The sequence below is a fragment of the Populus alba genome, chromosome 19, assembly GCF_005239225.2.
Source record: "Populus alba chromosome 19, ASM523922v2, whole genome shotgun sequence".
NCBI lineage: Eukaryota > Viridiplantae > Streptophyta > Magnoliopsida > Malpighiales > Salicaceae > Populus > Populus alba.
This window is the reverse complement of record NC_133302.1, coordinates 22014748-22075695: the sequence shown is the minus strand read 5'-3', so window position 1 is coordinate 22075695 and position 60948 is coordinate 22014748. Positions and strand designations below refer to the sequence as shown.

The following is a 60948-nucleotide window of genomic DNA, read 5'->3' as shown; positions in this document are numbered from 1 at the left end:
TAAGCAAGTTCCTAGCAACCAGTGTTGATGTGAAGATCAGTGAAATCACAGAATTGAGAAAACAAACTTAGTTAATTATTTATACTAGAGAATTAAATTAGACCACCTTTCATAAAGAGAAAAACTTGACAAAATATGAAGTTTAATATTCTGAGAAAAAAAAAGAAAAAAAAAAGAGAGAAAGGAAGAAGACAGTCTATTAACAAGGAATGGAAGTTCTTGGCATTCAACTAATTTATTGTGTCGTAAAGAGTTGCTAATTGCCCTGGTGATCTAGGTTGTATTTGTTTCCAACTAAAAGAGATGAAGATAATTAAAAAAGAGAAAGTCCTAATGTTTGGGAATGATAGAAATTCACATAAAAAATATCCTAGAAATATATTTATTCTTATATCTTTTTTTTATTTTTTTTAACAAAAAATATCTTCATAATTCATGAATGCATTAATTCCTATCATATAATATAATTAATTAATGCATTGATTCATATACTAAAATATTTTAACAACTAAAAGAAATTTCTGATAAAAATTAGCAATTTATTTTTCATAACCAAACCTTAAATCTAAAACTCATGAACCCATAAAGCTTGTTATCCAGTTTATAAAATTATTTTGGTTTTGAAACTTTTATTATATAAATAGTTTTTTAAAAACAGTTTTCATTAATTTTTAATTTTTTTATTTTTTAAAAAAATGCATGTTAATATATGCTCATGTTGAATTACAAAGTCATGTTGAACTTATTTTAACCTCAAGAAAATAAGTGTATCTCACATTTAATTTTAACTTAAAAAATCTATTACATGTTTTCCAAAACCAATTCAACAACAAGGACTTCGAATGAATCTAGAAAAGATACAACCCAAATCGAGGATGGGTTTTGTGAGTTAAGCAATTGGGGTCTCAATGTGAATGGTTATGGGGCTCTAGGAGCTTGAGTTTAGCCCAAAGAGAGCACCAGACACTAAGGTTGCTTTTAGACTTGAGCTTTATAAACCATGGAGGGTACTGAGATACCTTTGCTCTTGTTTGTTCTTTTTGCGCCTTAAAACATTCTGAGCTGTCTTCTTTCATGTGGTAAACATGCCTTCCACTACATACGACTCTTCTCCACATCAGGATTCTTGTCAAAATATACTGAGTTCATGGGGTGCCACTCACCTCCTTCAGGACATGAACCCTAATATAACAAAGAGAAGCACAAAGGACATAGCTAACCTCTTATTGTATCCATTTTCTGCAAACTCTCTCTCTGCAATGATATGCCTTTTCAACAACGATCTAACTGCAATCATTAGAGTTTAAATGAAAGCATTAGCTGTCGCAGATCCAAGCTTTTCAGTCCATGCAAGAAACTACTGCTACTCTTCAGATTCAAGCTCAAAAGACCTGTCTTTATAAGAGGTCTTCAACTTCGTCGTCGCAGCAAGAAACCTAGAAAAGCTCCTCGAAAGAATCGAGTTTTTAATTCTCTACTCTCCGTTTTTCGTCCTCTTAGGAAGTCGAGAAAGATGGACAGAGTTTCCGAACTTTGGAGCGTCTCAGAACCGGAGTGTGAAAGAATGCTCTTTCCATCACCTCTTACACCAGCTTATATCAAGGCCAGTTTGGAAAAGAAAAGGCGAACCTTCGGTGATGAAGATGTAGAAGATGCGTGCAGAAGTTTCGAGAACTATTTGGTAGAGATGATGGTTGAAGAGGGGCAAGTGAGGGATTTAATGGACGTGGAAGAGCTATTGTATTGCTGGAAAAACCTGAAGTGTCCCGTCTTCATTGATTTGGTCGGTAGATTCTATGGAGAGCTATGCAAGGACCTGTTCTCTCCCGATGACGACAACACTGACATAAATAGTCCCAAGTGATTCTGCAACTAGTGTCACGGTCCCTGTCTTCCCCTTAATCCTTCTCTTCTAATCTCTCTGTTGAATCTTTGTAATGTTAGTAGTAGATATGAAAGGAATAAAGCCCATTGTTGAATAATTTCTTTTCTTCGCATTGATGATGCACAGCATCGAAAACACAAAAGAGAAAAACAGAGCTTGATGCACCTCTATGTTAGTAAAAGCTAATAGATCCTCTTGAATGTCAATCCTAGATATGGAGAGGCCCAAAACCTAACCCATTATAGAGTTGTGCCTCTCTCAATTCTCAATCAAAAGACAGGAACATCTCAACCTTCTGAAGATCAACTATCATAATCAACCCCTTACAGCATCTTCTTCATTTATAAGACTTCAGCAATGTGCTTGATTCTGCAGGCATGACCGTAAACTCGACTTTGAAGTTAGATTTCCTCCATCAAACACGACCACACCTTCCTTGTTCTCTTCATCTACATGTAAACATCTTCACAGAAAATATTTGTGAAATGGGATCAATTGAGGTCGCAATCCCTTGAAGAATCCAAACCCACTTTGCCATTCTTGCGAATATTTGATAGAAAGGAGTCCTCGGATGCTTGTCACTCAATACGAACATCCTCTGGTCTAGATTCCGAAAGAAACACATCTCCATCATGGGATGAACAACAAACGTGTACTTTTTTTCTGCAGAAATTGGAAAGTTCTGAATTTGGATTTTCTATCAGAGAATTAATCGTATCTGTTAGTTTAATATGATATCGGTGATTATTATATTTATATAAATATATATTTATTATTAATAAAAATTTAATTTATTTTTAATGTGTGATAAAAAAATATTTTGAAATAATTTTTTAATCTTCAATATTTACAGTATAGCTATATATATTATTTCTTAATCTTTTTATATAAAATATTAAAATTTTAAATATTCTTTTAATATTTTCAAGTTAACTAATGTTAACTGTGTAATTTAGAACCTGATGTCTTAACCGGGTCAATCTTTAGACCTGCTGTAATAAGTATGAAGGTAAGTAGGTTAATATTTCTTATGATTTCAAATGGCCATCAAAATTAGAGACCCAATTTGTAGTTAGCCCAAAGGAAGAAACAACCACAAGACAATTACCAAACCAAAGTAAGTACTTGTGTTGTTAAAAGACTAACTATTAACCGCACGCTGGTTTTCTTCTTCTAAATGTTCTGTGTCAGAAGTTCTCAAGTATCCCAAGAAAAAGGAATTTAATTATCAGACTGAAACATAGCCATTGAAGTGATGCAAGAAAGATATAGCTAACCTGAATAGTTTAATTAATCAGGTTTTAACTTTATTTTTTTAAAATTATTAATTTAAATTTTATAAATTACAATATCATTAAAAAATTACATGATTGATAATTTTAGTATTTATAAAATTAATTAAGTATTCATATTAATAAGAGAGAGAGGTGTAGGGTAGCACCTACCTCTTCGGCCCTATGTGGCAGTGAAGGGAAATACATAGAAATTATGAGAAATGGGCCAAATGGGTTTTGTATTTCATTGGCAATGCAAATCCAGTGGGAGGACTTAAGCAGGCCTAGCTAAGAGGCCTAATTGGAATGAACAAATCGAAGAACAGGGTCAGAGAACAATTCATGTTTTTTTTAGTATGCTTCCACGTAATAAAAAAATAATAATGATAATGCATGTTGATCTTAAGAATTGGTATTTATAGGGTTTTTAGGATTTTTTATAAATAAAAATTTATTTAAAAAAATTGATATTTTTTATTTATTTATAGAGTTTTTAATTTCTCTATAAATAAAAAGTTACGTCTTTTATTTTCTAAGATTAAAAAAAATAGTCCTATAAATACTTAAAACACAAAAGAAAAGAGTTTGCATTTTAAAATATAACAATTACTTTATTTTAAAAGAATTTATAAGATTTTTCATTAATGTTTATGTGAATTATCAGTAGAGGTCGGATACTTGGACGATTTATAATTTATGATAATCCATCTTTAAAGTAAATATTCAAATGCAAAAAAATATCTAATCTTCAAAAAATCTTTATTTAATTTCTAAACAATTCTAAATTTATCTAATGAGATCTTTGAAACTCCTAAAAAATTCTTAAAATTATAATTGTGTACATGTGTTTCATGTAAAACCCAAGAAGTATTACTTCATCATGGATGTTGCATGTATATTTACAACTTCTTTTCAGTGTTTTCACTGTTCTACAATTTGCCTTCTCATGTATCAAGGGGGCAGCCAAAAGTGACTATTTTTTTGCAAAAAATGCTGCAAAAGCTGTTTGCACTTTGCATAATTATTCAGAGACAAAAGGCCTGTGAATGAAGCTAACTTCAAAAGTTATTGGTTGTTACAAAGTCATCCATCAAACTGCTATCACTTCAATAATGTTACAATATTACAATATTTGATTCAAAGGTAGTGGCGGGAGAATTTTGCAAACTGTTTGTACTCACCCCCACAAGATCTCTTAAAGATTTCGGCTACTTGTTTTTATCTTCTGAGTTGATGCAGCTTTCTTGATGATTTCAACTTGTTTTTGTCTTTTCCTTTGCAACTTTCTTTTCTTAAAGGATTCAGCTCTTTTATTCAAATCAGTAAAACCTAATTTTTCAAAATTATTAGAATTCCTAAGCCAACAAAAGAAAGTATTTGAGAGTTTAAATACAACCATCCTCGTCCAATATTTTAAATTTTCCTTGTTAAGATAGTTCACATTATTGCAGAGCTGAAAAATTAAATGAATCATAATTAGCAAGTCGTCAATGCCATCGAGGGGAAAAGAACACTCAGTTCTCACATATCAATGAATACAACGGATACATGCTTGAAGGAGACATGAAGATATACATAGAAGACAAGGATTCAAAGCTCGACACAGTGACAAAGATATAGTCCAAACCAGTAGTTTTCCCGAGGATGGTATTGGGGACATTTCCCTGCTTCTCTCTCATGTCACGTTCTTTGTACAGAAGAACCCAACGTCACTCCTTGGCAACATTCTTTTGCTTGCTACGAACCAATATCCCTGTGAAACTGTGACTGAAATAGATTTCTTGACACACAAATAATGACTTGCCTTCATGGTCTAGCTAGGGTTTCGGCTTTCACTATTTGCCTCATAAGTGATGAAATATAAAATGGGTCTCTATATATATCTCTCACTCGTTTCTTGTTTCAAATACAAGGTCATGAGTTGCAACTTGTTGTTTACGGGGAGGCTGAGATAAATTTTTAAAAAAAGTAAGTGAAAATAAATTATAAAATATAATTTTTAATTAATTTTAATAAAACTAAAAAAATCTAAAAAAAAATATCCGAGTTACTCCATATTAATCGTAAACTCATGACTTGGATCATAAAACTATAATAATTTTATAGAAAACAAACAAAAATAAATCATAAAAACCCGGATTTAATTTCTAGAAAGCAAATCAAAACCAAAGTATGAAACTCAATGTCCAAAAAAAATTTTTTAAAAAAAAATAAAATTAAAAAAAATCAATTAAAAAAAAACAAATTTATTAATTCTTATAAACAAATTTTTTTCTTAATAAGATATGATATGATGACTTTATTTACAGCTCAATCCTATATTTATTACAGGTCCTAAGGAAAAACAAATTTCTATTGGATTTTGCATGACCTCTCGTCTGTTTGTAGTGAAATTTTAGGTGCTATATGTCTAGTTTTCCTTGGACATTTTTTCCAAGATCCTGATCCAACAGTAGTTCACTGTCGCTACCAATGGCCTTGTCTGAGAAAGAATTTTTACAGGCCCTCCATTTGTGGGCCCAAAGATATTTCCAAATTATTCACTATTAAAAATTTATTTCTACAGGAAATCAAATTCCCATTTGTCACAATCTACAACATAGAGACCATCAGCTTTATTCAAGTTAAATAATTGAGATGAGTCTGTCAGGATGGATAATTGTCTTCACTTGTCCCCCTCATTTTTTCCATGTTACTATCCAACCCCAAGCTTTTCGATGGTCAAAAGTCAATTTGGGAATTTTCTTAATTGAACATAAAAAAATATTCTTGAACCAATTTATACATTAATTAAAACTATGTTAATTTAAATTTTAAAACATTTTTTCTGTAATTTTTTTGAGAGATTATATGTTTGGACCATAGTATTTTATGGATGCCTTGGAGTTTTGGCTAAACTAAAAATGGAATTACTTTTATATAGTGATCTCAAATTTGTTTTAAAATAAAAATTTATCTGCTTTCCATTATGATTTTGGAATTGAATTAAAAAAGTTAATAGTGAAAAGATTTATAAATATATTAATTTGAATGTGAATCATCTGTATAATCAATCTATTAAATCTTTTTAATTGGAATCACTCGGATCAATCTTTTCCTTTATTTTTTATAAAGCTTGAATCAAATTAGATCTCATGTCGACTTATTCAGTCTATTCAGGTTTTATAATAGTTAAAAATATTCTTTCATGAAGTATGAAGTGTGAAAATGCGAGGTTATGGAATTTATTGCAAGATAAATCCTAAATTTTTCTGCTTGATAGGAGATTGGATTTTCGCTTAAAGACCGATTTCTCTTTGTAGATTTCAGGAATAGTTTTTGAAAACACTGTTTGCTTAAAAAAATGTTGATAACAAAAAAAAAAAAAAAGAAAAAGGGAGTTTTAACTAGGAAGAGGATCGATAGGATAAAAAAAAGGAAAAGAACATATCGAAGGTTAAGTGAAGATTAGAGATTTTGGCTGTTAATTGGAGTGTGTTAAAAAGTTCAAACTTTTTTAGAAAGGGAAAAGGTTCGATGGAGAGAATTGAAAGGTCATTAGGACCATGTGGAGTATAGTCCTTGGAATTTAGTGTGAGCATATGTATATATATAGGGTACAGCCTGAGTTGATCCATTCATACATCTTACACAATTTGTTTGGGTTTTGTCTTCAAGTTCTTGCCTTAAGAATCTATTAAGTCCATTGATAAGGTTTGGAAACGGTACTAATTAGCCAGTGATGACATCCCATGCATATTCCCATCCTTTCTGTTCCTCTTCAAGTCATTGATCAATGGCCTATCCAAGGGTATATTTGTGTTCTCATGCAAAACATTAATTCCCTCAGTACTGTGAGGATTTCCAGCTCGTAGGCTAGTCGCGCGCATAAATTTGAGATCAGGTCAATCAAAAAATTAATGCTTAATCAGATTCATTTACTTAATTCCTAGCTAAATGCCTTTAAATTGATTGTGTTTAAGTGTTGATTTAGGTTGTACATGCATGGTTTCTACACAAATATTGATCAAAATAAATCCTGATGAATATAGCTCAACTAGTCAAATTTTAAATTTACTCTTTAAAAGTCATCAATTCAAGTTTTATAAACCTCAAATCTTTTAAAGGTTTACATGTTCACTAATTTTAGGACCTGTAGGATTAGTTGAAATACACGTAAACTGACTCAAACATCTATATTAATAAAAAAAAAATTAAAAGAAAATATTTATGTAAATTCTAATCCAGTTATGAAAATTCCATCCTCAAAAATCAAGAAAAAGATGATTAAAAAATATACTAGTATGTGGTTTTAAATATGGACCGGACCCATCAATCTAATGACTCTATGATCTATTTGATTTGAGTTAAAATCAGTCAAATATGATTAAATTCGGATATCTTTTTGTAAAACTATGGACACCAGTACTCCTTCAATTAGCCTGGCCACAAAGCCCCACAAGCACATAATACATCAGACAACATGTACCTTTTGTTTCCATGGTGGCAAGTCGAGTTGAAATTCTGGGTCCTAAAATGCAGCAACGACTGGCCAACAGGGAAGTTGGGTCACATGTGTTTTAAATTAATGTTCTTGGCATTTCAATTTCAAATAGCGAAATATTCCAAAGCATCTAAGTCCTCATTGGTTGTTGGAGTTTAATAATTCAACCAAACTAATAATGGAAGCTAGAAAATTCAAATTCCATAATATTGCATATGTCCAAATAACATGCAGTTCCTGCATTTATTTTTGCTCTCTATCTATGTTAAATTTATGAAGGTTCAAAAACAAAATCTATGATGGTAAATTAATAAGTATGACCCGAAATATAATTCCTCAAACTAGATAGTATTTGGTTACTGAATCGGATAAAAAAAGACTGAGACAATGAAAATAAAGAAGGTATATCGATCTCTCATGTATTTTAATTTTTGAAAATACATAAATTTATTTCAAGACTTTTTTATAAATAAATTTATTTTATGTTATTTCTTCAACCAAATTTAGTCTCCAATATCCTTTTTTTTATATACACAGTGTTTGCCTTTATTAACACAATAAAAAAAAAAGTGTAAAATCTATAATTTTTTTATGAGTTTATACTCTTGATAAAAAAAAAAAAAAAAATTCATTAGAGCCATGAATATGATGCATGCTTGAATAAAATTAATTGTTTTTGCACTTTTGTTATAAATAGAAATTGATACCGTGATTTTTTTTTTAATATGATAATGTGATTATTGAGAAATTCTGATGGATTTGATTCCTTCATTTCCAATGAAATTCATCATTTTTACTTCCTTGTATTGAAACGCGCGTTTTAATCTATTATTTCCTTCAAAATTAAACAGGCAAGAACAATAGAACAATTGAGCAATATTAAGGCGTATAGATGCTAAAATGAACTACAAACCATTAGCATCACATTTTAACCAGCCACTTTTATATGGATTGTTTGTTGTTTATGTGCAATTTTTCATGCTTGGTCTTGAAAACACAGCAAGAAAGCGAAGAAAGTCTGCAAAGAAAGAATCCAAGACTTCAACATTGTAAAGCTTAGGAACCCATGATCCAAATAACTTAGATTCACCTTCTTCTCTCTCTCTCTCTCTCTCTCTCTCTCATACACACACACACACACACAATCACACACACAGAGCAATATACTTTTAATTTCTTTGCAAAGATCTCTCTCACAAAGTCACAACCCACTTTTTCCATATATATTTTCCATATTTGCAACCACCCCCGCTAACACACTCAAACACACACACATAGTTACCTACTACTCGCTAAATCAAGATTCTTGAGAGAGAAGGACATAGAGAGAGACAGATGAACAAAAGTGAATTCTGGGTTACTCTAGCAAGAAGGATAAGAATAAGATGTTAGCTATTTGGTTTAGTACGAGTTTTGCATGGGAATTGGAAGAAGGAGTATTCTCTCACTATTCAAGTCCATATGTGACTGTAACTGTAGAATCCGAGTCTTAAATAGAGTCAAAGAATTACAAAGAAGGAAGTTTATGTCCTTGGAAAAGGCTCACATTCTTTTCCCTACATGTATACTCATCTGTGCGTAGTGGCTAGCTAGCTGCTTATAATTATATTTGTCTTCTTAAAGGGAATTTTTAGTGCTAGCTTTGAGTCCCTCTACTTGTTAATGGAATGCTTGAAGAGAAAACGATCGCTCATCTTCAACAACAAGCCCTCTCTCTTTCATTATGTCTCCTTCACCATCTTCTTCTTCTTCTTCGTGTCATTTGTTGCGCTCTTCAGTCCCTTCACTTCCAATACTACATGTTTAGGTAAGCTACGATTCTCACCGATTCTCTCTCTCCTCTTCTTTAAACTTCCATGGTGATCATCAACCATCTTCATTAATTTTTACTTCACTATTTTCACTGTAGTGCTAGTTGTTCTTACCCCATTTCCATTTATACACTAACATGTATTAATTGAATTCCTTGCAGGCATGAGGTGCCCATTATCTGAAAAGGCAGATAATTTTTATTTTCAGGTGAGTTTGGCTATTAATTAATTTTAATTATTTTCTTGCACTTCACTTACCTACAATCTACTTCATTGTACCAATGTCATTACTGCTTCTTATCAATTTCATTAATTTCCCACATGCATTATATCATCAATAATTTAATTTTAAATAATTTCCCATATGATTAAATGTTTTTTTTTTGTTCTACTCAACATATTTGATCAAGATTTCCAATATTTGCTTTGTCTCCCGTTATGATCAAAGATCAAGTAAGTTATGTCTTGTCAGTACCTGGTACCTAGATCCTCAAAATTTTAATCTTCTAGTATTTATCAAAAAGGAAAAAAAATAACGATGATCTTCTGATCTTGTAACCATACAAACTGCTATGCTGACCCCTCTGATCCAGTGAAAAGACCAGTCATGTGATTTGGATTTATTAGTCATCACAGTATACAGTACAATATAGGAATGTACTAGTTGTTCCTTTAAGGTTAAACCATGCCATACCTGTCCGGCGCACATTAGCCAAACTGGAGATTAATTTCCTTATTTACTTCTTCACATTTGTCCTGTTTCCATGAATGCCGGTGACTTAGCGCCACCAATGCTCAGCGGTTTAACCGGTACCATGTCCATGCACTCTAAATTCCATGTCTCATCTATATATCAATGTCTCCTGGCGAGGGCTAGTGCTCCTAGTCATAGGCTTTTCTTTGTGCGCACGTTAGCACATGTAAGGATGATTCACCTAGTGGGAAATTGAGCTAGGTAACTATTGTGCACAAAATTTTATGTGTACCATGCACATGATTGCTACTATGTTAATCATTGATTGATTGACTTTTTGCAAGAAAGCTGTGCTAATTATTAGATAATTAATGGGGTTATGGTATTTTTGTAGGAGTTTGAGAAGACAAGATCAGGTTATGATGAACAAATGGAGGTTTCTTCGAGCATGGCAAGGAGGTTTTTGAGTGGGCCAGGGTCATCTCCACCGCGTTGCACGTCCAAGTGTGGCAATTGCACCCCATGCAAGCCGGTGCATGTGGCTATGCCGCCGGGGACTCCGGTTACTACTGAGTACTACCCAGAAGCATGGAGGTGCAAATGTGGGAACAAGTTGTACATGCCATGATGATATATAATCATGCAGTTAGCTAGATAATTGTTTTTTAAGGAAAAATAAAGAGAGAGAGAAGAAAGGAACTCGAATTGATGAAATTACTTGCTTGTGTGGTGACTATATGGAGAAAAAATGTTACCAGTTAATTATTAATCCTACCATGATGATCATGCTGAGGAGGATAGGAACATATATAGGTTTCCCTAATTTACTTTATTATGTAAAGAATATGATATTAACACTTCTGATCTCTATCATTTTCTTCTTCTTTCTTCTCTTTCAAAACAGTAGCCTCACTCAATTAATTAGCAAATCTAGCCACCTCTTTTACAAAGTCAGCCACCCAACCCGCCACTTATATCTGTCGATAATGTCGGTTTCCCTCTCTTAGAATAATTGATTGGAATATAACATTTGCTAAGTTGATAAAAAACCAAAATAAATCAAATTTTAATGAATAAAATTAAAAAAAATCAAAATAAAATATATATCAATAAAAAAATTGAGTACTAAACTTTATATAATTAACAAATAAGAAGATATTTTTAATTTTTTTGCAATTTCTAGAAAGTATTTCCGCCTAAAATAAATATATATAAAAAAATACTTTTGTGAAATTTAAGTCAAATTTTTAATTTGACTGAAAAGTATTTTTCATTGATCAATTTTTATAATAGTAAACAAACCTATGAAATTTGGAAAAAAAAAAAAAAAAAACTACTTTCCATGAAATAAACATGGCATAAACATTTTTTATTTTAGAGATAAAGACAAAGTTATAAAACAAATTTATTTACAGAACAATTCTAGAGTGAATTGCTGCTGTTTCAAAATAGATTTGTACAAGAAAACATACTCCCTCTATTTCTGTTATATTTGTATTTTCTATAAGAAACCAAATAACAATGTCACTGTCCAGCCCACAAGTCCACAAAAACATATAGCAAATCCAACAGCGACATATTTTGGGTCATAGCTCTCCACTTTCCTTGAACTTTAAGGAACAAGGCCCGAGTCCAGTTGGAACCAACACCATCAGTGATGGGATCTTCCAGCTATTTGAACTCCCAAATTTCACACCAGCAGTCCCACTATGATTTCAATAAACTAAATCCATAGTTAATTTATTTTATTTTATTTTTTTTCATTTTACTGTGCTGAGTAGAAAGATTCAACCCAGCTTTGCAATTAAACCTTTACAGGTAAGACAATAACATCTATTAGTGGTTAATTATCAACTTTTTTTTAGTCTGATAATAATTAATCCATACTCTTTTGTAAATAAGGAATTCTTTTCTCTTGTGTCCGTGTGATTGGTCTCCGTTTCAATTCAGCCATGCTAAACAGGCAAAGCTAAGATCTGTGTACAAAAACTCGATAGAGTGATGGCGCTTGTTTCTTGTTGCTGTCGTTTCTATCAGTTCTTAAAGAAGAAATCCTACTCTTGCCGTCGTCCGATTTGACGTAATTGTTAAGATAGCTCTGAGATTTCGAGTGAGTGATGAAATAAAGACAGAGCAAAAGACTTTGTTCATTAATAAGTTTGTCATGTGGATGACCTTGTCATGATCATTGCAATTAACAAGAGTTCTTCTTTCCTTCGTTCTTATCGTTTATGGAATTAGTCAAGGATATACTTAACAAGGTGGAATATGAACACAGCACCTCACCTTACCTCTTTTACTTTACAAGAACACTTGTACATGATCAATTGTCCAAGAATGAATCATAAATATCCACGATGCTGGCGCAAATCCACTACATATATTGTTGACCTCTAAAAAGATATTATTTTCATGCTTGGACTCGTAATCTTATAGTTTCTGTTTTTTTCTCTCTCTTTAAAAATATGATGCTTGAAACTTGTAGATTTTTTAAGGGTGTGTTTTTTTAAAAATTTTAAATTTTTTTTTTTATTTAAAATTAAAAAATATATATATTTTCATATTGTTTTGGTGTACTAATATTAAAAATAATTTTTTAAAAATTAAAAAAAAAAATTAATGTATTTTTAAATAAAAAGCACTTTCAACTATTATTTTTTATTATAATTTCAAACTAACTTTAAAGTTTAAATGTGAGGTATAGCAAGCAAGTTTTTTATTAAAATAGGGAATTATTCTATGATTAAATTAATAAATTATAAAAGAAAATGAAAACATAATCACTGCGTTTAAGAGAGTGAATATTGTAATTATTATATGTCTCATGATCTTTTGTATATACCTAATGACTTAATAGATATTTATACACATAGACCTAGTAACATAAAAGTAGCTTGTTTATGGAGTCTCAACCACCTTATAGATGGAGAATAATTCTACGAGTCATACTGAAGAGAAGTTTAGGTGGGGTAAAAGATCTGCGTCCATTTAAGAGACCAGTAGGCACAAAGATAACCATCGATAAAAAAAAAAAGGTAGATATCATGTCGACAGTTTCATGAAAAAATTAGAAGAGTGCAGTGTGTTTTAGTGTGATGGTTGTTTTTTTTTTTCGAAATATTGTACTATAAAAAATACAAATATTAAATTTTCAAATGACAAATTATTATTGTTGTTGTACTATCAAATATATAATTATTATATTTGTCTTGGATGATCATGACAAGAAAAATCCTAGTACTTCATCCAAATTTTCATAGATGATGCTAATATTATAGAGTAATATAAATTATATTCCTAAAATGTCATTTAACAGCTTAAGGTTATTGAGTTAAGATAGTTCTTTGATATGGTATCAGAGCCTTGATAATCAAGCAGTTACGAGTTTCGAATCTCATAATCTCTATTTATTTGATAAAAATTAAGCACAATATAATATAAATTTATACAAGTTTTAAACCCAGAAAGCTTTTACTTGAGGGGTTATATTAAAAAATAATATAAATTATATCATAGAACCTACCTAACAATCTATTTATTGAGTTGAAATTGCTTTTTAACCGTTACCATATAATTATTCATGTGCATTCGAAATCAAAGACAGCATATATTAACTTTAACTTTGAGAGTCCCCCACAAATGCCACTATAATTTCACGTGATGCTTGAAAAACTTAGGGTTCCTATATATTCCAGAATGAAAAATGCAAGTATTTTGGTGAGCATGAAATGCAAGTGCAAGGAAATTTCTCACAGGGAATCCTGTGAAGTATGAACACTCACGTGCAAGGTGTACACGAGCCAAAAAGACACAGAAGAGGTGAACAAGAATTGAAGGAGACATGGGGATGGAGAGTTTCCAAGAAACAGCACAGGTGAGAAATTTTCTAACCAAGAGAGTGTACGTATTGTACCTTGTTATCTATTAATGTACGTGGATTTTGTTTCAATCTATTTGTTTGTTCATTTCTATGTTGTCCGTATTAATTTACGTTGGATTATTGATATCCCTTTTCTCGTGACAATTGTGTTAGACTTGGTATCTTTCATGATATTTCTCAACATTATTTCTTTTGTTTAGAAAAACCTCAAATCGATTCCCAATCTATCAAATAACTCTAGATGCAGTTTCTAACTCAATTTCTTTCTTAATTGGATCCTTGAATTACATGATATTGCTCAATTGAATCCTTTGAGGCATGTTCATCTTGAATAGAATTTGAAATTTTCAGTTTTTACAAATTGGGATGATGTTGGATAGAAGGAGATCTTTTTGACAAATACCTGGTGTATTAAATAGGAGTTGATAAAATTAATTGTTAGATAATGAAATTGAGGATCAAATAGCACATTGAGGATGAAAATAAGTTTTCCTAATTTTTTTGTTCTTTTTTTATTTCACATCAATTGTATGAGATTATAACAAAACAACTAAAACAAAAGCTAAAAATGCTATAGCCCCCTCACATTTTCCTATTCATTACTATAGTGTAATGACTAATTTGTTGTTATTCACAAGAAAAATTACTTGCCTTTGAATTAGAAGTATTTTTTTTTTTTTCATACGATGTATTAGTTTACTATGGTTGTTTGGAAGCATTTTTATTTATTCAATATATTTATGAATAGTAAAAGAACCAAAATATCACTAAAAAAAAAAAATAAAAAAAAAAAAAAAAAAAACTAACATTGTAGGGAAGGATCCAGATAATGCATGTCAATATTAAAACAAAAAAAATACAAATATAGTTGAATGATAAAATTTAACTATGTCAATGAGAAAAAAGAGATAATAATAATGGTGGTGGTAGTGGTAGTAATGGCAGCTATAGTAATATTAGTAGTAGTACTAATAACCTTCCAATCAAGTTTATATATATATATTTTTAGGCCACAATTGACAATTATCAATTGAAGGAAAAAATGAAGAAAAAACTTAAATTAATTTAATTTGACTAAAATAAAAGAAATTAAAGTTTAAGGATGAGTTTGAAATAAATAGTCAAGTTAGAAAATCAATTAAAAGCTTAATTAAAAAATAAATAAAATTAGAAGTCAATTTGACTTAAAAATACTAGTGGCCAGCATTTAATTTTTTAAAATCAATCAAGATGATAATTTATTTCCTTTCTAAAAGGATTGTTAGTCACCTACAAAAAGGCAACAACAAGTCCAAGCAAGTGGGGGAGACCAACAAGTCCAAGCAAGTGGGGGGAGACAAGATAAGAGGGGAGATAGATACAAGCAAGGGAGACTGAGGGAGAGGGTAAGAATCAAAAGCATACATGGAGTGCGCATGCGGGCATGCGTTGTAACAGGATATCTGCATTGAAGAGTTGCTATCTAGTTATTTAATTTAAAATTATTAAAAAAAATCTAGATACACTGATTTTATTATAAGTTCTAAGAGTAATTATTTGATGTAAATATATAGTAAATTTTAAAATAAATTATAACTTAGTCTCTTTAATTTTTCAAAAAGAATTAAATATTTTTTTTTCTAATTTAAAAAACAACTAACTAGTCTCATGAACATTTTTGTATCATGTTTATTTTAATAATTTTTTGTTTTAAAAAAATATCTTCTTTTCTCTCTCATCACCCTTTTTATGCTATCCATTTTTTTTATTTCTTGAAATAAAAAAATAAATTAAATTTAAAAAAATCATTAAATGAGTGAAAAAGGATCGAATTACAAATAGATTTGAAAATATGAAGAACAATTAATTGTTTTTAAACCTAGAGAAACTATCTGATTAATTTTGAAAAGCCAAAGAGATTCTTTTATAAATGTCATCCATTAATTGTTCATAAAATATTACAATTGCAGTGACAAATATCCTACAGTGTGGAAACTCCCAGAATCATCTGGGTCAAATTTATTATCGCCACCATCACTTTCGTGAGCAGTTAATATATAATGTTATTTTATATACAGCAAACTTTATGTTGCGAAGATTTGACTTAATAAATACTTTGCAAAATTATGTGGAATTCTTAGGCCTTTAAGTATGTCCACATCTCAAAATTATTTATTTATCTTTCTATTTATCAAGTCATTTTTGCAACTATGGAGCTTGTTTGTTTTTTGGTGATTTTTGTGATTATGATTTTAAAAAAATATAGTTAATTGGATTTAAATATGTATTTGGTAAAAATTATGGTTGAGTTTATGTGTAGCAAAAAACATATATAAAATATTTGGTAATTGTGTTGTTATGGTTATTTTTTAAAATGTTTTTTTATTTGAAAATACATTAAAATAATATTTTTTTATTTTTAAAAAATTATTTTTAATATCAGCACATCAAAATGATCTAAAATACTAAAAATTATTAATTTAAAATAAATAAATAAATATTAAATTTTAAATTTTTTCAAAAAACTTTTGAAACAAAAATAAACAATGTTTTATGAAATATAATTGAAAAAAATACACATAAAAACTACTTTATAAAAACTACATTTTAAACTTAATATTTTAATCAATCTCATAATATAAAATATATTTTTTATGGTTACTAAACACCTTACTATATGTTTTTCATCGCAAACAAAAAGAAAGTGTAAAACAAACATACCTTGATGTTCCTCACCGTCCCTGCCGCGTTTTCGGAAACAGTTATCCAAAAATTCTGAGTGAACTAACCAGCATTCTCCAAGGTCCACCAATTATGGCCTATCATGTCTGCTTATTATTATTATTATTATTATTATTATTATTATTATTATTATTATTATTATTTTTTTAACAGTACTAATATAAAGTTGAAGACTATTTTCTTTGTCAGAAAAAAAAAAAACTAAAGTTTTACACACACACACACACAAAACTCTAAAATTGTATAAATAATTCACTGTGTAAAATACATTTATGGAACATTGTGAATTTACTGTTTATAATATTTTTTATTGTTTTTTTATTTATTATTTTTCTCTTCCATAACCAAATCTAAAACCAATTTAAGTTAAATTATTACGGAATAACAAAATTGAAATAAAGATGACCGAAATAAAATTGAAATATAATGAGAAATTCAGTCTTGATATGTTAAGAATATCCTTTATATATATATATATATATATAACTACAATGATTAGGGGAATGTGCGATGTTATAAGTAGATTCATTTGATTCAAATATCCTTAATTAATTAATGTTCCATCAATATGGTGGATTATAAAAATATAGTTGAACGTTATTTTCTTGAAAGAAAAAAAAAGAAGCTAGAAACACCGAATTGTGAATAGATTCACTTGCCTTCTAGAATGATAACCAGCTAATTGTTACTCGTAACCTAACTGAAAAAAGATGATTTCCATGTTTTATTGATTGGGAGCCAAGTCATTGTTGTTTTTTGAAAATCTACTTGCCTTCTACACAAACTCTTCTCAATTTATCTTTCAAATTAAGAAAAACAAAAATAATTTACTAATCATAATTATGTATGAAATTAAGAGATTTTCTTCCTGTAATTATAAGTTTAAATTCCTATAATTATTAATATAATATTAATTATAGATTTACATAATCATTAACTTTAAAATATGTGAGATTAGTCGAGATGCACACAAATTAACTCGAACACCTATATTAATTAAAAAGAAATCACAATGCTTATAAGCATTGTTATTAATTGTGACCTGGTAAATCTGATGATGTTTTTTTTTTATTCTAATATAAATATTAACTTGAATAACTTGATATATCAACAGATATAATTGGGTTTATTTTATATAATTTTTTTTTCTAATGTGATATGGTTTTAATTTTTTTTAAAAAAACAATCATCCAATAACTCGAGTTTAACCGTTATGCCTACAAGGAAATACAAGAAAAATAGTAATACCAAAAGAAGATTCTGGGTGTGCACCAACGTGTCTTTCGTACAAGCCCCCCACTTTCCACCCAATAAAATCCCACCAGGTGTATGACAATAAAATTTAGTTTTCCACACTTTTTTTTTTTTTTTTTTCAAAACACGGTTTATAAAATCCTGTTGCTTTTCCACCATAACGCGTGGTCAATAGACACTCTGTAACCACCTCCACATTCACCCCCATCACACAAAAATATAAAAGAAAATAAAAAATTGTTCCATCATCAAACCTCCATCACTCAAAACTTTCTCCTCCACATTTTTCCAACATCCCTAAATTTGCATCTCTTCCTCGCCTTCTTTCAGCCATTATCTAGTTATTGTTATCGTTGTTGCTGTTCCTTTATTGGGTCGAGCAGGTACCAGACGGGCTCGATCTCTGGGTGAGAACGGTATGCCGGAGATCGAACAAGTTTCCGACAATGCCTTATTTGGCAAGTATGAGGTTGGAAAGCTTCTTGGATGTGGAGCCTTTGCGAAGGTCTACCATGCACGAGATGTTCAAACAGGAAAGAGTGTTGCTATAAAGATTATCAACAAGAAGAAGATCTCTAGCCCAAGCTTGATTGCTAACATAAAGCGGGAGATCTCCGTCATGCGAAAGCTAAACCATCCATATATTGTGAAACTCATCGAAGTCTTGGCTTCCAAGACGAAGATTTATTGCGTCATGGAGTATGTTAAAGGTGGAGAATTGTTTACTAAAATTGCTAAAGGAAGATTTAGCGAAGATCTTAGCAGGAAATACTTTCGACAGTTGGTATCAGCGGTAGGTTATTGTCATCTTCGGGGGGTTTTTCACCGGGATTTGAAACCTGAAAACTTGCTTCTTGATGAAAATGGGAACCTGAAGGTTTCAGATTTTGGTCTGAGTGCTGTCAGAGATCAGACCCAACTTGATGGGCTTTTGCACACGCTTTGTGGAACTCCAGCTTATGTTGCCCCGGAGATTCTTGCAAAGAAAGGTTATGATGGTGCTAAGATTGATGTCTGGTCTTGTGGTGTTATTCTCTTTGTCTTAGCAGCTGGTTATTTGCCCTTCAATGATCCAAACCTGATGGCCATGTATAAAAAGATTTACAAAGGTGAATTCCGATGCCCTAAGTGGATGTCCACCGATTTGAAACGATTATTGTCTCGGCTTCTAGATACGAATCCGGAGACAAGAATCACCATTGATGGGATCTTGAAGGATCCTTGGTTCAAGAAAGGGAAGCATAAGGAAATTAACTTCTACGACGAGGAGTTCAACAAGGATGATGAGAGAAAAGACGAGGAATTTGCTTCTACAAGCTTGAATGCCTTCGATATCATATCTTTCTCCTCCGGTTTGAACTTATCAGGGATGTTTGATGATTCATATAACGTGATTGACGACGGAGAGAGATTTGTCTCGACCGAATCACCGGAGGATTCGGTGAAGAGAGTCGAGGAGTTTGCCAAGGAGGAAGGGTTGAGGATGAGGAGAAGGAAAGAATGGGGGCTGGAGATGGAAGGGCAAGATGGTAATTTGATGCTGTCGATCGAGATTCGCAGGTTGACTGATACTTTGTTTGTTGTGGAGGCTAAGAGGAATGGTGGTGATGCTGGATGTTACAAGGAGATATGGAAGAATAAGCTTAAGCCTGTGATATTTAATGGCTTAATTAGTACTAGTAGTATTGTTAATGATGATTAATCAACAAGAAAGCCAGGTTTCTGCTAATTGGAATTTGGTGATCCCTTGTTTGCCAGAAAAATGAGTTCTGGCCATGTATCTTGTAATCTATTATTTTTCCTATAAAAAAAGAAGAAGAAAAAACCATGAAAGCTATATATTAACTATTTACTTGTACTTGTAATCCTTGTTCATAATATAAAATTTTTCGAGGTGCTTATGTTTGAATTCGGGTATGAACAATACCCGAGACTTGATTCATGGATATTCATCGTCATCCAGTATAAAATATAACTCTACTCTCCCTGTTAGCTTGGTAGATTTGTGTATATATAACTTGAGAATGAACTAATGAAGTTTAAATTAGCTAAAGAGCTTTAGCGAGATTAATTGGTTTGAAATTTTGAATGGTACTGTTCTACTTTCTTCTTGCATTATCTGCTAAGACAGAGCAATTCAATGAAATTTTTGAATTTGATATAAAGAGCTTTAGCTAACGAGATTTGGGTTTGAAATTTCGAATGGTGTTCTACTTTCCTTCTTACTTTATGTGCTAAAAGAGAGCAATTCAATCAAGTTATAGAAAGATTCTTGTTGCTGGAGAGGGATTTGATTTTATTATGGTGGCCCAGAAGAAGACACAGAGCCCCATTTCTTAAAGCAGATGGATGATCTGGATCATATGATGGTTTTAGGTGAACATGACATTAGTTTCTAGAAATCCCATTCAATGAACATGGTTGCAGGTAAACTGAGAACACTTTTAGCTTCAATTCAAGTGGACCTACCATTTTTGCTTCTTCTTTTTTGCTGTCATTTGCAGGGTGTTCATTGTGCTCTAGGTCAAAGGAGTTTGATACCTTCTAATTTAGCTGTAATGAACTAAGAATAATTGTCACTAATTAAGTACTGATTTTGTTAATTTGACATGTATAATGCAGCCAAGCTACCTCGTGGGCTAGTTCACCAGTGGATTCAATCATTGTACCTGCGATCTCAGGGTCCATTTTTTTATTCCATTTTCACTCTAGATCGGCAAATGCCATGTGCTCAAGTTTGTGGCCATGTACGTTGCCTCAAATTTTACTGTTTTTTTCCATGTTCTTGGTACCTGGAGATCAGCTATGTAATCAAGTGCATGAAGAATGCTTCCATAATTCCATTTATGATTTGTTTACTTATAGTATTATTTAACAACTTGCAGAGCTATACAAAAAGAGGGCACCCTTTTGAAGATAAAGATGGCAATGGCTCTTAATGATTTAGGATTAGGCTGGTTAATTAGTAATCACTCATTAATTGGACAGTGTTAATTAAGCAGAGGTGTGAAGGGAACCAGGGTGTTTCCAGCCCCCAATAAGGCAGCGAATCAAATAGATGGTGATTTGTGACTCAACTAAAAGAAGCATCGAATATCGATATATAATAATGATTTGATCTCAAGCAGCGTGTCTAGATTTATTTTCTATTTTTAGCGAGTTCTGCAACTCGCCTGAACCTAATACTCTTTAGATAATTTTTTAAGATTTTTATACAGATTTTTTGATATTTTATATTAATTTAATATATATGATTTTGAATAGAATATAATTTAAAATATTACATAAATGACTTTTCAATCTCTTCTATCCATAAAGTACAAGATTAATAAATTATAAATACTTCATTGAATACTTTAAACTTTAAGGTTGCAATTTTTTCATTCTCTATATTTTTAACATGTATATGTTTAGAGTCTAACTCTTTAAAAAATTATTATATTTTTTTTTTTTAAAAAATATTTATTTAAGTATCTGGGAGTTTTTAAATCTATAAAAAAAGATTTTTTGTAAATACTAAATACTAGTCACCTTGACCTATTAGATACCATGTATAAGCTACCAGTACCTTAGTTAGAGAAAATATATTAAATTACTAATATAAAGAGATTAATTGATTATCCTAACACATAAACCTTGCTTCTAATATACTTAGATTTTTTAAGACTCCAACATGTAAGCTTTACTTCTAATCTACTTGAATTTTTTAAAAACTCATAAAAAATATTATAATATAATATTATAATATGTGAAATAGCTTTATATTTGTGTGATTCAATCACTCAACCTTTTATTATATGCTTTTTGTGGAGAATTTCTAATTTCCTCTATAGGAATTGAATTACTTTTCTATTTATTAGCTACTTGATTTTCATATTTAATTAATTTTCTAAGTTAGCTATGATATATATATGATTTTCTAGTTTTTGTACACTCGCTATTTTTATATCTTATATCTCAAAGCAATATTGCATAAAAACTAAAGAGTATATATTATCTCTTATATCTCAAAAAAGTAATTAATTGCTGTATAAAAACTAATATCTTATATCTTAAAATAATAATTAATCGCTTTGAGATATTAGAGATAAAAAAAAAATCGAGTGTGTAAAAAACATATTTCCTTGTCATTTATGTTTTAAAAGGATAAAAATTCAATCTAAAACTATCTTAAAGATAGATTGTTTTTATTTTTTAATTTTTTTTTATCTATGTCTCATTTCTCAACTAAACACGTTTTATTATTTCTATATTTACCTCTTTTATCATAAACACTAACTTTTTAGAGATTTTAATTTATTTTTTAAAATGCAGATGACAATTTGAACAACACAATTACTAGACTAAGATTAGGTGTGTGTTTTGTAGTTGAAAAAAACATGGTTAAGAAAAACTATAAATTATAACTTTTATCTTAATAAAAAAATTTTCAATAAAATCCAAATAAAACTATAATATATATATATATATTAATTAATTATATATTTTTAAAATTATAATTAAAACAAAATATAGTTTTAATCACAACACTCCCAAGTCCCAAGCGGACCCAATTGTGTTCCCTTTTAACATAAAACAAGGGTTTTCTTGGAAAGAACTATTTTTGCCATGATTCCTGAATTAAATTTGCAATCGTGGGCTTAGCAGTATAAAAGCTCAACATAGGAAAATATGGCATGGAACCTTAGCTAGGCCTCTTACCATTAACCACAGACACAGTGTCGGCCCATGAAGTCCACAATCACCGTTGTTACTTTTCCGGAGGCAGAGAGTGGCGGTAGGGTAGAAACTAAGTCCAGACAGAGCGCCAACAAAAGCGAGAACGGCAAATGAAAGACACAACTCATAAAGTTCGAAACTTGAAGAGAACCCACAAAAGAATCTGTCAAGAAAAGGTATTTTAACTCATTTCCACTTCTTAGTTTAGTACTTGAAAAAGATAACCTGCCTATGATTTTTAGTTGGAAGAGTTCTTGCTTTTTTATGCTTAAGGTTCTTGTCTATTTATGTTTTGTGTTAAAATAATAACAATGATAGTTGTTGTTAGCTCACTGTTTGGTTTCTGAGAACTTGAAGAAATGCTAAACAATGGAGCTTTTGACAGTGTTTTCGTTGTTTAATGTTAAGTTAGTTGCATTAGGCAGAGTTGGACTGAGGTTGTTTCTTTTGTAATGGTGCAAATGTTACTGAATATTTGGTTCTTTCTGATGTTTTTGTGATTGGTTTTTCACTCTAATGATGTGGAAATTTATGTTTTCCAGGTGGGTTTTACCTTGTTTAGTCGGATTGTTGAATAATTATTGGAGAATGTCTGCAGAAGCAAGTTTAAGGTATAAGATTAATAAAAAACTAAAACTTGATGTTGGAAAATTGAAGAATTCTAAGGAAAGAAATAAGTCTTATAAGGAAGAGAATGTTGCGCGGAGGAATTTAAAATCGAGAGAAAAAGGTAAAAAAGATCGTTGTGGTGGTGGAGAAGAGGGTGATCATGAGATTTATGGGAAGGGGAGGTTTGAACTTGTTAATTCTGATAGGAAAAGGAAGCGAATTTATGCAGACCAATATGGGGATCAGGGGACAACGAATAACAGAAAGGTGAAAAATAGCAAAGCTTTATCTAAGAGAGGGAAAAGTCAAGTGACAGATGATTCTGTTAAAAGGAAAAGTAGAACTGTTGGTCCTCTTCGCTCAATTTGGGTTTCTAATAAATTGAAGGCTGCTACATCTGAAACAAAACATTCATCTCGTAAAGTTGAGGATACTAGCGTACAAGTATCTAGTGTTAAACGGAATACCAAGGTAAATGAGGTGGATACATTTGATGATGACAGAAATTGTTTGTTGAAAAAACAAACTAAAAGCAAATTTGAGTCTGGTAAGCAGAGTGTCAAAACGAAAGAGGAAGATAAATTGGAGAGTGGGAGGAATGCATTGTTGAAGAAACAAAAAAAAAGTAGTTATGACTCAAGTAAGCGCTTGGATCACAGTCAAAGCAAATCTGCTAAAGTATCTCCTTCAGTTTCTATCAAGAAAAGTGTTCAAAACAAAAAAAGCCCTGCTGATTCAGAGACTCCGGACGAGCAGCCACATAAGAGAAAGCGGATTAGATTAGATCCATATGATACCTCGAATAAGCGACTTGATGATGGAATAATTTCTGATGGTATGAGTTTTATTGAGTTATTCTTTTCTGTGATATGTGGTCTTTTACCTCCTACATATTACCCATTTCTAATATTTCATCTTTGGTTTGAGAATATGCAACATGGAGTAAGAAACTCTGGTGCTTTTTAAAAGAAGTCAATAACTAATGTTAACTTTTAATTTGTGGATTCAGCATTTCTAAAGAGGCTTCTTTCATCATTTTAATTGAATCTTCTCAGGAGTCAGTAGGGATTAGTGAGATTACCATGTTCGCTATGTACATGTGTTAGTCCATCCTTGCTATCTATTAGTCTGTCTTTTTGTTGGACAATAGGTCAGAGAGAAGTGTAAATCATAAGGCCAGGGCAACACAGGACTGCTCTTGCTGTCAACAAATTTAAACAATGTGAGCTTCTGTCATCTTGATTAAGCAGGACATGGCCTTGCTTCCCGAGGCTCTTACACTATTTAAGATACTTGAGATTTATGTCCATGGTACTAGTTGTTCAGTTTCTCTGGCATAGATAAAGATTCATTGTTTTCTTGCATAATGGATATATTTGATAATAGCTTTCTTCTTTTCCTCTTTGTGTGGAAAAAAGGGTATGTGGAGAACATCACCCCCGAAGCCACCCTCATGTCTGTCTTGTGTTCTTCATTTCCTAAGCTGAAATTATTTGGGGATGCCCTTTACTTAGTAACTGAACTGCTGCCCATTAAATGTTTTGGGATCATATCTTACATGCCACAATATTGTTTTTTAATCCTACTTGTTTGAGTTTTGGAAGTCTTCTTTCTAGGGCAGTTTTCATTTTTCAATCACTTTATTTCTTCCATCGTTTTTTACAGTGAATTTTTCCTCCTGTTTTTTATGAGCAATGATTCATTCTTACATGCTTTTCAGAAAGTGCCAAAGAGAGGAAAAAAGAATTGGAGAAAGATGCTGGAATGTCAATGAATGCACAATTCCGTGCAATTCAACCTAGTCCTTCCATTCTTTCCTTTGTAGAAGATAATGTATTTGCTTGAAGAAAAGCTCAGATGTTTGGAAAATTGATTTATTTATATTATTTCCTGTGTTGTAATTTAAGATAATTATGTTGGCAGTTTCTAGGTCGTAGACGCTTGATTGAGCTGAAAAGAGCAGGCTACAACACTGATCTATCTGCACCATTAGATAACATCCCCTTCTCTACAAGTTCTGACAGAGAACGAATAGAAGAAAATGTGTGTATAAACTATCCACCACTTTAAGATATGTTTTGTTATCTATTGCTTAACCATTCCATTCATTTCAATCTAATCATAGAAAATGGTGGGGAAATTTACGTGAACCTTTGACCTCTCTTTCTTCTATTGTTGTGATTATAATCAGAGCAGGTACTAACTACTTGTAACAGATTTTTAGGAATAAATTGACATTTTTTGCTGCTGCAAAGGTCGCATCTTCATTCCCTCCTCCTGGTCTTCCAGAGATTGCATTTGCAGGTAGAGTGCAATTTATCACTATTTTGAATGCTTATTACCTCCATTTTCTTTTCCTTATTTTTCTCAATGTGCATTTTAAGTATTGAGTTATGTTTTCATTGTCACAAGTGTGCAGTTGTTAGTATTGCATGGAAAATGCACATATCCCATTAATTGCGAATATTTACTGGTTTCATAAATGCCTATAATATGGCTACTTGCATTGTTTAAATCTTAATTCATGGTGTTCAGTGTTCAGTCTTTTAATCCTTTGGTTTTCTATAATTGTGTTATCTCTGACTTTTTGGAGTATAAATAATGACCTTTCTTAAAAAAAAGGTTTAAATTGTGATGAATTACAACCTCTGCAGTTTTTGACACATTTAGTATTATTGTTACCATTGCTAGGAAGGTCAAATGTCGGGAAGTCATCTCTACTCAATTCACTTACTAGACAATGGGGTGTTGCACGGACATCGGACAAACCTGGCCTCACTCAGGTGCTATAATTTCCATGGGAATTTTTTAATTATTGTCTTTTTTTTTTTTGTATTTCTTTTGTAAAACATGAACGGTTCTTGTGCAGACAATTAATTTCTTTGAGCTGGGAAACGTTTGCTTGGTTGATTTGCCTGGATATGGCTTTGCTTATGCAAAAGAAGAAGTCAAGGATTCTTGGGAGGAATTGGTAAGTTCACACAGAAATTGACTTTTGTTCTTTTGGGCGCCTCTTGCTGAATGTTTTGGAGTTTAAGTTCTGTGAAATTATTGTGCCTTGGAAACTGTTATATGAGACCATTTTGATAACCATTGTTGTCTGGCCTTCTCTTTTACCATTACTAGGCATGCTTTGTTATGCCACAAAAACACGAGGTTGTTGCTCAACTTCTGAAATGTTTGGTAATCCTAATGGTTAAATTGTTTTCCTCGTAAAAAAAACTGGTTCTTCTGGCTCAGAAGGTGAGAATCACTACGTGAAGAATCTGCTGTTTGTCTGTCTTCATAAAGTCAGTAACGAAACTGGTTGGCATCAGAACATCTCTACTGCTGTGGTGCACTCCCACTTTTTCACATTTTCATATGTTGGAGAGTGGGGTGAAGGTCTCGTCTTCCTTCAGAGTTGCTGTTCATCATTGATGCAATTCATCTAATAATGCAGGATCAATTATGTTATCTCCATATCTTGACTTTCATGTGCCATACAATACAAATGCTCAAGACTAGAGACTTAAAAGCAAAGTGCAACATCATTTGGCTCTAAATTTGATGTTGTAGTTGCAGTCAATGTGGGAATTGGTGACATGGTTATTCGAAGATGAAACATTTCTAATTTTTCACTTGTTTATGATCTGTCGGGAGAGGGAATTATAATGGCACATATAGGCACATATATGCCATTTACCTTGTTGTTTAAGAACTGTTAAACTTTGCAGGTAAAGGAGTATGTTTCAATGAGAGTTAATCTAAAAAGAGTGTGCCTTCTTATTGACACGAAATGGGGTATGAAGCCAAGAGATCATGAACTCATTGATTTGATGGAAAGGTATATAAATCACGATCGGTTGCTTGTTATTTTTTTTTACCATTCTTGAGTATTTGATTGCATGTTACCTTGCATGCTTCAATTTGTAATATCCACTTGGGTAGACACTGAACAAAGTTGTTGTATCATGTACAGATACCAGACTAAATACCAGGTTGTCATGACCAAGACAGATCTGGTGTTTCCAATTGATGTGGCACGTCGTGCCATGCAAATTGAAGAGGTGAATTCTGCACACAAACACAGATGACAATTTTGCTTAAAGTTTAGAACACTCTTAAGACTAACAAGTGTCTACCAATTTAATTGTGCAGAGCCTCAAGGCAAACAAGTCTCTAGTTCAGCCTGTGGTATGACCAATTTTTTTTACTGAAAGGATTAAATTTGTTTTACTTGCCTTCAAATGTGTGATGATGTAAGTAACTTTAATTTGGTTTTACTTAAGATGATGGTGAGCTCAAAATCTGGAGCTGGTATTCGAAGCGTAAGGACAGTGCTTTCTAAGATTGCTCGTTTTGCGAAACTATAATTCATAGTAAGGTATGCACTGCATTTGTTTTTCAAACATATTTTTATATTTTAGAATCTTGAGTTTTGGCATGGTCTGGCCAATCAATAATTCCACATGTTTGGAAATGGTAAACTAAATCGGCAGACTTTTCTCAGTCATTCTTGTGTGATGGAGCAGATAGGTTGGTTGGTTATATGGTAGCCCTACTTTCTGCCTTTTCCTTCACTAGTCCATGGTTGAGTAGTTGAACAAGTTATTTTATCCTTGCAGGGCATGGCTCACAGCTGACATAAAAGTTCTCGAGATGGCGTCGCTAAGCTGAAAGCTTAAAGCTTATTGACAGTTTTGAAGCTGCAGTTTTCATTATCTGCGTGCTGAGTGTGAATAACATGTCCATTTCAGCGAGAAAGATGATGCCTTCAGAGTTGAAAATTGTCAACATCAATTGCTTCTTTGGATTCCAGCTCTTACAGAATTTTTTCATCGCTCCCAGATCTTTTATTTTGCTACCCCATGAGGAGAAAATGTTATGTAGATTGAAAAGTATCTTCGTAGCTCATTGGCATGTTGTGTGAGGAAGAAGCCTCATAGAATCAAGATATATGACAAAAAACTGAACTGAGGGCGTTTGTGATTTTGTTGTTGAGGGACCTAATGGTGTTGAAACAATAAAATCTAGGCTTATGGGTCTTATTGTTTCTTATTTATATTTTATTAAATTTTAAAGTAAATTCTAGGATAAAGAAAAAAAATTACATATGAACATCTGCCCGTACATGGTTAATACTAATGACAGGAATTGAACTTGTGCATGGTTAATTCACAATCCACTGCATTGATACACTAGGTAACTTTTCTCTCATAAAGATTGGTTTATTATTTTTCAATGAAAATGAATTCTAGAAAAATACAATCATTATTTTTCCTGAATTTTTAACCATCTTAAAGATAATAAGAATCAAATAAATTGTTATTGATTGCGGAAAAAAAAATCAAAATAAAAAAACCTAGTTCTGCCTTGGACTTTTTAATTCAAGTTAGTCCATGTTCGTAGCCTAACTTGTTTGTTTTTTTTAAAAAATTTAAATTTATTTTTTTATAAATTATTTTTTAAAATATTATAAATAAATAAATTTATTGAATTTTTCAAATTAATTAAGAACATATTTGAGTTATTATTTAAAATTGAATTTAGAATTTAGAAATTAAATTCAAAATATCTTCATTTCTAAATTATATTAAATTCTAATGGACTAATTTATTCTACTAAAAGTGTTTAAGCAATATCTTTTTAATCATAATAAAATAAATATTATAATGATTTTTGTGTTTTTATTTCCTATTCAATTCAAGTAATGGATTTGGCTAGATACTTCGGTTAATTTGAGTCAATAAAAAAAATTATTGTCACAATGTTTAAGAATTTTTTTTTTTGCTTCGGATACATTAAATTTTTAATTAATTCATAATCAATATTTTACTTAAAAATAGAAAATACATTAGCAAAACTAGCCATATTTTTCTTTATGTTTATTTTAAAGAAAATTTATAAACTAGTGGTGGACTAAATGAGTGAGTGAAATATCACAAGGGGAGCAAGTTGTGGTTGTAACATAAGCTAGATTATCTTGATGAGCTTGACAAAAGGCCAAAAAGATGACATCTTCCTCCATCAATTTGATTGACTAATCCAATTCAGAGCTTGCTTCATTTCGTGGCAGAGACAGCTTCTCATACATGAGATTTATTCCCTTTGTTTTTTTATACTTTAATATGTTCAGTATTATGACATTTCAATCGAGGTTTTTTTTTTTTTTTTTTTTTAAATAGATTAGAAAAAATTACAAATTATAGTTTTTTTAAAACTACAGTTTCAAAAGAAAATTTTTAGCAGGATGTATATCAAACTATGATGTATATTAATTAATTAAATATTTTTAAATTATAATAGAATAAAACACAGTTTTAACAATAACTTGTTAGGGCAACAAACAAGCTACCAAGAGTGTGATTGAGATACTAAAGGGTTATTTAAAAATGTAATAGCGGTTATTTTTTAAAGTATTTTTTATTTAAAAATATATTAAAATATAAAAGAAAATTTAAAACAAAATAAATTATTAAAATTTTTCCAAATCATTAAAAAACAAAAACAAAATGGAGGTGAGTTGGAGAATGTCACAATCTCTAGCATTAACAAAGAGGGCCGGAGAAAAAAAGGGACGCAACCCTCCAAGCACTATTGCGCCATGGTTGACTTTGTTATTTTTGACTCCATTAAAACTTGTTTGAAGAATTCTCTTTGTTAAATACTTAACCTTTTTCCAAAATATGGTTTAAATTTGTTTTGAATTGCTTTTGTTAAATGTTGTGTTCAATTTCATTCTCATTCAAATTTTTAATTTGTAAGATTTTGTTCCTCAATAAACAAAACTATTTTCCAAGCACGCCAGAATTCACTTTTCAGGAATTCACTTTCCTGCAAACAAACAGAGAAGTCACTCAAGGAATTATTGCCTTTTCTCATCTTTCAACCCGTCAACTTGAATTAAACAACATTCCTTCTCACACCACACCAACTTTTTTTTTTTTCTTTTCTTTTTTCAGACTTTTCTACTTCCCTTAATTTCTTGATGTTCTTAATTTCAAAGCTAATTCATTACAAACTATTATGATATTTTGGTGCAGAAGAGATAAGGCAATAATCACAGTTTGGTCTTACTTCGATCCCAGACCCAACCTATCCATTTTGAAACTACATTAAGTATAAAAATAAAATTTATTTAGAGTTAATTCAGTTTTATTTGGTCAATCTGAACATATGATTTTATCAAAACATGATTTATTTTATTTTTATTTTTTTAAAAAATAATATTATTTTAATTTAAACAGAATTATTTTGATTAATTCAAGTTTACCCAATTAATAGTCTGGACCGGGTTTTTAGGGAGTGTGACTGTAGTTACTTTTTAAAATGTTTTTTCGTGCCGAAATACATTAAAATAATATATTTTTTAAAAATTATTTTTGAGATTAGCGCATCAAAATAATTCAGAACATTAAAAAAAAAAATTAATTTTTAAAAAATTTAAAATTTTTGTGGAACGTGATTTACACCACATTCTTAAATGGTGATAAGTACCCTGTATTTTTTTTTATTTTTTAAAAATTATTTTTGATATTAGCACATCAAAACAATCTAAAATAAAAAAATAATATTAATTTTTAATAAAAAAAATATAAAATTTTTGTAAAATGTGATTTACACCACATTTTTAAATAGTGACAAGTACATCTTCCAGACGATACCAAGTCACCCCATAAGCTAATCCTATACAAAATTGATTGCAAAATCATCAGAATATCACCATTGACTATTCTTTCTAATCCCATTATTTATTAGAAAAAATCACGAGCAGCAGCCCCCCGTATTAGACCCCACCATGCCCATTGATTCTTCCAAGTACACCAAGTTTTCTATCCTCTCTATTCCTTTCCTTTCTCTAAACCATTTTTTGTTTTTGACAAAACTTAAACCGAACAACCTTCTTCTTCTTCTTCTTAATAATAATACAAACAACAAAAGATTATTTATCTCTTATATTTCTCAAATTTGACACGTAATACTAACAATGTGCCCATTGAGGCTGATTCTGGTATTCCTCTCCGCCACTCTTGCCGGTTTTTTTGTTATAAAAAACCTCAAGTCCCGCCCTTTCTCCGCCAGCACCGACACTGGAGATGATGACAATTCCACCATCACCACCGACAGCAACAGGAATTATCTCCATCCATCTGATTCTTCTTCTCGGTTCTCAAAGGTGTGCAATAGTTACCCTTGTTCTGTCTCTATTTCTGGTTTTTCTTATTTTGGGTAAATTTTTGATCTTCTCGTTGAAACTTTGCAGGTAAAGTCAGGGGTGGAAATGGGGTTTTGGACATTGGTGGATATGGCAAGTGGGAAATACTTGTGGAGGCAATTGGGTTTTTCCTCAAAACGTGAAAGTTGATTGCTTTTTGGAGTTTTTGTTTCTGTAGGTAATGGAATTTACAAGGGTCTTCAGGTTTTCATTTTTCTAGTAATGGTTGTGTGTTACTGCAATCCAATTGGAAAAATAGACCCCATTTGGAAATCGTTGTTGTTGTATTGGTTGTGGAATTGTAACTTGTAAAGTAATATTAGCATTTAGTAAGAATGAAAGATCAGTACTTTGTACTATTAGCATTTAATAAGAATGAAAGATCAGTACTTTGTGGCTTTTAAATGTTGTGTTGATCTTTAGTGTTTTCATTTATGTTGTAGCGGTGGTGAGATTCTGTTCTTGTATTTGTTGCTGTTGTTGTATTGGTGATGAAATTGTAATTACTAGGACTAGCATTTGGTAAGAATGAAAGGTCAGACCTTTTGGCTTTTAGATATCGCGTTGCTCTTTAGTATTTTGTTTTATGCTGTAATTTTGTTGAGATTCTTCCCTTCTATATATGTTTCTTTTGTTGTGATGTATAGGGGAGTATTTGGTTTAAAATGGGTTAGTGATAGTGTGAAAACTTTTTAGGGTTTTTTGGAGAATGGATAGTGATGTCTGTGTTGCTATTCAATTTGTGTCTGGGATCTGATTATTCAAGAACTTAAAGTGTGTAAGCTTGTTTAAGAGTTAGAGATCATCATGTTGGTGATAATTAGGAAATGTATGCTAGGTGCTATCAGGATTGGTGAAATGGAGATGTTTTTTCTGTGGGAGGATGGTGATGATAGTAGTTTTGTAGAGTGGATGATAATCTGCTAAGGGTGTACATTTTCAGACCTGAACAGCTAGTGTAGACTGTCAACTTGTGGCTCCTTTAGAACTGAATATCCTTGAACATTATTTATATTGTAGGTGTTCTAGCATGTGTGTTATATGCCATATGCCATTTTCCACGATAAATTATTATGTGTGTGTTTTATGCTAAATTTATACAGTTGCTGACAATATCTGAGAAGCAACGTATTCAAATGGGAAGTTACTCTTGGTTATCTGGAGATACGGATTGGTTTAAAGTAGCCTCTCTCATGTTGTGATAGTGATGTTTGAATGCCTTTTTGTGCATATAGAAATACTCAATTGGACTGTGTAATGTTAGGTATATTCAGGCCATTGTTGTTCCAGTTTTTTCTCGTTCATGAGTTGGTATTTTTCTGCTGCTAGATGTAATTTGCCGAAATGGATGTCTGGCAATTAATAAACCTGATGTTAAACTCTTGAGATTGTGATTTCTAGTAGACAAAAAGGATCCATGTTCTCTGCTTCGGTGATCCATGGAAAGTTTAGATTAGTGCTGCACAGATCCTGGTTCCTTGGTAAATTTGGTGGCCACTCTGAGTACAGAAAGGTGGTTTCTTTGATGATTACCCTATCATGAACTGCATTCTTAGACTCTGCTTTCTCCATCGACGCTGGATAACAATACATGATGGTTGAAAATTTGGCTACATGCATCCATGTTTTGCTTTATTTGGTTTTAGAAGAAATGAACGAACAAGCTATCAGTTTGAGGTATTGGGGCTTCCATGAACTTTTCATCTAGCCAGTTATATATAATCATACTTGACTACGTCAGAGTGCCATAAATCTGCAGTCAGGTTGTTGTCTACAATTAGCAACTTCTCTGCCACAACACTTGCTTTCTTTGCGATCGCATTCTGTTCACAATACTGGATCCTTTTTGTCACAATACAAGAAATATAAAAAGAACCTATCATAATTATCTTTATCTTTTATATTTCAGATAGTAACAAAACACTACATTATATACCTATTTTGTATTCAAATTCAAATTGATATATCTACAGAAAAGATTTTCTTTTTATGAAAGAATTTGAATTTGGATGATACGATGTATTACATATCTTATGTAATAAGAGTTTTCTTTTCAAGACAAAAATCAAGAGTTGCCCTAAAACCTTTCTTTTTAATATTAACTTGACAGAAGTTTTTTTTAAAAAATTAATTTTACACTAATAATCAACAGTAAATTGCTGTATGAATTATATTGTATTCATTTATTAAATCAATAAATAAATTAAATAAGTATAATAATTTTAAAGTTGTGTTTAAGAACATCTATTCTATTCCTTAATATTTTAGATCCAAACCTTAATGTAATATCTAGTAAAATTTATTAATTTTTTCTAAATATATCAAGTCGATCTGAAAAATATGCTTTTAAAATTGTTTAACTGATGAACTTAATTTTGATTAATATGTATGTAGTTTGAGAATATCCTATATCATCGAGAAGAAAACACGTATAATATACAAGATAATTTTCTAGGAACAATCAATAATTAATTTTCTAAAAAGAAAAAAAAAGAATTAATAATAATAAGTAATAATCTAAATAATTCATTTAATAATAATTGTATTTTTTATTCATAAAAAGTAATTAGTAGATTTTAATATTATTCACGTTAGAATTCTCATTAAAAAAATACAGAAGTATTCAAAATCTGAAATATATATAAAACCCCTACACCAACGGTCGAATTGCATCGAACTCCGTTCCTCAGAGATACAGAGAGGAGGAAGAAGCAAAGATCCTTATCCTCCACACCCAAAAATGACAAGAAAGAGAAAACCCCAAAAAAATCCTTCTCAAGAAATAGTAGAAGAAGGAGAAGCAGCAGAGAAGGGGAAAAATGGGTTCTTCGCTTGCTATCTCTTGACTTCTCTTTGCCCCAGATTCAAAGGCCATACCTATATCGGGTTTGGTTCCTTCTTTCATTTTTTTATGCTTTCTGAATCTTAATATTTTGGTGTATTCTTTGATTTTTATGTATTTTTGTTGATCAATCAATAAAGGGTTAGTATTTGATTGATTTATAAATGTTTAGATCATTTCCTTTCTGGGTGTATTCAATCTTGATACCTCTTTTTTTCTTTTGCCCCAGCACTTGAAACCCAATTTCAGTGGCAAAGTTGATTGCTTTTTAGAGTATTCAATGTAAGGAAAAAAAATTGATCAATCTATTAAGGGTTTGATTGACTGGTGATGTGGTGATCAATTGTTTTGTGGGGCCATATGATCTTTGTTTCAGATTTTTGTATCGACCCATTACTTGAAACCAATTTTTAATGGCAAAGCTTGTTGCTTCTAGAGTCCTTTATTTGTGATAATAAAAAGGATTTGATCTTTATCCAAGCTAGGACAGGCTTTTCTCTTTTTGGTTTTTATTTTGAAGCGTGGAAGGGCTGGGTTTGTTGCAGATTTACAGTGAATCCGCGGCGGAGAATTAGGCAACATAATGGTGAGCTTAGAAGTGGAGCATGCAGGACTAAGAAAAGAAGGCCATGGGAAATGGTTATCTGCGTTTATGGTTTCCCAACTAATGTTGCTGCTTTGCAGGTTATTTCTTTTTGTTCTTTTTAACTGCTTATTTACTCTTGGCTTTAGATTCTTATAGCATGTTGAAGCAGTTTTATCGTTTATTTGTGTCGATACAAGCGTCTAGAAAAGAGTAGATTATCTCCAGCCAAACTTAAAAACATGGCCTCTGACGGTTTCTTTACTAGTCTATAACTGAAATTAAGATTGGTCTTAGCTATCATGCTTTGGATTTTGGCAGTTTGCATTTGCCTGCTCCTGTTTCAGAGGTTCCTTATGATATCGGCTTCCTTTTTTTATTTTATTCTTTTCACCTTGTCAGGGATTATAAACAATATCTAGCAGCATGTCTTATACATTTTGTGCAGAGTCAACTTGGTTGCCTCCTGGTGGGGGTTGCATTGATAATGTATGCCCAAAAGAATTAAAGAACTGGCTCATTTGTGATTGCTTTCTTCGACCAAGTTGTACTTGGTAGGCATTTGGAATCATAGCCAAGGTTTTTTTCTTGGAGAAATTATTTGATTATACATTTTCAAAACTGCGCTTTTGAAATGACACCATGAAAAATAAAAAATAAAAAACTGTCTTTGGAGCTGTTGTATAATCTTGAGCTTACAGTTTTTATAGCCTGTCAAAACTAGTCTTCACTTTACCTGTAAGACCAGAGTTTTAAGATCTTGGGCAGGGTTTAGTGCTTACCACCACCTTGTCATTAGTTGCAATACATATTGTAGTGCTAACATATGAAATGTGTAATTGGATGCAAACCTGCAGTTTGAATGGGCATGGCAGCACCCAACAGAGTCAGTGGCTGTCAGGCAGGCAGCTGCCGCATTTAAATCCTTCTCGGGAGTTGCCAACAAGATTAAACTTGCTTACACAATGCTTAACCTCCCATCTTGGCAGAGGTACAACTTATTCTATGTAGAAGTAAATAGACATAACTTCATCTCAAGGTTTGATATATCAAATACTGAATGTTTCTCTTTGTATGATTAGCTTGAACATCACAGTAAACTATTTCTCAACGAAATACAAAGTGCATTCTGCTGGGTGTCCAAGCTTGCCAAAGAACATGAAGGTCCAAATTTGCCCCATGAATGAGCTTCCCTGCTATTCTGATTTGGTTGATAATTTGTTTGAAGAGAGAGATGATGAAGATGCCTGGGATGGTGAAGAGGAATATGAGAGAGCTAGTTGTGATGGAAGTGGAATGGTTGATGCAAACTTGGTGGAGCTGGATGATTCCTCCATGGATAAGGTTCCATGCTATAATGGAAGGGAGGAGATTATCTTTGAAGGTGAATATGGTGAAACAGAAGATAGGGAAGCTTGTAACAGCAGTGGACCTGTAAACAAAACATTTAACGAATCTGGGAACACATGTGGAACTGTAAAAGAAACACATGCAGATGCTACAGATTGTGCACATAGCATTGAAAAGACTTCTGACGAGCAAATCAAATGGTTTGAAGAATATGATAAGCAAGACCAAAGGGAGCCATCTTCTCCAGAACTCGGTCGTGCACAGCCTTTTCATTTCATGAATTCACTAGCGAGAAAAGCATTTTCGATGAACACACTAGCGAGAAAATCAACTTCAATTGTCACTACCTTTTCTATGAGCGAGACTGAAGATAAGGATGTATTGACATTGATTGATGAGAATGTTTCTGAATTGGATTTGAAGAGGGGGAAGGAATTAGTTACTAGCAAAGATGTTGAAGCTACTTATACAAGTGGAGCTGTAGAAACATGCGTGGATGCTTATACTTCTGCAGATTATCCACATAGCATTAACAAGACTTCTCATGAACAATTTGGATGGTCTGAACCATATGGCATGCAAGACCAAAGAGATCCACCCTCTCCAGAACCAGATCATGCCCAACCATTTGGTTTCATGAATCAGCCAGCAAGGCAAGCATCTTCAATTGTTACAGACTTTTCTGATAGAGAGACTAGAGATAGGGATGTATTGACATTGATCGACGAGGATGCTTCCGAATTGGATTGGCCAAGATGGAAGAAGCTCTCAAGCAAAATAAACACTGGTAAAGATAAACAACTGAACCGAAGTTCATCCATCCCTCGGGAAATTGAGATTGTAGATTTATCGTCTCCATCTCTAGAATGCAGAATTAGTTCAGACAGCAAGAAGAGGAGAGTTTCTCCTACGTATCCTGTAATTATTGATTTGACTTAGCCCGAGTTTGTCCAATTACCTAGTGTGGGACATAATAGCAAAAAATAAAGAAATAAGTACACAGTTTGATTCTGCAGAATCTGCTTTGGCGTAATTATATTGTAACAATAACTATTCTCACCCATCCTGTTGGGATCATTTACTGATATAATATCAGGTGTTTTCATGCTTGCTAGTTGCACAATGGGATTTAGTTGGACTCTGCAATCTGTTTCAGATCTTTAAACTGCTTCTTAGATTGGCACTGGTCTATTATATTTGTCATGCTCCTCCTTTATCAGTCTGCTAAGGATAAGCTGAGCTTCAACTTCTGTCAAGTAATCTAATAGGAATGGCCTTCAACTTACATCCTTTTCTACTCCTTAACCTGGACATGACTATGGAACCTGCACCATTTCAGAAAGCGGGGAAACCTGTGTCTTGATGTGCTTCCAAGTCCTAACAGACTGTCTGCATGGGAGCTGTAGAGTTCGCTATTGAACCTTCTCCTTTACACCTACATTTGAGGTTGAATTCTTTGACATGACGATGAATATTGTTATTTAAACTGGAAGCCACAAGAAGCATCAGGAAAACTATTTCCCTGATAATGATGACTTATTTTACTTTTAAGAATATAGTCTTGAAAATCATGGGTGTATGTCATCAATAGTAAATACCATAAATCTTTAGCATTCATGATTAAGATGCATTAGTGGCCATTTTCTTTTTTTGTTTTTGAAGAAATTAATACCCTTGGTTTGGAATTCTTTCAGAAAACATCAGCTGGAAAACAACAGAAATTTGATTTGTACGTTTTAGACATCACAAGTGATGATAAGTGATAAATTTGGTAAAAAATCCAGATATATCTAAAGAAATATCATATCAAGCCATTTTCAGACTTTTCAAGGAAATATTTTCCAAGCAAACTGTCCCAGTTGGTCCCATCATTATGTGGGAGCACGGGATAGGCTAAAGAACATTTCCGATCAGGGGTCATGTGGGTTTGTCGAGAGATGAGGACAATTGGAAATACTATTAACCACATAAACCCGGGAGCCCACGTTATCAATCACATGATTATTGCACCACTTGCTTGCTTTTAATCAAGATAATAAGAATCAACGAGGGTCCTGGTAATCAAACATCATCATCCTCCTATCCTGTCAAAAAAGGATCTTTACCAAGGCTGGTAGGTCTGTGTCCATGTGAACCCAAGTGAATCTTACCTATTACTTGGACCGGACATGGGAATCTGAATCATGTTGGCACAACTTTCAGACACACATGAGGCAAGGGCACAAGTTTCCTATTTGGACATGGAAAAGGAGCAATTTCCCAACAGGATAATTTTTTTTTTTTCTGGGCAGGGGTGCTCCACTTCAATGTGTTCTCCAGGTGTACATGTGAAATCTACCTATAATTAAGTACACATTTGTGCACACGTGTATGTTTCTGTTAGAAAAGTTCAACCAACTGTTTCCTACCAACTTCCAAAGAAAGTTCATGGGCTACAAGTGCAAAATCTCGTGCTACATGAAGTTTGTATCATTGACGGGAACATTGCACCACAGAAAATACTTGACAAGACCATAGCGCATTAGAGAAGATAATTTCTGAGATGGAACATAATCAAGAACTAATCTTTTGAAACTGAAAAGGATTTCAAAATAGGCTGGATGCAAAACAATTTTTGTACCTCTTCTTGCAATCTAAATAATAATAAATATAAAAAAAGTCGTCGTCAAGAGGAAGCATTCTTTTGCTCTTACCGATATATATCGGCTACTGATGCAAGGTGATCCTCCTGGAAAATCCAGGTCATAATATTAACTTTCAGTGCATGCAAAAACAAAAACTGAAAATGACGATAGAGAATGCCTGGAAAATGTTATAAAGGAAAATCATAGGATGTCAGGACACGAAATTCAAGAATGAGAGTTATGTGCATTGAAAGTGAAGTCATCGTTTATCATATAGCAAATACGAGCAAGTTTATTGAGGGAGGTCAGAGGACTATAACACTCACAAGTACAAGCACAAAAGTAGAAAAAACGAGAAGTATAAGAAATTGTACAAACACAACCTATAGCGGAAAAAATGGCATTAAGAGAATATCTGAAGCAAACTGTTACTAATAGTTTGGTCAATGTCATTGCTGCAGCTGCTGCTGCTGCGGTTCTTGCTGCTGCTGCTGTTGTGGTTCTTGCTCACCCTGCCACAACCAAACAATATCTTTGAGAGCAGGCCTTATATCTTCGTTCAATATCTTCTGATATTCCAGTGTATCTCCATTAGCCTTCTTCAGCTCCACCAAATGGAAATTTGGAGTCAGTTCAAAGATCTCAGCATCAATGGCCAACAGCCCCTTTCTACCTTCTTTCATTCCTTCCATTTTCAACAAACCTGCATCTTTCTTCATAACCTTCAGCTTTAGACACTTAGAAATATCTACCAGTTTGGAGATGACGACTGAGGCTGGTTGTGCAGATGTAAATCTTGCTTCTCTGTTCGGATACTTATCGTCAAATAATCCTGATAGATCAAATCCAGCAGAAAGGGAAATGATATCAAAAGCATTTAAGTACGGAGGTTTGGCTGATTCTTGCTTTGCCTCACAGGCCACATTGCTATTCTCAGAAGGACCAGAACCATTCCTACCCAGAGAAGCTGCCTCCCTGCCTTCTGTTTCAGTTTTACTTTGTCTAGGCAACCCTTTTCTATACCAAGAACTTTCCTTAATCTCAGCAATGGAGATCCTTGTATTGGGGTTTGGATCCAGGATCTTACGCAGCAACTTACGAGCATCTGTTGGAAACCAACTAGGGCATTTGAACTCTGCTTTGTCAATTTTTTTGTACATCTCCATCAAATTTGTATCATGAAATGGGAGATAACCAGCCAATAACACGAACAAAACCACGCCACAGGACCAAATATCAGCCTTAGCACCATCATAACCTTTCCTTTTGATCACTTCAGGAGCAACATATGCAGGTGTCCCACAAGTTGTGTGGAGTAATCCATCTTGTCGCTTGGATTCGGCGAGGGCACTCAACCCAAAATCACTAATCTTTAGATTCTCATTATCATGCAACAACAGGTTCTCTGGCTTTATATCACGATGATAAACATCCCTGCTGTGGCAGAAATCAACTGCATTGATCAGCTGTTGAAAATATTTCCTGGCAGCATCCTCCTTTAACCTTCCTTTTGCGACCTTGTTAAAGAGTTCACCACCTTTAGCATATTCCAATACAAAGAAAATCTTACTTTTGGTGGCCAGCACCTCGTAAAGTTGAATGATATTAGGGTGTCTAACAAGTCTCATTACAGATATTTCTCTCTTGATCTGATCAACAAGCCCAACCCTCAAGACCTTCTCTTTCTCAATTAATTTAATGGCTACACTCTGGTTGGTTTTGATGTTCCTTGCAAAATACACCTTGGCAAAGGTGCCTTGGCCAAGCAATCTCCCCACTTCATACTTCTGTGTCAACACACTAGGTTTATTTTCCATTCCAAGCTAAAAATGCTAATACACTATAATATACAGCACTCTCCTCCTATATATTTTATTCAACCTGAATAGCAGGATCTATATATAATGAAGAAGCGGCTCGACCGTCTTCACAAATATCATACCATCTTGAAGGTCCATGGTGCTTTTGAGCACAAAAGCAAGATGAATAATAATTTCCGAATCCAATCTCATCAAAAACAAATAAGGGAAGCTCCAACAAAGCTGGAACCTGATGGGCTTCGGAGATGGACATCCAAACACTCAAGCACATCATGCAGCATTCCCAGGGTTTTCTTGGTCAAAGATCACCTTAAGAATGCTGAGACATAGCGTAAATGATACACCTTCAGCAGGATACCAGTAAATCTACACAAACAAACAGGATTTATAACTTGAGCAACAAAAGAGCAAACAGAAAACCAAAAAAAATTATTAAATTGACATGCTAAGAAATCCACCAAATTTGTAGCTAAGAAATTTGCAAAGCAACTTTCACATTTGTTATATCCTCAACCCCCACTTTCCAAAACCCTTGCCTTCATACACCATGAATAAACAAAAAGAGAATTCATGGTTATGAAAATTAATTTCAAACAAATCACAAAGTCTGCTTCTTTTGGAACTAAAAAGCCAACATAGGCTAATAAACCCTTGCTATCTCATCAAAAACTTCATAGCCAAACCCCTTCAATCGCTCACTAAACAGTATAACAACAACAGTTTGCAGATTTAATCACTATTGATCTCAAAGATTAAGCCTTTCAAAAAACTGAAACTTCCCCACAAAACCTCTCATAAAAAAGATGAAAACTTTCACACACCAATGATCAAACAACAATCAAACCACCACAGAGTTAAACATTTCTACAAAAACCAGCACCAGAATTAAATAAAAAAATACCCACAAAATCTAGAAAAAAAATGGAAAATTCAAGAAAGAGTCACTTGAGCTTACCTTTGTTGAGTTGAAAGAAACCAAAACAGGACAAAAAAAGCAAACCACAGATAGACAACCTTGTCTCTCTATCTCTCTCTGTTTTTTTTTTTTTTTTCCTTGTTCGGTCTGTAACAGTTTAGATTTGGTAATGAAAATAAAAGGACTGTAGTAATACGAAACCTTAAAGCACTTTACATGGCATGTCTTGATCCTAGATACTTGAAAATGTAATTAGGTACATGTTGTTTGGTTAATGTTATATTTGGTCCCATTCTTTCAAATTTATCTTATTTTAGTCCTTTTATTATTTTATCCTAACACCATTCCCCAATTGTTTTTCCCTCTCGTCCTTCAATCAATTGCAAAAAAAAAAAAAAAAAAAAACTATAGTTAGTGGCTAGGATTGTAAAGGGTTCAAACTTCAAAGTAGTTATATTTGATTATTTTAGATGATTTGAATACATCAACCAAATCGTCAATCGTGCTAATCATAGTTATTGAAAATATCTTGTGTTGATTATAATAAGAAATTAATGGAAAAGTACAATTCTTTGGCATGAAGGATATACTAAAAAATTACTAACGAATACATGCATCTCCTCTAATAAATGTTCCGAAAGTGACCGAGCAAACTCAAAAGTAGTTGACCGACGAGTGTTCGGGTAGCTGGGTTTGATTCAAAATACTTTTTGAATAAAAATAAAAAAAATTTAAATTTAAATAATATTTCCATGGATAAAAAAATAATTGAAGTTAATTTAATTAAGTTTTAAGATCAATCCATTGAGTTACTGGGGTTTGGATTAGTCAATATTTAAAATAGTTTAAGATAAAGTCTTATCCGAGTTAGAATTCCAATAAATAAATTATCTGATTGATTTTTTTAAGATAAATTAAATTTAAAAACTATAAGTTAAATAACACATTTAATCTAAAACAAATAATGGAATGGTCTAACACCATCACGAATGAATGGTGTTTAATGAAAATTGACAAAAGGATCATGCTATAAATAAAAATAGGGAGCAGAGTTGGATCCTCATATATACATAAATACACACATATGCATGCGAACACACATACCTATATTTCCTTAATCTTTAGGTTCCTTTATTGTTTATATATATATATATATATATGATTGAGGAATCTAAACTTAGATTAAAGGGATCTTTGGTTTATTTTTGTATTTTAAAAATATACTTTTTTAAAATAAAATTTATTTATTTTGAATTAATATATTTTATATTTTCAGATTATTTTGATTTTGTGATGTAAAAAATATTTTTTTAAAAATAAAAAATATTATTTTAATATATTTTCAAACAAAATATATTTAAAAAAATTATTTTTATTTTTTTAAACAACATTAAATCCACCTTGGGTCCATATCGCCATTGCTTAGGATCCATGGGGGCAAGATCATAACAAGAATCATTTCTTTCTTGATGAGACAAGTGAATGTATGATAATGCCAAGAGTAAAGAGAACTATCAAATGGCCGGAAGGAAAGAAGCTGGGAATGTGATCTTGGCCAACAACCATGTAAATAAATATCTTATTTTTGACTAGCTGTTGTAAAACTGTTAGGTTTAGCGACGGGGGCACTTGGCTTTTTGGAATTTAGAAATTTAACCAAGCCAAAAGTCATAACGTGAATAAAATTCCACAATTTTTAAAATGAGAATCCATAATTTAAAACTAATGAAAAAAGATAAATAAAGATAAAGAAACATATATAAAATCATTTAAGGTAACCACTGGACAAAACCAAGTGAACTTCTCCACAAAAGAAGACAAAAAGGTGATATTTTCCCATCAAAACAGTTCCAATTCCAAGTTAAAATATAATTTCACCTCATGAATCTAGATCTTTTGATTATAGATATTTATCACATGTAAAGTAACACTTTGATATAATATAAATTTAATAATTATAATAACTTTATAAATTATTTTTGTTCCAAAAATTTTATCTTTACTCTAAATTTTTTAATAAAATATTTAATGAATATTAAAAATAAATAAACTTTTATGAATAAATTAAATATATTTATATGAATAAAATCTATTGATTACACGATATATCCACTAATAATAATAGCATGCTCAAATTATAGAGTCCAGATGAGATTGATGCATACTGTCTAGAGTAAATAATATGCACAGTAATTTTATTTGCTTTGTGTTTGTAGCCTTGACACAAATTTGTTTTTGTTGCTCATATTTGAGCTTGTCTTTGTCCAGTGACACTAATTTAGTTGACAAGGTTCAGATAAGGACTATTTGAATGTTAATGAGAAGTTGAGTCTGATGTTTTGTATGTGAGCAAAAGGGATCAATGAACTTTGTTTCAATTTGGTTTTGGTAATGTTTTGATTGGATAATAATAAGGTTGTTCAATGGTTAGGACGTCGAGGTTCTGAAGGATTATCGATGTTTATGAGTGAACAAGGTCACAAAGCTCCTACTGAAAAATAAGAAAGGATGTATCTTTTTGTGATATCTTCGTGAATTGCCAGAATTTGGAAATGGGTTTTGGATTTGAGATTATTCAATATACATGGTTGCTTGACTTCTATGCTTAAACCTTGGAACTTTTCAGATGTTAGGTTAGGAGAAGCAAGTTTTTGAGGAATTCCCAAGAGAGATGTTGTGTTGAATAATCAGATGCTATGATGGCTGGGAAGGTGGTGATAATTCTGTGCTTCAGACAAGTAGTGTGTGGATGCATGGTTAAATTAAGAAGACAAGGTTGAGCAATGCTATTATGATTAAGTGATGATCTTTAATTTAACATGCACTGTCTCTGCAAGTACAGAAGCTGCTTTCCATGTATCCTATGACTTTTTACGTACTCAGTTATTGTGGTTTATGTGTATTGAGCACGCATTTTTTAAGAGATAAAATATCTGGGCAAGGAGACTCGTTAGCATCGTGCCCTATGAAACTTAATTCGGTGTTTTTCGAAACTTAATAAGCAATAGATCCGGACGCAGATCGATCAAGATGGATAATGTAGCACAGAAATTTATGCATTTCTAGATGAAATCACAACAAGGTTGAGTGTGTGTAGAGACAGAACGAATTCAGATGTTCTGCTCCATGATACATGGAAGGAACTCCGGTTCTGAATTTCTGAGCACCCCCATACCTTATGGAGATGCTCTTCTGATGGCCCTTTCTGCTAAAGGAGAATATACAAGGAATCAGAAAAAGCCTCACAACTTCATATGTGATCTTTTTTTTTTATACAGATTAAATTTCTAGTGAATGTTTATAGTTATTGCCAGTATTTATCTCTTTTTTGGCACTTTTGCACGATCAAGTCTTGCTCTTAATTTTTCTGTCATTATTGAAGAAAGGGATTCAGGAACTAGGCCATCTATCGACTCCATCCTTGTGAAATGGCTTGTCTTAGAGGTTAAGCTGAAAATAAAGGGAAAGAGGTTTTGGGCTTCAGCTATACGTAACCAAGCCCCCCTCAATGTGGACTTCACGTAGAGAAATGTATTTCAAGATGCTAACACACTAGCTACTTCTTGGCTTTTAATAGTCCGTAAAATCAAGTTTATTGAGATTCGTTCGGTGATGTTTACTTTCTGAGCTGTTGTAAGTAATTACTTGGAGATGCAGTTTTCAAGTCATTTCCATTTTATATTGAAAATTTGCATGCCAGTGACTTGGTCTTTCGGCCATTTATTTGATTAATTATTGTTTCTTTTGATAATTAGAGCGCATCTTGCACCATATGAACAGAAGGAAAGAAGGAAGAGACGGCCCTTTTTGTGTTAGAAAGCAAGAACGAAGTGGATTTGATTAAATCCCATTTGAAGTTCATTTGGTGTGGATTTGATTCTAAACGAGGTAGAGGAGGGAAAATAGGATAAATGATGAAGGCGGGTATCAAGAATCTGATAGCTTTGAACATCACTTGCTAATCTATGATCATAATTAAATCATGCATAAAAACCAGCGCTCATTTATGTACAAGTGATACAAAGTTAAGCCCAGAAAAATACTTGTTCTTGTCGAATCATAGTCGAACAAAGAAAGCTTTTAATTTTCTATTTGAACATTATATATATCGTCATTAAATTTGATTAGGAGATTCTACGTGACTAGTTATATAAAGGGTTGATGTTTTAACTAATTGAGATTAAATTAGACTTGAAAGATGTTAATGTTTTAGCCAGTTTTATTATTTTCTTTTTGATTTTCTAGTTTAATTTTAGATTTTATGTTGTTTCTCCTTGTTGATTTAGAATTCTGATTTTTTATCCTGTATAAAACACAAAAGATGTGGCTTCATCCCATGTAAAGCAAGAAGAGAGTGACAATTATTCAATAAAATGTACAAAAAAGGAGCACTAGTAATTCTTATTCACTCCAACCACCAGATAGCCATTGATTATCCGCAGGAGGGCATTAAAATGAATACTAAAACTTGATTAATCTTAAATATCTGCTCACAACTCCATTAGATCTTGATGTTGCTTTGTCTGAAAACTACCTCAGCAGCAAAACTTTGCTATGGACGTTCATTTCTTGTAGAATTCAGCTTCTGATGTCTGATTTTAACTGACCTAACATTAAGATAACAAATGACAATGACTTAATAACTTCGTCGTGTGTTAATGACGCCAATGGCTTCAATGGTTTCCGTGAGGTCAATTTAAAAAATTATTTATCACAGGTTTGACCAAGTTTTTTCTCATGCAGATATTTACCTCCTCCTACGGCTGATGATGAGGACTGAGCCGGCCTTCAAGGGCGATATGCACGTGCGTCGCCTTCAGACATGTGCATCTGCAATGGCATTTTTTTCCTCCTCGAAATTCTGCTTATACTTGTAAGTTTGTTTAAGTCTAGATGAAGAAATTCTATCGGTCTTTGTTTAATGCTCTTGGAAAAAGAGGGATGACTTGCATGCTCTAGTGAGCAATGAAAGACATTTAGTGCCTGAACTAATTTACTTTCTCATTTCTCAGTACTATATTTAAGTAAAGTTTGGATATTTTCTCAAAATTCACTTAAAAACATTCAAGAAATAAATTTATTTTATGTTTTTGTCTTTGTTTTTTCAACCAGATACTTATTTTTGTTATGTGATACTAACCAAAACACTTAGTGTTTCTTGATTTAATAGTTTTTTTTTAATTTCCAACATGGAATATTGTGTTTTTTTTCTTTCTATATTCATGTATATTTGAAAGAGATCCTAATTGTATTTATATTGAAATCAACTAATTAATAAACTATCACCTAAACAACCCTATGCATGGAGGCCAATCTAAGACTCTTGCTATCTAATTCATTGACTATAATCTAGCATGCATGAGTAATGGGAGTTGAGATGTCTTTACCATATTAATTCATTGTAAAATATCAACTATGATTAATTAACTTAGTTAATTTTGTGCCGATCTTGCTGTTCTCTTCTCACCTGTTTAAATTTATTCATCAATATTTTTTGTCTCCTAATACATTTTCAAGTATTTGGTGTCCATTTTAAGACTTCTCTTGTTACTACATCAACTTCTACACCTATATACTATAATTCTGCTGAAATGACAAAACATGAAACAAGGGTTTATCCTCATCGGAGATCAAAAGGGCTATAAAAACTTACTATATCAAGTTCCAAGGACCCAGATTATCCATGGATCTCTTCCTTTCTTAGAGAATATATACCTAACATTGAGCAACATGGTTGGAAATTAGAGCTATGTGGGCATTATTAAGCATAATATTAGGCAGCTATCCTACATCAATAATCTTCTTCTTCTGGTCACAGAATTTCTGCATGTAACCCAAATCTATTGATGCTCCTTCACCACTACCGAAATTATTGACAATGAGTGTTTAAGTAGCTGCTAGCTGCTCTCTTAATTGCTTCTTACTGTGATGTAGAACAATAATGGAATCCGATAATTTAACACAAGCCGAAAGTCATGTCTTAACTGTCGGCAAAAACTTAAATTAGCTCTATATGTGGTCTACTGGCCTCACTTGTGTCGTATTGGTGCGTCTTCTATCGCAACCAGCCAGGTCATGAGCTCCAAGGCTGGTAGAGAGAGAAGAAGAGAAGAGCTCTCTGTATATGATCTAAGGGGACTCATAAACGAAAGAATATGATAATCCAAATATCAATCACCCCAAATGAGTTTTAGCAAAATGTAGGTCAAAACCCTCTCATAGCTCAAAAAAAAATGCTAAGATTTATCGGAATTTCGTAGAGCAAATTTTTCTATATATCGGTCTAAATTCTAGACCACCTCTTTCACTCAAAGAGTAATATTTTATTTGCATTGGCAGAGAGGACATGTTGGGCCATGTTATACAGCACAAATTGTCCTTCATTGATTTTGAATTGTTTTTTCAACTAAGACATCCTCAATTTTATTTAATGAAATTAAGTCTAGTGGGTTTAAAGTATATTATAGTTCTAATCAGTTTGTTATGGATCTATTATTAATATATTATTTAGAAAATCTAGCAAACTTGTTTATAAATAAGTGAGGTATAACTAAATTTTAAAAGATATATGTTCATGCCTAACAAATAATCTGACAAGAGAAACCTATAATTTTAGATCTAACCATTAAATTGAGTTTAAATTTTACAAAATAATTCTACGAGTCTAGTTTTATACATGAGTAGTTTATTATAACCAGTCAATGTTTATAAGACCTTGAAATTAGAATGTTATTCGGGTTAGTTTTCATTATTTATATTTTTTATTTCTAGATTTTTAGTTTAATTTTAGATTTTATATTGTTTTTTCTATTTATTTATTTTTTCCTTATAAAAGTTGGTTTCTAATGTATTCAAAGAGTTATTAATATTTTAAAAAGATAAATCATATTAGAAAATAAAATGTGAATTAAGAGCTGTAAATATCTTACTTTAATTGCTTTCTTATATTGTTTCTTTCCGCGTCACCTTGGTATTTTAATCAGGTTATTTACATGTAAATTAATATATTAAAAAATTATTTTTCTTATGAAGTTGTAGACCGTAGCCTCTCATTAATTTCCGTAGTAAAACAACTTGTATTAAATAATACATCATGGCTAAGAAATATATTATTTTTGTAGTGTATAATTGATTAATTATTGAGACCTAATTTCATCGAGAACCCAACTATATATAAATAGACAAAGAAGACTTAACTATCTATTTACATTTCGGAACTCGAAGCCGTAATACTATATTCCTTCAGTGCAAAGGAAACCCTCCAATTACAAACCCTTGCTTGCCTTAAGCTCTACTCATCCTCTCTATTTCCCTGCCATATCTTCCTAACTCGGTCTCAAAAACGAAAAAACAAATGCTTACAAGTAGCTCAAACCATCCTCAAAAGTCCTTAAAATTAAAGCAAGATGACAAAAAGGTCTTCTCCAGGCGTCTAGCAAGAGATGTCTCCTTGTCTAACATGAGCACAGAAGATTACCATGTTGGCGCATCTGTTGCAGTTCCATTCACTTGGGAGTCTCAACCAGGCACTCCTAAGATCAAGTTCAGAGAACACCCTCTTCCTCCTCTAACCCCTCCGCCGTCCTACTCTTACAATAACCCTAAGAGACCAACAAAAAAGCTCTCTAAGTACAGTCTCTTGGACTCTATTTTACCTAAACGTTCTGCAAGAAAAGCAAACCTGCCTGTATCACCAGCTTCTTCATCTTCTTCTTCGTCGCAGTTATCAATATCTTCATGGTCAGCAACATGTTCTGTGCCTTCTTCGCCAACGAAGGTCTGGAAGTCTCGAGGAAGTTGTCATGGAGAATCACCAAGCCCAAGACAATATTTTGATTCAAGAAAAACAATGCTGGATCATCTTAACGATCGGGATCGTGGGAATGAATGTGAATCTCCTGTTTCTACTTTGTGCTTTGGTCTTGGTCGTGGATCAAGTGCCGGTTCTCGAGGTTGCTATGCATCCATGATCAAGGTATTGCTCAGGGATGCTTAATAAGTTAATGAAATGTATTGTTTGGTATCTAAACATGGATGCTTTAGGTCCTTGTCGTTAAATGAAAGAAAAAGGTCCGTGTTATATATACCGATTATGCAGGTTAAATCAACGCTGAAACTAGTGATGATCACTGCCATGGTCAGGGGCGGAGACAGGGGCAGGCAGGGGTCCCGGCGGAAATTGTTTGTCCAGCTTCTTTTTTAATAATCTATATAGTTTTAACTAAAATAATATAACAACGAAAATCTTAGCCTTTCTTAATTTTATTTTGGCTCCGTCCCTGGCCATGGTTGATTTTCTTGATTAGTGAATGAAAGTGATCATATCATCTATACAATCATATATTTTGCTGCTTAATTTTCTTTTTTCTTCTTCTGGTGGTACAAGTGATTATAGGTATCTCCGAAGTTATCCACGAAATAATAGGTGCTACGTACCAGTCAAGAACATGTAATAATTTGTTTTGTGTTTCACAGTAACCTGTCCTTCCTTCCATTGTTTAACAATATTCTGTCAAATTCATATATAAATATTTCATGCAATTACTAACATATTATTTATGCCGCATAATATATTTAGTTAATTATGGAAAAAAAAATGGAACATTTCATTTTTGTTCATACCAAGAACTAGATGCATAAGAAATTTTATGATGGTTAAAAAGTAACTAATCGCATTTTAAAAGAAATTAAATACAAAAAAAAAATACAAACAAGATAAAAGTATTTTTTAAATTAGGTAATAATATTTTTATTATTTTTATGAGCATCATAAAATTAAGATTTTTCTAATGCAGACGCTCTATGAATGTATGATCTTCTCTATTTGTTTGCTTATGATAAATAAAAATCATGATCAAAGTCTTAGTCAACGTTTTATTAATGCTTTCTCAAATTCTAAGAAATTAGTTTGTCTAATCTAAAGCCAATTTGTGGGCATGGCCACCTGGATCCAGGATCATCAATCAATCAACACGTGATCTAGTATGTGAGTGTCCGTCCTAGATATACGGAATCGCATAGAGAATAGCAAATATAAATTGAATAAAAAATCATAACACTTATAGTAATGGAGTTTTTTTTTTTTAAAAAAAAAAAAAAAACTATGAAAATGGGCATCTAAATAGGGTGTTTTTTCCCCAATTATTAAGAATATTTTTTAGTCAGTTTGAATGAACGATTTTAATAATGTATTCTCTATATTGATTTAGTAAATTCATCTAAATAAATTGTATTGACTAAATAGAATAATTTGACGAACATTGTGTGTTTCCCACTAAATGAAAGACTAAATTCGTTATGATAATTGTTATCATTGAGAGAGTAATATACACTTTATATACTAGATAGATGATTCATGTTGTATCTTTTTTTTTTCTAATATAAAAAAAATATTTAAATGATGTTATTTTTTTAAAAGCAAGAAAGATCTAAGATCTGGGTCACTAATTTGATTATGTTAAATAAATAGTTAATTTAAAAATACAATTAAAAAAACATTAATAATAAATAGATAAATAACTAAGCAAACTCGGGTTAATATCCCAAGCTCATCACATGTTTAGAATTAATTAATTAATTTAATCTAATTCAAAAAATAATTTCATTTTAAAAAGCTAAATAAAAAAATCAACAAATAAAAATATTTAAAATAACTCGGGTTATTCTTAAAATTAATAAAAAATTCTATATATATATATATATAAAAACAACGGGGGCAATATTCAATTGAATAGATGTCAAGTAATAGAATAAAAAAGACATGAGTTTAAAAAAAAAAAAAAACTAAGCAAACCTTGGCTAATCTCCCAACTCATTTCATATTTATATTTAATCAATTATTTATATTTAATTCAAAACTAAAATTAATTTTAAAAAAGCTAAATTTACAAGGAAAAAAATGATAAATAAAAAGACTTGGAATAACCTGAGTTATTATCAAAATTAGTAGAAAATTCTATAAAAAACAAATAAATAAATGTTTATAGTTTTTTCATCCTAGTTGTTTTTTTGTTTTGGTAATAGGATGGCCATCACAAAAAATCAAATGGGCACACGTTCTTCTCTTTCTTAATTATTTGAAGGCAGTTTATGTATTTTTTTTTCTTCTTCTTTTAATAGGCTGGAATCTGATTTATGCCTTGTCTCCATGCATGTGAAACTAGAGATCACAAAGGAACTATATACTATAATTAATCATAAGCTTCTGATTTGTATTTATTTAATTTTGACTATCTATAATGTCAATGATTCATTATTAGTGCATGTGTACATTATTAAACATTGAATGGATTCAATTATTATCTTCACTTTAGAAATCCCAACACGTGATCACATGGCTTCTCATTGAATTAGCAGCAAATGTTAGAACTAAATCCCTCTACTTCACTAATGATACATTTCCCCGCATTTTCTTATGTTTTCTCTGCTTTTATGTTGCTCTCGGGAATATATAAATGTATAATCTCTTTTGTGTACAAGCACTTTTATCAATATAAAATTAAAATACTTTTTTTTTTAAATTTTCATATTTAGTCAATATCAAATAAATATTTATCAATTTATTTTTATTATAAATACAATGTAAAATATTTCCTATTTCAAAACTAACATGAAACCAAAAATACTGTGCAACCAATGAAGTTCCTTGTTTTTTTAAAAAAACTGAAAATAAAAATAAAAATAAAAATAAAAAACACAAACAGAAAATGTAGATGATACCAGACGATCCCTAAGTTAAGGTTTTTTTTTTTTTTTTTTCTTAGTTTTGTCTTGGGCCCAGGTAATATTGGATTGAAAGTTGAAGCCTTACATTGGGCCTTAGTTATAAAGTGTCCGAAGACAGTGAGGAATCTCAAATGCACAAATGAAAGAAATATCACTTAAGCCCAAAATCATGAGAACTTAATGGGCAAATGACACACTCATTGATCTTGTCCTTTTCATTGCAAAGTTCTTTTATATAGTTTTTAGAACCCAGCTTTGTCAATTGGTGATACATTGATCTGAAATTTAATTTGTGTTCGAGTTTAAAATTAAATTAACAAGAGTTAATCTAATATAACTTGATTGATCAATTGAGTTTTAACTTGTGATTTTATTGATTAGGTTAAAATTTTGATTTATTTTTTTATTTCAAAATAGTGTCATTTTAAGAAAAAAAAAATTAACCTCCGGTTATTCTTCTCAATCCATTACTAAAATTTAATTATTTTAGTTCTATATTAAATATTTTTTTAGACAGATATGAATTAAGTTGGGTTTGGTAACTTTGTTATATAATAACCAAAGTTTAATTCCTCCCTTCCCCTTTTAAATTGAAATATTAAGTCTTATATCTAAAAAAAATATTTAATGATTCTTTAAAATTATCTCAAGACATATATTTAATCATATTAGTTTGATAGCATCTTTAATCATTCAAAAAGGAATATTCTTTCATATTTTCTTTCTATTTTATTTTTAAAAAAATAAAAAAAGGTCAAAGACCTAACTTAAAACTGCATATTCCTTGACCAGGCCAAAATAGCAGCTGTGTTTGCACCTGCGTTTTGTCTAAATTTGAATTTTTTTTTAAAAAAAATTGAGTTCGGTTTGTACTTTTTGGATCGTTTTGATGTGCTGATGTTAAAAATGATTTTTAAAAAATAAAAAAACATCATTGACATGCTTTTTGGCATGAAAAGCTATTTGAAAAGCAACCGCTACCACACTGCCAAACACACTCTCAAACGAAGAAATTTAAGGTTCAATTGGCTCAACAAGAAATTTCAACTAGCTAGCTTCTTGTGTGCTGAGTGATGACCTTTCTGGATTCACCAACTAAATACATGAAAGAAATAATAAAAAAAAAAAAATTGAATTTCAAAGATTCGATCCCATTGACCCTACAATGGTCAGTGCTAATTTTTACTGTAGATCAACATCTTAGCTGCTGTGCCTGCTGCCTTCTTCCATGCTTCTGCATACCAAACTTCCCGATTGAGTAAAAGTAAACCCATCCTTTTTTTTCCAAGGAAAAACCATGTGCTGGCTTGGAAATCACCAGTAATTTCTGATTTGATTTTGGCCTCCTCTGTTGACCATTAGATAACCTAAAACACGAATGTTTGTTCAGGCACATAGCTATATGGAAGTTAACGGGCCCGTTTTAATATAAAATTGCGAAAATGGATGTTATATTTTAATAGCTAGAAAATGTAAAATTTCTAGCTAGAAAAGTGACATTTTCTAGGGCTTAATTTTGGAGAAGGGTGGCCACTGGGCATGTTGCTATAGAGGCAGAAGAGGTGAGGTGAAAGTCGGTGTATTTATGTGCAAGTAATGGTGAGGTTGGAGATCGAGCTCGGAGGACAAGAGGCCGACTTGTGAGCCTTAAAATACGGGTCAAACGAGGACTGATGGTCCATTAATCCCTTCCATTTTAAGCAAGTTTAGATCCATCATTTCCTTCAATTTCCAAAAATATTCACTTTTTTATTAGGTTTCCTCCTTCTCTTCACCAGCCATGATTCTATAGCGTTCACAAGAGCTACTATCATGCATTGTTTTGCCTTCTCTGTGTTTTTTTTCTCAATGACAAGGGATATCCTCTTATTAGTATCAATTGAAATCAAATTCTTTCTTTTCCCGGACAATTTTAAGAAATTTAATAAGTTATTTTAAAGATTGATTTCAAGATTTGATTAGAGCTAAAATGTCAATCCCATTAAGAACAAGGCTTGTAGACTGTCTTGAAATTTTTTTAGCCTCATCATACTATCACATAAAATATTATGATTGTTTTACCTATTTAATATGTCGCAGTCAAATATATGAGTTAAAAGATCAAAGAATTTTTATTCTTTATCCATTAATAAATAATAACATGTCAGTATTCCAACGAAATTGCTGATGATGATATATATATACTTTGCCTAATAGCAATTCTATCAAAAATTATCAATGAAACATAATTCATTATTATTTTTGTTAGAATTTTTTGACAAATATTCTCCGTTGCTATTTCTATTTTTGTTGAAAAATAGCAATAAAATATATATATATATATATATATATATATATATATATATGATAAATGTAAAACACGATATATGAAACATGTTTTTAATATCTTTTAAAAAATATTCGTTCACGCATAATTTTGTTGAGATTTTGTTTTCATTTACAAGTTGTGCTTGGGATGAAAGTGATAGGGCTACATACAGATATATAGTTCGGTGTGCAAACACGAAGCTAGCTGATGCAATACCCTGATGATCCCACTTATGCACCATCACATAAACGCGACAACAATCCTAATTAACAAGGTAGCCACGACGTCCGAATCCTCTCGAAATATTTCCGCCAACCGACCTGGTCGTATCCACACAAGGTCCTCTCGAGAAGGAGAGGATGTATGCAGGTTTTTGAAGAACTCTCCAGTTTCAATCCAAGATGGAAAGAAGGGTAGGTGCTCTCGAGCCGTTCGAAAATGTCATCATATGCCAAGGAAGTTTGAGGTAATAGAGTAGTGTTCGTGATGTCCTTCAATGTTTTGGGTTGCACGCACGGTACACTAATGCATTCCTTGGTCGACAGCCGTGTTCTACAATTCTTCACTTGAATGGATAATATGTCTAAAATACAGTGTTTTTAAACCCAATCCAGCCAGGTTACTCGTTTTAATTGGATCATTAGGTTTTCATTAAGTCAATCCTAATTATTTTACAAATCAAAACAATTTTCATTAAATCACTGGATCAATCCAGTCATATCAATTATGTTTTTTAACTATTTTTATTTTTTTAAAAAACCCGACTTAGCTCGAGTCTACATGTAGAACCAGATCGAGTTTTAATGCCATTGAAAAAAAGAAAAAAAAGAAAACCTTAATTTCGGTGTTGAAAGCTACCGGCAGTCCCCAACAGTGATATGTCTCTTAACTGAGGCCAACCAGTGGGTTCATCATGTGGTTGCTTTGAAGGTGAGCAGACCAACGATGGTTAATCATGAGGTTGCTTTCAAAGGGAGGCGACAAAAAAAAAAAAAAAAACTCACACGTGAACATAGCCTAGCCTATCTATAGCATTGTCAAATGTCAAAGCTGGCAATTCTCTTTCTCTTTTCTTCTCCGACTCTTCTTCCAATGACCTAACCCCTTGAACATTATTAACAACTTCTACATTTACTGCTAATATTTATCAACATGATTACTAAATCTTATTCACTTCATAATCATCTATTTTTCTTGTACCTATTTTGTTTCTTTCCTTTTAAAAAAACATACATTGACCTACTTTTTGTGATTACCTTGCCTTTTAAGCCCTCCTTTCTCTAGTGTTATATTTCTTCTTTCTCCTCCATTTTGAAACTCCGATCCGGCCCCTTTAGCTATCTCCACACCTCTCCCTTTGATCTAGACAACCTACTAGCATGCTTGAATGTCCAGAGACAGGTAAGAGTGAATCACCCACAAAAGAATTGAATAAGATCTATATGCCTTTCTAGAAAATGCATAACCCTAGCTTGTTCTAGCCTAAGAAATAATTAAGAACTATATATGATCTTGACTTCTTCTCTAATTTGTTTGTTCCGCCTCTATTTGGAATTTTGATAAGGAAAAGGAACTTTACTTTCTTAAGAACCTCATATAATATAGGTTCTTTCTCTTGATTTTCCTCTTGTTGTTCTAGGGATAGATTTGAAGAGATAGGAAAGAGGATCAAGAGGGAAAGCGATGAATCTTCTCTAATGGGAAGGAGACAAATGTTAGGTCCTCCTGGAATCTTGAATACTGTTACACCTTGTGCTGCATGTAAGCTTTTAAGGAGAAGATGTGCTGAAGAGTGCCCCTTTTCTCCATATTTTTCTCCACTTGAACCCCAAAAATTTGCAGCTGTTCACAAAGTCTTTGGTGCAAGCAATGTCTCCAAGCTTCTCATGGTATGCATCAAACTCCCTCTACTAAATAATTTGTCTTCCCCACAATTGTTTTCATATAATTTAAGTGAGTTTTTGGATTTCTCAATTTTCTTTGGTTTTTTGGGATTTAATTATCTAGGAGGTGCCTGAAAGTCAAAGAGCTGATGCAGCGAATAGTCTAGTCTATGAAGCAAACCTGAGGCTAAGAGATCCTGTCTATGGCTCCATGGGTGCAATTTCAGCCTTACAACAACAAATTCAATTATTACAAGCTGAACTTCGTGCAACAAGGGCTGATATACTCAACTACAAATACAGAGAAGCTGCTGCTAGTAACATCATTTCTTCTACTCACGCTGCTTTAGTTTCTTCTGCAATCGCGTCCATTTCAGCACCGTCACAAACTCTTGCTCCGCCACCTCCCCCTCCTCCCACCCCACCACCTCTTTCTGTTGTTGTTTCTTTATCTACATCTTCTCCTTCTCTATACACACCACCAACTAGCACATCAGGTTATAGCACTATTTCAAGTGATAATAATGTCCCATATTTTGATTAATTTTACCATAGACCATAGTCAATTTTTCTACATTTTCCATTGCACTTGGTATAATAATGTTGTCTAATAGAGTAGCAAGATGCTTGTCTTTTATTATAGACCGTAGTCAATTTTTCTACATTTTCTATTGCATTTTGTATAATAATGCTGTCTATTAGAGTAGCAAGATGGTTCTCTGATGTTGTTCTATTGTAACTTTCTATAAAGATGGAGAAACCATGGGAAAAGAGAGAGATCATAACTTAGATCGATCGGGGCATTAAATCAAAACCCTAGTTAAATTTATTTTTGGAATTTCATTTCATTTCTACCTCATCGCATTGTTGCCTTGTTCTAGGGTCTCAAATTTCATGTCTACTAGCGTTTTTACGCCCCTGCCTTGAAACTTCTTTTTCATCTCTTTTTTTTTCTAGGGTAAAAGAAAACTGAACCTTCAAGTCCATGTGTGTACATGTTTTTCTGTGCCATTAAAGGTCCTGAAATCTTTTTTTTTTTGTGGTAAAAAGGTCCTGAAATCTTGTTTAGGGACGTGGGGGGAGACAAAAGGTACGGTGGGGCTGTGATTCTTCCCATGTACATTAATGTCATGATTGATTATTGAATTCCAATAGTCATATTTTACTGCATGACTCTTCAGGTTCCTTTATCAAATTGCCTTTTTCAATTAATTACTGTGTATGATCGATACGTGGACATGCATGCATAAGAGGTCACATTAATTATATCTAAAGCTAAAATATATTTGCTTTTTTCATAGTAAAATTAAATTAATGATTTTTCCTTAACTATTCAAGTTTTACAGCGTGTATTCAAGGGTAATTTAATATTTTTTTTTATGGGATTTATTAATCATTGCAGTTATAAATGAGGTTAAATAGCCATTAACAACTAAAAAAAAAAACTTTGATTAAGGGTTTTTAGTGTGATATTTTATTAATCCGCTTACAAATGATGTGTGTCTTATTTATTGTTGGTTTGACTTATGTGATTTTTTTTTTATTTTTGTTTTTTCTTTCTTATACTTGATTTTCTGGCTGGCCTTTAAAAAATTCAAATTAGCCTTTAAGGTTTTTCTCCTTAAGATTCCATTCTTATCCTATTTATTATAATTTTTTTTTATTTAGAATAATTTATGAAATTAATTTTTTTTTTCAATTTCATCCTTAATAGATTTTTTTATCTGTCAGATCTAGTTCTTGTTCTTTTTATTATTATGTTTTATTTTAGATAATTTTAAATTATTTTTTTTTACAATTTCATCCTTCTTGAGTTTTTTCCTATCAAATCTATTCTTTTTTTTATTGCTATATTTTTTTTTTTACCTTACAAGATTTTTTTATTATTATTTCATCCTCTAAATTTTAATTCATTGGGTGTTTAGCTTCTTTGTTGAGTTTGAATATAGAGATTAACGGGTTGTGAGTTTGAGAGATTAATTCTGGTTTTTTTATTATTTCATCCTCTAACTTTTGATCAAGGGTTTTTTTTTTTTTTTAATGTTTGACTTAATTTTAAAACAACTAAATTACATCATCACTCTTGAAATTTTAAAAACATTACCTTTGATTTAGGAGTTCTTTTATCTTTTGCATTTAGTTATTTAATAGTTATTGGATGTCATTGGATGTATTAAGTAATTTTTTAAATAAGAAAGCTGGAAGCACATAAACAATATACGTCAAGTTTGAATGAAGCGTGTGGCGCTGTTTGGTGACCAAAACCTTACTTCAACGGTGGTGGCAGAAGAGTCTCAGCATCTCCTCCACTTATAAACGACGCATGTGTCTTAATTGTTGTTGGTTTGACTAGTGTTACCTTTTATTTTTGTTTTTGTTTTTTCTCTTTTCCACTTAATTTTCATGCTAGCCTTTAAAAAATTCAAATTAACCCCTAAGATTTATTGTCCTTAAGATTTTATCCCTACTCTATTTATTATAAATTTTTTTATTTAGAATAATTTATGAAATTAAGGATTTTTTTTTTAATTTCATTCCCAATGAATTTTTTTTATCTTTCATATCTAGCTCTTATTCTTTTTATTACTATTTGTTTTATTTTAAATGGTTTTTCAAATTTTTTTTTTTTTTACAATTTCATCATTCTTGAGTTTTTTTCCTATAAAATCTAATCTCTTTTTTATTGCTTTTTTTTTTTTTTTACACCTTACAGGATTTTTTTAGATTTTTTTTTATTTCATCCTCTAACTTTTAATTGGGCGAGTGTTTGGCTTCTTTGTTGAGTTCGGGTTTAGAATTTAATGGGTTACGAATTTAAGAGATTAACTTTGGTTTTCGAAGTTGACACGGGCTTCCTTGGTTGTTTTTTCCCTTTTTTAAAGCTTTTTTTTTTCTCAATGCATTGATATGTTTTTATGTTTTTATTCATTTTTTATGTGATTTTTTAGTTGTTTTGAAAATAATACGGGTTGCCTTTGTTAAATTTAACTTTTTTAAAGGATTTATATTTTTAAATTAAATTAATTGATTTAATCTTTCAATATTTAATTTTTCAGGTGTTAAGTTTCTAAAGTTGAGTTTGAGTCAAGAATATTTTAAGGGATTGTGAATTTGAAAGTTTAACCTAAACTTACAAGGTTCACTCGGTCTTACCTTTTTTCTTCTTCTTCTTTTTTACTTTTTTAAAGCTATTTTTTTTATGATTTCATTCAACAACATTCCTTTTTTATTTGTTTTCTATGAGACTTATCTTTCTTTTAAAAAATAACAAGGGTTATCTCAAATTATTTTGAATATTTATTATTTAAATTTATTTTTTTTAAAATGAATTTTGTTTTTTTATTAAATTAAATTTATTGATTTCATCCTCCGACATTTAAATATTTGGATGGTGTTTGAGCTTCTTAGTTTAGTCCAATTAGTCTATAATTTAATTTCACTTGGACTTACTTGGTTTTTTTATTAAGTTCACTTGGACTTGGTTTTTTTTTCTTCTTTTTTTAAGATTATTTTTTTCGGTTTCATCCACTTATATTTTGTTATTATTATTTTTATTTATGTTCTATATGATTTTTCTGTGGTTGTAAAAATAACAAGAATTAACTCAATTTTTTTTTTCAACCTTTGTTGAATCTAGCTTAAAAGTAAGCATTGGATGCTCAATTGATGTTTTTTTTTTTTTTAGCTTTTCGAGTCATTATTTTGACAACACGTACGATCTCTTTCATTTATTAAAATCTTAGATTTTTTTTTTATTTTTAAAACATTGATATCGCACGAATATTTTTTTTAACGTTGGCAAACAAATACGCTGCAAGCCATTTATCTAGTTTATTCTATTTTACATGCATTTATTTATTCGCATTCCCCATAACTATTTTTCACGATGTTTTATTGCTTTGCCTGGCTATGTCAAGTGTGTGTTTCCTAAAAGTTTGGAAACATTGAATTTTAGGATTCATTAGTGAGATCCACTTATTCACCACGAGAGAAAACTTTTGGAATACTATTAGAATTATTGTTTTCGTTGCTAATAACTAAGAATGGGAACTTAAAACCTCAAGGTAATATGTAGTCGCTAAATTTAATTTTAATGATGCACATTAATTAAGAGAATATTAAGATTTACCATTTTGAAAGTTCTTAGCAACATTTTTTCGATGCATTCACCAAGAAAATAATGGAAAGGATGGATCCCAAGTGCCTAATTCTTTTTCACCAAACCAATATTTTTTGGCGATGAATTTGAATTTGGAGCATTGAGGCTGGCTAGTGCACATGACTCCTTGTTGATTTCTTACATTATAATTGTCATGATGCATTCCCACCTCATGGTGACCTCTTCAATCTACTTTTTCTTTTTCTTTTTT

General features: G+C 31.8%; 8 protein-coding genes across 9 annotated transcripts; 7 read left to right on the top strand and 1 right to left on the bottom strand.

Annotated features, from left to right (window-relative positions):
- Nucleotides 1–875: 875 nt before the first annotated feature.
- On the top strand, nt 876–2038 carry LOC118044243 (transcription repressor OFP17-like). The gene is made up of 3 exons (XM_073406630.1): nt 876–884; nt 933–1007; nt 1301–2038. Exons 1-3 carry the CDS (start codon nt 876–878, stop codon nt 1862–1864), a joined length of 648 nt encoding a protein of 215 aa, XP_073262731.1. The 3' UTR covers nt 1865–2038.
- A 6526-nt stretch (nt 2039–8564) lies between these two features.
- On the top strand, nt 8565–10823 carry LOC118044203 (EPIDERMAL PATTERNING FACTOR-like protein 6). Its single transcript, XM_035052409.2, has 3 exons — nt 8565–9449; nt 9615–9661; nt 10542–10823. The coding sequence occupies exons 1-3, from the start codon at nt 9305–9307 to the stop codon at nt 10773–10775; spliced, it is 426 nt and encodes a 141-aa protein (XP_034908300.1). The 5' UTR covers nt 8565–9304; the 3' UTR covers nt 10776–10823.
- A 7331-nt stretch (nt 10824–18154) lies between these two features.
- On the top strand, nt 18155–19911 carry LOC118044202 (CBL-interacting serine/threonine-protein kinase 11). Its single transcript, XM_035052407.2, has one exon. The coding sequence runs from the start codon at nt 18421–18423 to the stop codon at nt 19702–19704; it is 1284 nt and encodes a 427-aa protein (XP_034908298.1). The 5' UTR covers nt 18155–18420; the 3' UTR covers nt 19705–19911.
- Nucleotides 19912–22742: 2831 nt separating this feature from the next.
- Nucleotides 22743–28370, top strand: LOC118044201 (uncharacterized). Of its 2 annotated transcripts, none has more exons than XM_073406472.1 (12): nt 22743–22897; nt 23264–24165; nt 25051–25163; nt 25254–25373; nt 25547–25634; nt 26022–26113; nt 26200–26301; nt 27047–27156; nt 27292–27379; nt 27471–27506; nt 27602–27691; nt 27938–28370. In XM_073406472.1, the coding sequence occupies exons 2-11, from the start codon at nt 23310–23312 to the stop codon at nt 27683–27685; spliced, it is 1689 nt and encodes a 562-aa protein (XP_073262573.1). In that variant the 5' UTR covers nt 22743–22897; nt 23264–23309; the 3' UTR covers nt 27686–27691; nt 27938–28370. The 2 variants fall into 2 exon arrangements, with proteins under 2 accessions (XP_073262573.1, XP_034908297.1); XM_035052406.2 differs by having other exon boundaries at nt 27602–27696.
- Nucleotides 28371–34146: 5776 nt separating this feature from the next.
- LOC118044198 (uncharacterized) lies at nt 34147–37412 on the top strand. The gene is made up of 4 exons (XM_035052402.2): nt 34147–34413; nt 34915–35053; nt 35810–35943; nt 36035–37412. Exons 1-4 carry the CDS (start codon nt 34268–34270, stop codon nt 37239–37241), a joined length of 1626 nt encoding a protein of 541 aa, XP_034908293.1. The 5' UTR covers nt 34147–34267; the 3' UTR covers nt 37242–37412.
- A 1738-nt stretch (nt 37413–39150) lies between these two features.
- LOC118044199 (CBL-interacting serine/threonine-protein kinase 10) lies at nt 39151–41860 on the bottom strand. Its single transcript, XM_035052404.2, has 2 exons — nt 41702–41860; nt 39151–41112 (listed from the first exon to the last, which is right to left on the bottom strand). The coding sequence occupies exon 2, from the start codon at nt 40741–40743 to the stop codon at nt 39376–39378; it is 1368 nt and encodes a 455-aa protein (XP_034908295.1). The 5' UTR covers nt 40744–41112; nt 41702–41860; the 3' UTR covers nt 39151–39375.
- Nucleotides 41861–49121: 7261 nt separating this feature from the next.
- LOC118044195 (uncharacterized) lies at nt 49122–49658 on the top strand. The gene has a single exon (XM_073406629.1). The coding sequence runs from the start codon at nt 49122–49124 to the stop codon at nt 49656–49658; it is 537 nt and encodes a 178-aa protein (XP_073262730.1).
- A 6256-nt stretch (nt 49659–55914) lies between these two features.
- On the top strand, nt 55915–57125 carry LOC118044197 (LOB domain-containing protein 15). Its single transcript, XM_035052401.2, has 3 exons — nt 55915–56096; nt 56335–56584; nt 56703–57125. Exons 1-3 carry the CDS (start codon nt 56083–56085, stop codon nt 57120–57122), a joined length of 684 nt encoding a protein of 227 aa, XP_034908292.1. The 5' UTR covers nt 55915–56082; the 3' UTR covers nt 57123–57125.
- Nucleotides 57126–60948: the final 3823 nt, after the last annotated feature.

What these genes read in the sequence shown, in the direction of transcription:
- LOC118044198 (XM_035052402.2), top strand. Translation starts at nt 34,268, where the DNA reads ATGACAAGAAAGAGAAAACCCCAAAAAAATCCTTCTCAAGAAATAGTA. An exon ending in AAAGGCCATACCTATATCGG is followed by an intron (nt 34,414 to 34,914) that starts GTTTGGTTCCTT and finishes GGTTTGTTGCAG; the next exon opens with ATTTACAGTGAATCCGCGGC. An exon ending in CTAATGTTGCTGCTTTGCAG is followed by an intron (nt 35,054 to 35,809) that starts GTTATTTCTTTT and finishes GCAAACCTGCAG; the next exon opens with TTTGAATGGGCATGGCAGCA.
- LOC118044203 (XM_035052409.2), top strand. Translation starts at nt 9,305, where the DNA reads ATGGAATGCTTGAAGAGAAAACGATCGCTCATCTTCAACAACAAGCCC. An exon ending in TTCCAATACTACATGTTTAG is followed by an intron (nt 9,450 to 9,614) that starts GTAAGCTACGAT and finishes AATTCCTTGCAG; the next exon opens with GCATGAGGTGCCCATTATCT. An exon ending in CAGATAATTTTTATTTTCAG is followed by an intron (nt 9,662 to 10,541) that starts GTGAGTTTGGCT and finishes GTATTTTTGTAG; the next exon opens with GAGTTTGAGAAGACAAGATC.
- LOC118044201 (XM_073406472.1), top strand. Translation starts at nt 23,310, where the DNA reads ATGTCTGCAGAAGCAAGTTTAAGGTATAAGATTAATAAAAAACTAAAA. An exon ending in TTTCCTTTGTAGAAGATAAT is followed by an intron (nt 25,164 to 25,253) that starts GTATTTGCTTGA and finishes TTATGTTGGCAG; the next exon opens with TTTCTAGGTCGTAGACGCTT. An exon ending in ACAAACCTGGCCTCACTCAG is followed by an intron (nt 26,114 to 26,199) that starts GTGCTATAATTT and finishes GTTCTTGTGCAG; the next exon opens with ACAATTAATTTCTTTGAGCT.
- LOC118044243 (XM_073406630.1), top strand. An exon ending in AGCTTTATAAACCATGGAGG is followed by an intron (nt 1,008 to 1,300) that starts GTACTGAGATAC and finishes TGCAATCATTAG; the next exon opens with AGTTTAAATGAAAGCATTAG.
- LOC118044199 (XM_035052404.2), bottom strand. Translation starts at nt 40,743, where the DNA reads ATGGAAAATAAACCTAGTGTGTTGACACAGAAGTATGAAGTGGGGAGA.
- LOC118044195 (XM_073406629.1), top strand. Translation starts at nt 49,122, where the DNA reads ATGAGCACAGAAGATTACCATGTTGGCGCATCTGTTGCAGTTCCATTC.
- LOC118044202 (XM_035052407.2), top strand. Translation starts at nt 18,421, where the DNA reads ATGCCGGAGATCGAACAAGTTTCCGACAATGCCTTATTTGGCAAGTAT.
- LOC118044197 (XM_035052401.2), top strand. An exon ending in ATGTCTCCAAGCTTCTCATG is followed by an intron (nt 56,585 to 56,702) that starts GTATGCATCAAA and finishes TTAATTATCTAG; the next exon opens with GAGGTGCCTGAAAGTCAAAG.